The sequence below is a fragment of the Gossypium hirsutum genome, chromosome A12 (assembly GCF_007990345.1).
Source record: "Gossypium hirsutum isolate 1008001.06 chromosome A12, Gossypium_hirsutum_v2.1, whole genome shotgun sequence".
In the NCBI taxonomy this organism is placed as follows: Eukaryota; Viridiplantae; Streptophyta; class Magnoliopsida; order Malvales; family Malvaceae; genus Gossypium; species Gossypium hirsutum.
In genome coordinates, this window is record NC_053435.1 from 101,298,147 (window position 1) to 101,370,235 (window position 72,089).

The following is a 72,089-nucleotide window of genomic DNA, read 5'->3' on the forward strand; positions in this document are numbered from 1 at the left end:
ATAAAGCAATGATCCACTATCTTTCTTATAGTACAATAAATGATTTAAGTCTTAACATCAGCCTAACTCTCACCAATTTAACGGTCTCACCGTTGTATAAAAACTAAATTATTCTCCCACTACGCTTCTTCATCAAAAGCTTAGTCTTACAATATAAGAGACTCTCTTGATTACTTACAAAAATAATGCATATATAAAATGTCCATAACTTGAACAAATTTGTGCTCTTTCTATCTCTCGATCTCTTTAACTTAGACAAAATTTAAGTTTATATACTACTTAAGTTTTGCTTATATAAGAGTCATAGTCTTGTCATTTTTTTTATAAAGTAGAACTAAAAATCAACATATGATATGTAATAGCCCGATTTAGGCTTAGTCGGAACAGTGGTTTCGGGACCACAAATCCGACGAAAAAAAAATGTAATGGCTTGAATTTTCAGAGGTGTCGGAACGGTGATTCGAGATCACTAAATTCGACAAATGGGTAGAAAATATTATTAATTTAGTAAGTATAAGTTAAATATGAAGTTAGGAAAATTTTTGAAATAGTGAATAGTGCACTAGAAATAAATATTAAAATAATTAGAATCGAAATGAGGTATCAAGACCTCGGGGATTTTAAACTGAGCCATAAATATTTTTATAAATATTTATGGAGTGTTAAAAAGTTAGTATTAAAGTTTCGTTAAGAAATTTTAAAGTTCCGATAATTAATTGAACTAAAAGGACTAAATTGTAACAAATGCAAAATTTTGGGAAATGATTAAATAGCTTAAATGATAAAAGGAAGAGGGCTTAAAAGGCAAATAGACCCAAGGTCTATTTGGGCTGGACGGCAGAGGCATGAAATCAGCAAGAAAGTAAGGAGAATTAAGGGCAAAATTGGAAAATTGCAAAATTTGCTTAATAAAGTTAGGACCCAAGTGGAATTATCTAGATTTCTCTTCATTTTTTCTGAATTCTCATCAGCTAAAACACCATGGAAGGGCTTCTTCAAGCTGGTTCTTCATATTTTTATTACAAGTAAGTTCAATTCTTGACTATTTCTTGAAATTTTTGTATTTTTATGACTTTTACAACTAGGCCCACTTGTTAAATCCATTAGTTTTTGATTTTATGAAAGAAGTTGAAAGTTGATATGAATATGTGCTGGAAGTATATGATGATTTAGCATGAAATTAGAGCTTTAAATTGTTCATATGCTGATTTTATTGAAAGAATTGAATAGAAAGTGAATGTTTGGGACCTAATAGTAAAAGAGTTTGAAGATAGAGTTATATGTGGAAATTCTGAATTTCAATAGTTGTGTAACAACTTATAATGTCTAGTAAAGTACTAATTGAGAAAATTAGATTAATTGAGGGGTTAATTGAGAAAGGACCGAATTGTATAAACTGTGAAATTTGGGGCAAAATGGAAATCAACATTTTGCACTAAAGCAGTTTTGGACAGCAGCAGTAGTGTAACTTTGAAAAATCACCAAAAATTGTAGAGATTGAATTAGAGGATGAATAAAATATGAAACTAAAGCTTATTGAGTCTAGTTTCTTATAAAAGAAATGATGTGAGCAATAGAATTGTAAATCATGAGATATAATAGATTTTGTGAGACAAGGTCAGAATGAATTCGGGTTCCCCTGTTCTGACTTTGGAAAATCATTACAAATTGTACAAAAATGATTATGAGTTATAGTTTATATGGTTAGAATCCTTAATGAGTCTATTTTTAGAAGAAACAAGCTAAAACATCATCCAAATTCTGTACAATGAGATAATTAATTTTTAGTGAAGAGTGGTCGGAACTGTCAGACAGCGAAACAGGGGAAACTTTAAAGAATAAACTGTACTATTTGGCTGAACCAAAAATTATGAAAATTTTATGGTATGAAGATATGTGAGTCTAGTTTCAGGGAAAATTAACGGATCTTAATTTGGAGCTCTGTAGCTCCGGATAAAAATAATTTAGTGACTCTGACTCGGATAAACAGCTTTGAATATACATGTTAGTGAATATTGAAATTATGGTTAATGTTGTTTAAGTGTGTTATACACATTAAGGATGTGAAATGGAGAGGAGGAGGAGGAAAATTGGGAAATATATGAATGATTCGTGTATAAATGGTCATATGTTTGATTATAACTCATAAACGATGAAATATGAATGATGCTTATTTTTGTGCATTATTGGTCATGGTTTAAGCTCATGTGTGAAAATAAAGTTTCATAGTATGTGTGTATGGTATATTCAGTATATGATTTGGCATGAAATAATACCATGAATGGTTTATGAATTAACACATGTTGGTAAGCCTGATATATGAATAAATGATCAAATTGAGCGGAACGCCGGATTTGAGTACTTCTGATCAAGTGACAAAGTGATAAGTGGTAGCTTTAGCTACACTTATCTGATCAAGTGACAAGTGGAAAGTGATAAGTAATAGCTTCGGCTATAATTATCTGATCAAGTGACAAAGTGATAAGTGATAGCTTCGGCTACACTTATCTGATCAAGTGACAAGTGAAAAGTGATAAGTGATAGCTTCGGCTATACTTATCTGATCAAGAGACAAAGTGATAAGTGATAGCTTTAGCTACACTTATCTGATCAAGAGACAAAGTGATAAGTGGCTACACTTATCTGATCAAGAAACAAAGTGATAAGTGGCTACACTTATCTGATCAAGAAACAAAGTGATAGGTGGCTACACTTATCTGATCAGGGACAAGTGATAAGTGATCATACGTAAGACCATAGTTATACTATGGCAAAGTGAAAGTGAAGTACTCAATTTTCCGTGACCGTTCCCTAATTTGATTAAGGATGGTAAGTGACAAATGGGCCCAAAAGAATTAAAGTAAATGGATAAGTGGTAGTGTATTTATATCAGGACAATGTTGTTATTCAAACTAAAGTGATATTTTCATTGCTAAATTGAGAATTTCATAAATGTGTTATTGAATGGTATAATCAATAAACATTGAGTTAAATGGTAAATACGTATTAGTTTTGAATTGATGTCATTGAATTGTACGTGAATTAAATGGAAATTGCTAGTGATATGATTTAAATTATGAGCATGAGAAATTGCGAATTGAATGAAATGGAAATGAAGCATTAAATTGCATGAGTATGTATCGGGTCTCGCAGGCCCTAATTATTATGATTATAATATTTTGAGGATATATTGTGAAAAGTTATAGAAACATGTTAATTATTTTGAAAGTTTTAATTTTGATGAAATTTTATAACTCGGTTAAATACGTTTACAAGTGTATGTGTTTTGGTAATGCCTCGTACCCTATTCCGGTGTTGGATACGGGTAAGGGGTGTTACATTTAGTGGTATCAGAGCTACGTTTTAGTCGGTTCTCGGACCAAACGTAGCATATGTGAGCCTAGCTATACATGCCACGTTATTACTCTTGATGATGTGATATCTCCGGGCTCTAACGAAATTGCTTTGTTAAGACAGAGATGATTTTCAATCGAGCTATTTTCGATAATGCTAAAAATGATATTGAGATAAATGAAATATGCTCACGTTATGTTGGAATTTGGAAAGGTAAGTATAAAAATTTGTGATATGGATGTGTTCATGTATGAAAAGAGATGACTATAAGTTAAAAAAAAAAGTTTATATTGTGACAAGCTCATCCAAGTATGTTGGTGATTATATAATGCTATGTGCTCAACATATTTGATTAAGTGAATATGATAAGCAAATTTACTTAAATAGATGGAACGTGTGTATGTACATCTGCTTGAATAAGTGAAATTAGTATGTTCATATGATAGAATCTTATGTTTAATTGTTAAATTAAAGATAATAAGATATTTTGTTTTATGTCTAAACCATGAATATTATAATAGTATGAAAAATTTGAATTGGAAGTCAAATTGAGTAGAACGCAGGAATGAGTACTTTCGTTCAGTGATATGTGATGAATTGACGGAAAAGACCATGGTTTGACCATGGCAACATGTGAACATGTGATTATGTGATTCCGTGTAAGACCATAGCTGGGCTATGGCATCGGTAAGTGATATGTGTGATATGTGATTCCGTGTAAGACCATAGCTGGGCTATGGCATCGGTAAGTGATATGTGATTTCGTGTAAGACCATAGTTGGGCTATGGCATCGGTATGTGATTTGTGATTACGTGTAAGACCATAGTTGGACTATGGCATCGAGAAAACGAAGTACACAATTCCGTAAGACGTTCTCTAATTTGGCAAATGTTGGTAAGTAAAATAGAAGCCAAGTATTGGAATTTAAATAGATATTAACGCTGAGCTTGAGTAAGTAAATTCGTTGTGTGAAATTGTGAGTGACAGAAAACATTTGTAATAAATAGATGTGTTAATTTGCTTGGAATGAATTACGTGGTTATGATGGTATTACATTGATGATGAATACAAAATCATATATATATGTATCTATGAGAGCAAGTTGAAAGATTTATGACTTCACCATCACCCCCTTATCAGTATTGTTCTATGACGAAAATTATCTTGATGAGACAGATATATTTTTCAATTGAGGTAATTCTAATAGTATAGAAATAAATACTAAAATGTTTGAGTGAAAATGTATTGATTATGAGTTGAAACTCATAAAGGTATGGATCAAAGAATAAAACATTTTTTTTATTGATGAATGTTATAATTATACAAGCATATGAGTTATGATATTTGGATTATGATGCTATATAGAAATTTTGATTGTGAATTAGTGATTTGAGTTAGAATTTTGTGTTGAGAACAAAAGTGATTAAAAGCAAATGTTTATTAAATGCTTTGAGAATGTGAACTTAGTAATGAATTGGCTATTTGTGATGGTATGTGTTATGCGCATTTATGTGTAAGATAAATTTGAGGCTTTACTACACTCACCCCCATACTAGTAAAATGTTACAATGAAATTTGTGAGATTTTGGTTGAATAAGCTTACGAGTGTAGTGTTACAGAAGTTCGTGTACGGGAAAATAATAATGTGGTCGGAAAAGTGAATGAATTAGAAAATGAGGACAATATAAAAAGAGAGAAATATTTGATAGTTCTGAAAACTACTCAGGTTATCAAAATGGATATCATTCTATATGGATTGTAATTTTTCGATACTTTGTGTAGCTTCAGATGCTAAAATATCGCTATCCTGATTTTCTTATGAATCTATGTGATTATCTGTAAAAGATATGAAAATCCAAAATCATGTGTGAATTTGAAATATACTGTGGAAGTAAATCATTAACCTACCATCTGGTAAGATTTTCGGGGACGAAAATCCCTAAAGGGGGGGAGAGTTGTAATAGCCCGATTTAGGCTTAGTCGGAACAGTGGTTTCGGGACCACAAATCCGACGAAAAAAAAATGTAATGGCTTGAATTTTCAGAGGTGTCGGAACGGTGATTCGAGATCACTAAATTCGACAAATGGGTAGAAAATATTATTAATTTAGTAAGTATAAGTTAAATATGAAGTTAGGAAAATTTTTGAAATAGTGAATAGTGCACTAGAAATAAATATTAAAATAATTAGAATCGAAATGAGGTATCAAGACCTCGGGGATTTTAAACTGAGCCATAAATATTTTTATAAATATTTATGGAGTGTTAAAAAGTTAGTATTAAAGTTTCGTTAAGAAATTTTAAAGTTCCGATAATTAATTGAACTAAAAGGACTAAATTGTAACAAATGCAAAATTTTGGGAAATGATTAAATAGCTTAAATGATAAAAGGAAGAGGGCTTAAAAGGAAAATAGACCCAAGGTCTATTTGGGCTGGACGGCAGAGGCATGAAATCAGCAAGAAAGTAAGGAGAATTAAGGGCAAAATTGGAAAATTGCAAAATTTGCTTAATAAAGTTAGGACCCAAGTGGAATTATCTAGATTTCTCTTCATTTTTTCTGAATTCTCATCAGCTAAAACACCATGGAAGGGCTTCTTCAAGCTGGTTCTTCATATTTTTATTACAAGTAAGTTCAATTCTTGACTATTTCTTGAAATTTTTGTATTTTTATGACTTTTACAACTAGGCCCACTTGTTAAATCCATTAGTTTTTGATTTTATGAAAGAAGTTGAAAGTTGATATGAATATGTGCTGGAAGTATATGATGATTTAGCATGAAATTAGAGCTTTAAATTGTTCATATGCTGATTTTATTGAAAGAATTGAATAGAAAGTGAATGTTTGGGACCTAATAGTAAAAGAGTTTGAAGATAGAGTTATATGTGGAAATTCTGAATTTCAATAGTTGTGTAACAACTTATAATGTCTAGTAAAGTACTAATTGAGAAAATTATATTAATTGAGGGGTTAATTGAGAAAGGACCGAATTGTATAAACTGTGAAATTTGGGGCAAAATGGAAATCAACATTTTGCACTAAAGCAGTTTTGGACAGCAGCAGTAGTGTAACTTTGAAAAATCACCAAAAATTGTAGAGATTGAATTAGAGGATGAATAAAATATGAAACTAAAGCTTATTGAGTCTAGTTTCTTATAAAAGAAATGATGTGAGCAATGGAATTGTAAATCATGAGATATAATAGATTTTGTGAGACAAGGTCAGAATGAATTCGGGTTCCCCTGTTCTGACTTTGGAAAATCATTAAAAATTGTACAAAAATGATTATGAGTTATAGTTTATATGGTTAGAATCCTTAATGAGTCTATTTTTAGAAGAAACAAGCTAAAACATCATCCAAATTCTGTACAATGAGATAATTAATTTTTAGTGAAGAGTGGTCGGAACTGTCAGACAGCGAAACAGGGGAAACTTTAAAGAATAAACTGTACTATTTGGCTGAACCAAAAATTATGAAAATTTTATGGTATGAAGATATGTGAGTCTAGTTTCAGGGAAAATTAACGGATCTTAATTTGGAGCTCTGTAGCTCCGGATAAAAATAATTTAGTGACTCTGACTCGGATAAACAGCTTTGAATATACATGTTAGTGAATATTGAAATTATGGTTAATGTTGTTTAAGTGTGTTATACACATTAAGGATGTGAAATGGAGAGGAGGAGGAGGAAAATTGGGAAATATATGAATGATTCGTGTATAAATGGTCATATGTTTGATTATAACTCATAAACGATGAAATATGAATGATGCTTATTTTTGTGCATTATTGGTCATGGTTTAAGCTCATGTGTGAAAATAAAGTTTCATAGTATGTGTGTATGGTATATTCAGTATATGATTTGGCATGAAATAATACCATGAATGGTTTATGAATTAACACATGTTGGTAAGCCTGATATATGAATAAATGATCAAATTGAGCGGAACGCCGGATTTGAGTACTTCTGATCAAGTGACAAAGTGATAAGTGGTAGCTTTAGCTACACTTATCTGATCAAGTGACAAGTGGAAAGTGATAAGTAATAGCTTCGGCTATAATTATCTGATCAAGTGACAAAGTGATAAGTGATAGCTTCGGCTACACTTATCTGATCAAGTGACAAGTGAAAAGTGATAAGTGATAGCTTCGGCTATACTTATCTGATCAAGAGACAAAGTGATAAGTGATAGCTTTAGCTACACTTATCTGATCAAGAGACAAAGTGATAAGTGGCTACACTTATCTGATCAAGAAACAAAGTGATAGGTGGCTACACTTATCTGATCAGGGACAAGTGATAAGTGATCATACGTAAGACCATAGTTATACTATGGCAAAGTGAAAGTGAAGTACTCAATTTTCCGTGACCGTTCCCTAATTTGATTAGGATGGTAAGTGACAAATGGGCCCAAAAGAATTAAAGTAAATGGATAAGTGGTAGTGTATTTATATCAGGACGATGTTGTTATTCAAACTAAAGTGATATTTTCATTGCTAAATTGAGAATTTCATAAATGTGTTATTGAATGGTATAATCAATAAACATTGAGTTAAATGGTAAATACGTATTAGTTTTGAATTGATGTCATTGAATTGTACGTGAATTAAATGGAAATTGCTAGTGATATGATTTAAATTATGAGCATGAGAAATTGCGAATTGAATGAAATGGAAATGAAGCATTAAATTGCATGAGTATGTATCGGGTCTCGCAGGCCCTAATTATTATGATTATAATATTTTGAGGATATATTGTGAAAAGTTATAGAAACATGTTAATTATTTTGAAAGTTTTAATTTTGATGAAATTTTATAACTCGGTTAAATACGTTTACAAGTGTATGTGTTTTGGTAATGCCTCGTACCCTATTCCGGTGTTGGATACGGGTAAGGGGTGTTACATGATAATCTTGACATAATTCCATAAGAATCTAAGTGTAATCTAAGGCCTTTAAATATGGAAAGTGACTTTACTTAACCTGTAAGTAACAATTCTTCAAGTCTTCAATTTTAACTCAATCGATCTTCATGTTTTGGGCTCTAACTCTTCTAAAAATCTCTACACCAAATATCTCAATACTTTTTTTTTAAAATAACAGTGCATCAAGTTGTGGCCATAGAGGCAACTGCAGAATTTTTCCTTGCTTTCAAATATGGCAACAGTTAACACTGTTAAAACTCTTTTATTAAATTTGTTGGTGTAAAAATTTGAAATTGAAAAAGAATACTCACTTAATATCCATATAACAAATAACATTGTAATGGACCTCAATTTAATAGAGAATTTTTATAGTGTTGAGGTGTCAAATTATTTCAAGATTTAAGTATAGAGATTAAATTTGAAATTTGAGCGCACTATGGATCAAAACTGAAAATTAACTAACCTTTTATAATCTAAAAAAATAGAGGGATTAGAATTGAAATTTATCCATTATATTATTATGTCAAAAAAATGGAAAATGGACAAGTGTCAAGTAAATGAGGCCCTAAGCCCTCCTTTTATATATAGTAGTGTAGATTAGAGCTAATCATGGGTTAGGCTGGGTTGATGCCAACCAAAAAATGTGCTTAAAATTTTATCCAAACCGGACCCGATCAGCCTGTATTCAAATTTTTATATTATTTTTTATATAAAAATTTTAAAAATATAATATATCAAATATACTAAAAACATTAAAATAAATGTTTCCCAACAAATTGAAAGTACATTAAAAAATGTCTTTATACTTAATAATACTAATATAGTTGCAACTTAACAAGCAAGTGCCTTTAAAATAGTAGCAAAATTAATAAAACAAGAGTTATACAATATCCAAACTGATAAGTGTCTAAAGTAACATATTTTAGCCTCATTCTTAGTACATTTTGGGTGATTAAGTGGTATTAATTGTGAATTATATACTCGTAATCCTTTAAATTCATATTTTGAAGCTTTATCGAGCACTTGGGAACCATAGGAGCAAAAAATCAAAACACTGGAGCAGTTTGGAAACTACACATAGTCAATAGTTTTTCATAGGGCTAGACTACAATGCGGTGTGAGCCACATAGGCGTGTGGACAAGGCGTGTTGTAACAACCCATTTTCAGTGAACTCGAAACAGTGGTTTCGGGACCACAAATCCGAGTCGGAAAGAAAATTTTTTTTTATATTTTTGTATGGTTAGTATTTTGATAGGAAGGTCATAAGAAAATTCTGATAACAAATTTTTTTCAATTTTGTACTTAATTACGGATATGACCAAATTGCATAAAATGCAAGAGTTGAATTCTAGTAACTAGAGGAATCAAATAGCTATGGAATTCAAAACTTGAGGTCCTTATATGGTAATTAGACCATTAAAGAAAAGTTAGTAGATATTTTTGATAATTCATCCATTGAAAATTTTAAAAAAGGCAAGGACTAAATTAGAAAAGAGAAAAATTAATGGATGATAAATAATTAATAAGAAATAAAAATCATTTTATATCATCTTCTTCCCCAAATATTCCATGGAAACCCTAGGAAAGAGAAAACAAGCTTTCTTGGCATAATTGGCTTCGAATAACACAAATTCAAAGCTAGATCGAGGAAAAGAGAAAGTTTCGGATTAGTAGATTTTCTTGTACGAATTATTATCGAGGTAAGTTCATGTAACTTATTTATGTATATTAACATGTTTGAATTGAATGTTATATTTAATTTGAATGAAGTAAATGTTTATGTTACTATATGAATGTTATAAATATATGAATGATCACATGATAGAAAATGTCATTAAAATGTTAAGTTTCGTTTGAATAATGAAAATCGATAGATACATGTGATTTCCTGTATATGAATGTAAATCTGCATATGTTGCAGATTGGGATTTAGCTCGGACGAGTAATCCCGATATAGCCTCTCGAGCATATTGATATATATATAGTTCCTGCGAGCATCCTGATCGATAGTGATCTTGTATTTGTTACACATTACCGCAGCTCTTTGTGAGCGTCCTGACATACGTTGGTTGTGATCCCGCATATAATGAGGACACAAACACAGCTCTTCATGAGTGTCCTGTTAAGCTCTTTTGAATTCTCTGTTACCTTATCTGAAGCTCCTTGATATTATCTCTTTGGAGATATCTGAAAGGCTCTATAAGCTTTCTGAGTAAAAACTCTTATGAGTTTCCTGTTTAGCTCGGATAAGTGTCCTGTTACATGATTATATGGCTCGTTTGAGCATCCTGACATGTGGCTCGAGAGTGTGCTCCCTGAATAAGAATTGACAATTTATAGATACGTACACTTTGAGTGTACTATTTAAGTATTCATCGATATTTCAATAATTCAACGGATAAAAATCCTAACAAGAGAAAGCGATGAGATAAATAAAATTATATTTTGAATGATTCTGAGTAATCTGATGAATTGTTTTATGATGAGCTCATCTATGCTTATTTGATATACATGAGACTTATGTAACTAACTTGTTTGATTGAGTGTATGTGTTTAGGCAATTTGCCAAGTTGATGGAAAAACATATTATTGTATTCTTAATTTTAATAAATGAGATTGGTAAGTTTAATTCCTGTTATACGAACTTACTAAGCATATAATGCTTATTAATTTTATTTTCTCTGTTTTATAGTGCTCAGAAGCTCGCGAAGGTTTGAGATCGATTGGAGCATCATCACACTATCCACTAACTTGTTTTGGTATAAATAGTAACCTCATTTTGGTATAATGGCATGTATAGGTAACTTAGCCATTAATGACTTATAAATGTTACTTGTAATCTAGATATTGGAATGACTAGTAATGGTTATGTTTTGGTATATCTAATAAGGTTATCCTATGGCAATATCATGAGTATATATTATGGATTGATTGAGTTATGCTAAATGAATATACTTAATAAAGATAGAATTATAAATTTGTATGCATATAATGATATACCATGTTAGATGTTAAAATTAGTTTGGTTATAATGCTTGGATTGGCTGGTATATACTTGTAAGTGTTGGTGTAGGTTATTGACAAATTTGGGTGAGAAATAAAGCTAGGAAATGTCTTTATTTTGTTCATACAAGTAGACACATGGGCGTGTGTCTTGACCGTGTGTGACACACGGGCTGGCACATGGGCGTGTGGTTTGGCCATGTGTCCCCTGCATCTTAAAATTTAGAAACAGAATGCTCAGAATTGAGCACACAGGTAGAGACACAGACATGTGTCTCAGTTGTGTGAACCCTGCACCTAACTTTTAAAAATTAAATTGATCATACGGCTTAGTCAAACAGGCGTGTGGCTGGCCGTATGGCACAAGTCAGAGAGTTACATGGGGTCGAACACGGCCTGCAACACGGGTGTGTCTTAGGGTCACACCGGCGTGTCCTTTGACTACACGGGTGTGTGTACCCTGTATTAAAGAAAAATTTTAAAATTTCACGAAAAATTCTCTGAGTCCCCCATTTAGTCCTAACTCGATTCTAATACTCATATCGGGCCTCAAGTGTTCTTTTAAGTGACGTTATGAATAATCTCGAAAATTGAATAATAATTGTCATTAATTATCTATAAATGTTATGACAAATCCAGTAAGACTCTGTAACCCTGTTCCGGTGACGGACATAGGTTAAGGGTGTTACACGTGTAACTCGCTAGAATCGTGTACGACACCAACAAAGATTTTTTATTTTTAGTTTTTTAGCACTTTGAGAAGGCATATATAAATAAATAAATAAAGGAGAACAATAGTCATCTTATTTTTTCACGAAAATTATCCAAAGAACACCCTTGAAGTTGATTTTGAAACAGTTCTCTATCAAGATTGAAGATTCCAAGCTAATTTGAAAGCTAAATGTAATAGCTCAGTTTTTAGTGGTTTCGAGACCATAAATTTTATCGTGTTAATTCGTAAATATTATTTTTAGAGTATTAATAGAGTCATTATAGTCGTATTAAAATTTGGTTAACAAATATTAATGTTTAGTTTGTTAATTAAGAGAAAAGGACCAAATTGAAAAATGTGTAAAGCTTGTTAATTAATATATTTAGGTGATAATAAATGAGGAAGGGATTAAGTGATAATTAAGCCATAAATAATGAGTGGAATGACAATTAGAGTTAAAAATGAAAGAAAATTTAATGATAATGGCATAATTGTAAATTTGTTGAAATTAAAACAAAATTAAAAGAAGAAAAAGACATTTTCTTTTCATCTTTCTATTTTTCATTGTCGAAACACCATGGGAGCTTAACTTGGAGGTTCGACCACTTTATAGTCTTGCATGTGAGTTCAATTCTTATCCGTTTCTTGTAATTTTTATGTTTTTGAGATCGTTGCGACTAGGTCCAACTAGCCTGTACCTTCGATTTTGAAACTGTTAAAGATTGTGAATGTTTCCATTGATGAATATATATGATTTTAGTTTTTAAGCGATGAATTTGAGATATTGGTTGATATTTAAAAGTATTTTGTTAAGTAATTTAGATGAATTTTCTAATTAGGGACTAAATTGTTAAAATAGTAAAAATACAAGGTTTTGTTGTGAAATTATTGCAAAAATGGGCTGAAATGAATGCCATGAATATTTGAATAGCATGGGTTTTCATTAAAAATGGTCAATTTGCATGTTTTAGGCTTAAGGACTAAATTGAATAAAAGTAAAATGTTAAGGGCAATTTTGTAAAAATGTATAAAATAAATTTCATAAAATAAATTGTTTTATTGTTTGAATTAATAAATTGAATGAAATTATTAATTTAGATCAAGGTCGGGTGGAAAATTGAGGAGAATAAAAAATTACCAAAATGCCTATGTACTATGGAAAATTACCAAAATGTCTATGTACTTTGACATTTCTGCAATTTAGCCAGGTAAGTTCATACGGTTAAAATTTAACATTTTTATAAATTGATGATTGGTATTATATATGTTCTATTGTTGAAATTGAATTGTTGTTGGAAATATATTATTGAATTTAATGCTTAGTTTGGATTGAACGCAGGATTTGAGTACATTGGTGATTTGGTGTATGACAGGGGTTTGGAGTGGAGATGTTACTAGAGGGAGATATCGGCATTTTACCCAAGTAAACTGTGGTTCAGTATTTGTTGAGAACTCTAGTTTTTTACCTATTATTTGGCGTAATTCGGGTGGATTAGCTCTTACGAGCTTCTATTTAGCTCTTATGAGCTTCTATTCAGCTATTTTGAGCTTTTGTTAAGCTCTTATGAGCTTTTTTTAGCGTGATCCGGAGGATCATATCTTATGAGCTTTTGTTGACAATATAATTTTGCCCGTAAGTCGTTCTTCATATGGAAAATCTCAGTAAGTTAATTTGTTTAATGAATTTGAAATTTTTTGTTATTTATTGAATATTGACATGAACATAAATGAATTCATCAGTTGAGATTGTGGATAATGCTTAGGTTTGTGCTAAGCTTTTGGTTGCATTATGTCATGTTTAATATTAATGATATACATTGACATGGTAATTGGTTTAATGGAATTACATTGACATGGTAATTGGTTAAATGGAATTATGCTTATGTTCATGAAAAGGTGGTAAAATTCAAAAGGTGTAAATTATTATAAAATGGTTTATCATGTCATTGAACCCAAATGAGTTATATACATAAATGCACTAGATGATGATGATTAGGCTTATGTCAAGCTTGAGATTATGATTGATGTATATGTTTATGTCTAGTATTATACAAATGAAACAATAAGTTCGGAATTGAAATGTGATATGATGAAAAGGGATTGATGAGTTGAATAATGTGCTTATATATGAGAAATTATGTATGTTATGGTTGAACTTACCTATGTTATGAATAAATATATTAATTAGTTAATTGATGTTGTTATTTAAGTTTATGTTTAGTAAATAGAATGGAAAGTAAGTAAAGGAAGTTATTCGTAGTTTTATGAAAAGGTTAATGATGGTGTAAAATGTTTTATAAAATTTTATTATGTTAGGAATGAATATATATGATATTGATAGACTTACTCATTTATAAGTTAGTGGTTATGTAGTTTATAAATTTTGAGGCATTGTATAGCTTTATATTTGTCATAAAAAGTTTATAATTGAATTGAAATATTATGTTTAAAGTTTGTACGAGCTCTCTAAGCATTCATTGCTTACGTAGTTGTTTATCCCTTACTTTATAGGTTATCGAAAGCTCGATTTAGTTGCAAGCTCGTCAAAGATTTATCACACTATCCAACGATTATGTCGGTAGATTTTGATATCTTGGTTAAGGTTATACTGGCATGTATAGGTGGATTATGTCTAATGTTTAATTGATGAGTTTGGTATATATATGTCATTTTGGTTGATAATTATGGCATGGAATGTTGCCTTGAATTTAAGGTACTTAAGGTACTATTGATATCTTGTTCGCTATGATTAATATGGTCAATTTGACGCATGTTTAGACATAACCAAAGTTGGTATATGTTGCATCGATCTCAATATAGCCAAGACATGGTATGTTTTGGAAAAGTTTTAAATAGACATGCATGATTGAAATATGGTATGCCTAATATGGTAAGGTTGGTATGTGTCAATTGTGTTATGTATTGGTATGGAAACAAGTCAGTTGGTAAATAGTATAAATGTGGTCAAATGTGGCGAGATTATTTTTTATATAACATGGAAATAGTATTGAGATTAATTAGGTATGTATAGTTAAGGTTTGAACAAATATGCTCATGTATATATATATAAGTTTGATGCTAGGTGATTGAGTGCCTTTTGGCATATTGGTTGTATGAACATTTGGTATGGAGATTAGTCACTCTTTGCATAATTTGAGTATGTTTAAAGGTCTTGTATACATGTACAAATTTCTTATAGGTTTACGTTTGAAAGGGTGAAAGAAATGGTTTGGAAGTGGTCATTTTCTTGTTACACGGCCTGAGACATGGGCATGTGTCTCAGCCTTGTAAGTCACACAGCCGTGTGAACCCTATAGTTTGAAGAAAATTCTATCTTTTTCTATAAAATTATAAATGTTTCTAATTTAGTCCCAAATTATTTCTAAAGTGATTCTAAGGCCCCGAGGGCTCGAATAAGAGACGTTATGCATGTGTTTGAATGAACTATACTATAATATATGAAATGTTTAAGAATGAAAGTTTTTAAGTTACGGTTTCCCAGTAATGCTCAGTAACCCTATTCCGAGGATGGATATAAATGGCGTGGCATCACAGTTTTATACAATCCATTCACCTTTATTTAATATCAAATTAGTGTGAGTTTGGATAGACGATGCATTTACCTATAGTTAGTGTAAAAACAACTACGACAGTTAGATTAAATACTGTAGCATGAAACAAAAAATAAACTAAACGCACCCCACCGCACCTTCCATCCAAACCCACACTTAATCGGGAGAAATCTTACCACTAATGTTGGTTGCTATCCCTGCCAACCTAATCACTCTTTTTGTTTCATTAAATAATCATCTTCAATGAAAGTAAATATATATATGTACGATGAAGTTATTATTATTAATTTTATATTTGTATGATTTTTATCCATGTTCCATATTGAATTAAATATTTATTTATTAATTATAGAATAAAAATTAAATATTGCAATATGTTTTAAGTTATTGTACTATTTATATATTTGGAATTTAATCTTCATACTTTTATTTTTAAAAATTTAATCTTTCTACTTTAAGAGTTTAAAAATGTAAGTTTCTTTTTTAATGTAGAAACAAGAGGTAAGTTTCTTTTTTAATGTAGAAACAAGAGGGTACTTGCTTCACAATCAGAAACTATGGCTGAAATAGTGTTGTGACCATTGTTTCAACCACGAAACCAAAAGTGCATAAATGTAAAGTTGAATACCAAAATTGTTTACATAGTTCAAACTCAGTCTACATCTATGGGACCTTACATAGAGCAATAATCTACTATCTTTCTCATTGTACAATAAACTATTTAAGTCTTAACATCGGCCTAACCCTCACCAATTTAGTGGCCCCACCGTTGTATAAAAATAATGCATACATAAAACGTTCATAACTTGAACAAATTTGTGCTCTTTCTATTTCTCGATCTCTTTAACCTAGACAAAATTTAAGTTTATATACTATTTAAGTTTTGCTTACATAAGAGTCATAGTCTAATCATTTTTTTTATAAAGTAGAACAAAAAAAATTAACATATGATAATCTTGACATAATTCCATAAGAGCCTAAGTGTAATCTAAGGCCTTTAAATATGGAAAGTGACTTTACTTGACTTGCAAGCAACCATTCTTCAAGTCTTCAATTTTAACTTAATCGATTTTCATGTTTTGGGCTCTAACTCTTCTAAAAATCTCTACACCAAATATCTCAATAATTTGTTCTAAAATAACAATGCATCAAGCTGTGGCCACAGAGGCAACCGTAGAATTTTTCCTTGCTTTCAAGTATGGCAACAGTTAACATTGTTGAAACTTTTTTATTAAATTTGTTGGTGTAACATTTTGAAATTAAAAAAGAATACTCATTTAATATCCATGTAACAAATAACATTGTAATGAACCTCAATTTAATAGAGAATTTTATAGTGTTGAGGTGCCAAATTATTTCAAAATTTAAGTATAGAGATTAAATTTGAAATTTGAGCACAATATGTATCAAAATTGAAAATTAACTAACCTTTTATAATCTAAAAATATAGAGGGATTAGAATTTAAATTTATCCATTATATTATTATGTCAAAAAAAATGGAAAATGGACAAATGTCAAGTAAAGAAGGCCCTAAGCCCTCGTTTTATACATAGTAGTGTAGATTAGGCCTAATCATAGGTTAGGCAGGGTTGATGCCAACCAAAAAATGGGCTTAAACCAAGCCCGATCCTGTTCGCCTGTATTCAAATTTTTTATATTATTTTTTATATAAAAAATTTAAAAATATAATATATTAAATATACTAAAAACATTAAAATAAATTTTTCCCAACAAATTGAAAGTACATTAAAAAAGTCTCTATACTTAATAATACTAATACAGTTGCAACTTAGCAAGCAAATGCCTTTAAAATAGTAGTAAAATTAAGAAAACAAGAGTTATACAATATTCAAACTGATAAGTGTCAAAAGTACCATATTTTAGCCTCATTCTTAGTACACTTTTGGGTGATTAAGTGGTATTAATTATGAATTATATACTCCTAGTCCTTCAAATTCATATTTTAAAGTTTTGTGGAGCACTTGGGAACCATAGGAGTAAAAAACGAGTGACAATCAGAACACTAAAGCAGTTTGGAAGCTACATACAGTCAACAGTGTTCCACAGGGCGAGACCACAAGGCCGTGTGAGCCACACGGGCGTGTGGACAGGGCGTGTAACTCGCTAGACTCATGTACGACACCAACAACGATTTTTAGTTTTTAGGTTTTTGGCACTTTGAGAAGGCATATATAAGGAAATAAAAAGGGAGAACAATAGTCGTCTTATTTTTGCACAAAAATTACCCAAAAGAACACCTTTGAAATTGATATTGAAGCAGTTCTCCATCAAGATTGAAGATTCCAAGCTAAATTAGAAGCTACACACGGTCAACAGTGTTCCACACGGGCGTGTAACTCACTAGACTCATGTATGACACCAGCGGGGATTTTTGATTTTTAGGTTTTCAGCACTTTGAGAGGGCATATATAAGAAAATAAAAAGGGAGAATGGTAGTCCTCCTATTTTTTCATGAAAATTACCCAAAAGAACAGCCTTGAAGTTGATTCTGAGGCAGATCTTCATCAAGATTAAAGATTCCAAGCTGATTTTCGAGGAATTTATCATGAATTTCTTTTATTTTATTGGTCATACTATATTTTTGGTATATCTTCTTACGAGTATGGACTAATTTTCTAAATACTTATGGGAGATGAACCATAGGATGGATTCTATTATTTGATTTCCAATTTTAAGCAATAAAATCTTAGTTTCTTTGTTTTTGACTATGAATTCTGAATTGTTATTGGGTTATTATTTCTAAGGTTTTAACCCATATTTGATGTGCATGAGTTTGAGGTTGAATAGACCCGTCTTATGATTAGATATTGCATAGTCGAGTGGAGTTACATGCAATCCTAGAAATAAGACGGCATAAATCTATCGGATTAGAGTCAAATCTAATATGTAAATCTATAGAACGAATTAATGCGACAATAACAGTTTTAATTAGAAAGAAATTCAAATAATCAATGTAACGCCCCTAACCCGTATCCGTTGCCAGAACAGGGTTTCAGAGTATTACTACCATTTACATATCACTAAAAAAAATTTAAATACTTACCAATTCAATGCATCATATAAATAAATATATTACCATTCAATCAACAGTTTGACACTTGTATAAGCATCAAACAGCAATATTGTTAGTATACTTGCACATATCTCATATAAATTCAACATTGATATATCTATTTTCTCGACATATCGCACTTGAGTTTAATAATAGTCTCAACTTACATAATTTCCTTGTCTCAACATATCAAAGATAACCATATATGTACATGTCATGAAACATATCATGCTCTTACCGTTTCTTTATAAGCATATATCATTCATTTCATTATATCAATATTTCATGCTCCATCATTTCCATATATTTTATGTATATTTATTCCGGTAATAGCTTATATCAAACTTAACATAAATTATATTCCATGTACTTATACTTATTTCGTTTATCTATCTTCATAATTACTTCATATAACCATTCGTCATCTAATACATATTACCTGAATATCAATTGTTCAACAGATGTTAGAGCGTCTCCCATCCACGGCCTTATTTATCTTTGACACGATGCCATAGTGTCTTTCAACTATGGTCTTACTCATTTTCTGTCATGTTGCCATGGTATCTTTCAACCATGGTCTTGTTCATTTCATATCACGTTGCCATGGTATCTTTCAACCATGGTTTTACACATTTCATATCAGGTTGCCATGGTATCTTTCAACCATGGTCTTACACATTTCATATCAGGCTGCCATGGTATCTTTCAACCATGGTCTTACACATTTCATATCAGGCTGCCATGGTATCTTTCAACCATGGTCTTACACATTTCATATCAGAGAGCACACTCCCGCGAACCTCATCCTTACAGTGGGATTACCAGTCCAGGCTAAATCCCCTGTAATATAAACTCATAGAGTATTGTCGGGATTACCAGTCCAGGCTAAATCCCCTGCAACAACAATTACTCTAATGAGCTTGGATCTGAATTACCAGTCCAGGCTAAATTCAGACCCTAATTCAGATTACCCGTTCGGGCTAAATCCATTTTATACGTATTCTTCGGGAGGGCTATATCAGAATAGGATCACCCGTCCGGGCTAGATCCTTTTTACCGTCAATTCCTTTTCAGAGATCCATCGAATTTTCCTTTCATTCAACTGGGATTTATTTTCAATTTATATCGAGTATTATCAATATTTCATCAAATATCATGAATTGAACATTCAAATCATATTTTCATCACATAACCACATATTTCAAGTATTTAAAATACAATTCAAGTTACACAAACTTACCTCATTGCTTGTTTGTGTTTATAATTTCATTAATCCGATATCTTTTCTTTTCCACGATCAAGTCTCATATTTGAGTCGTCCGGATCTTTATAAATAAATTTGATCATCATTTTCATTCATTTCATCTTCTAATGCATTTAATTAATGCTCTAGGCAAAATTACCATTTTGCCCCTAAACTTTTAATTAATGACGATTTCATCCTTAGGGTCAGGAAAATAAAATTCTTGCAATTTAATCCTTATTTCCAGCTATTATTCTCATATATATTGATAACAGTCCATGAATTCTATAAAATATCAGAATTTTCCATAATTTCAACACTTTTCAATTTAATCCCTAAAACATGTTTTCCCTCGATCTTGAACTAAATTAATAATTTCATTCAATTTTGTAATTTAAATAATAAAATAATCCATTTCATGCAATTTGGTCATTTTTGACATTTTTACAAAATTACCCATAAGTTTTACTTTTATTCAATTTAGTCCTTAAGCCTAAAATATGCAAATTAGCCATGCTTAATGAATATTCATATATGTTTTCCTCCTCCTCCTCTCCATTCCACATCATTGATGTATGTAGCACACTTGTAAGTAACATTATCCATAATCTTTATTATTTACTTTTATGAATATTCAAGCTGTCCATCTGTGTCATAGTCACTAAATTATTTATATCTGGAGCTATAGGACTCAAAATTAAGATCTGCTAATTTTCCCTGAAACTAGACTCATATATCTTATTACCATAAAATTTTCAGAATTTTTGATTTATTCAATAAGTACAGTTTATTCTTTAAAGTTACCCCTATTCTGCTGTCTGACAGTTGTGACCCTTCTTCACTAAACATTAATTATCTCCTTGTACAGAATTCGAATGATGTTCATATTTATTTATATTGAAAATAGACTCATTCAGGATTCTAAACATATAAATTTAAGCCCCTAATTATTTTTATCCAATTTTTTTATGATTTTACAAATTCAGAACAGGGGAACCCGAAATCATTCTGACCTTGTCTCACAAAATTCCTCATATCTCATGATTTAGAATTCCATTGCTTACATAATTTCTTCTATAAGAAACTAGACTTAATAAGATTTAATTTCATATTTTATTCATCCTATAATTAGATTTCTACAATTTTTGATGATTTTTCAAAATTAGACTACTACTGCTGTCCAAAACTGTTTTAGTACAAGATATTAATTACCATGTTATAACATCCTTATTTTCTTTTTCTACACCATTTCTCATCACTTTCTCTTATTTTTTCTTCACTTACATATCAAGAACATAGGACCTTATGTAAGAAAACTCTACTATAACATTATTTTCATGCTTTATCAATAATAACAAACTTAAAAACATATTGAAATCTTGATGTACTTACCTTTTCTTATTGACTTCAATCTTTAACTTGATTTTTCTCTCTCCTCCAGCTTCGATTTCTTGAATCCAACTTGATATTCTTGCTCTCCATCATCTCCTTGCTATCTTTCTCTCTTGATGGCTATGGAAATTCTTTCAATTTTTAGGTGAAAATAATGAATTTTTGGTGGAAGGACTAAATTGTAAAGAAAGCAAACTTCTTTTCTTCTTCTTATCTTACGTTAGTTTGCATGGGAAAGGAAATGTGTTGATAATTCTTCATCTTTCCTTCCTTTTATACTAAATAAATAATAATATAATAATAATAAACATCTCATAAAATATTAATAAAATAATATTTATCTAATTAATTAATTTAAAATATCATCAACATAATCATTACATTCTAGAATTCTCTCTCTTACTAATTGACCATTTTGCCCTTCATGATCTTTTAGAATTCCATCCTTGAGTCATCACTTAATTTGGTAAAATTGCGATTTAGTCCCTCATAATTTTTTTACCTATTCAATTTGGTCCTAATTCATCAATTTTTCTTGGTTTCTAGATCATTCCACCCTTAAAATATTTGCACCATTAGTCCTTCAACTTTTTTATATTTACACTTCAACCCCTTAAATTTTGAATATTTACTCTTGTGCAACAAGACTTTTCTCATCTTTGCAATTTAGTCCTTTCTTGATTTAATATATCATAATATACTTCTCAATGTTGACATCACTCAAAAATTCCCTTTTTGTCACTTTATTTCCTTATTTTACTATATCACGGATAATATTTTACTGTAAAAATTTTCGGGGTATTACAATCAACTAGAGTTAGTTGTTTTTATGCTCATAAGTTAGGGATTTCTACGGATCAAGGAAATTAAGAAAATAAATTGCATAAATTGGGTTGAGAATTTTAGATGAATTCTAGGTGGATTCTTACTTGAGTATTGTTTAGTTTTGATTGATATTTATTATTTTCATGATTATTTCTCTGACGCATTCGTAGTTAATTTAGTAAGTTAATTTTAGTTTTAATTAATCTTTTGAATTTTTAGGTTAAATAATAAAAAGACGATAATTACTAGTAATTGTAATATTCGAGGGAACGATATTTGTGCTCACCATAGTTATACTATTAATTGATAAGTGCACTTACCTTAGTTGATTTATTAGTTAGTTTAGTAGACATCATAAACAATAACAACAAAATAGTAGTAATATAATAGTAAAAAGGTAATAAAATAACAATAAAATAGTAACAGAAAAGAAAGAAAAAAAAAACAGTTCAGGCTGAGCCCAAGCAAAAAAAATCTTACCCAAGGCCCGATCTGTTTAGAAAACAATATTATTTTTTGTCTAAGCTCATTTTTCGGGCCTACATTTTTGTCCAAACCCTCTCACTTTTTGAGTGAGCCTTCAGGCCTAGGCAGGTGGCCCGATCTATGATCAGGTCTAGTGTAGATCTCTTAAAAGAAAAAAAAACATAATGTAAAATTTAGTCTCAAAGTTTATACTTTTTTTTTATCAATTTGGACCTTATTTTTTTAAGCTACATTTTTTAATGATGTTAGCATGGTAGTTCACGTGCCATACCTACTATGATGACACGTGTCAATTGTGTTATTCACCTTCATTTTTTTGATATTTTAAAGATAGAATATAATTTTAAAATTAGAATACATTATTTAAATAATATCAACAATTTTTTTAAGCTACATTTTTTAATGATGTTAGCATGGTAGTTCACGTGCCATACCTACTATGATGGCACGTGTCAATTGTGTTATTCACCTTCATTTTTTGATATTTTAAAGATAAAATATAATTTTAAAATTATAATACATTATTTAAATAATATCAACAATTTTTTTGAACAATCTCTTTATAGGTTTTGATTCTACTCTTGTTTTACACAATGTCTAAAACTATCTATAATCCCTCCTAAACCCATAAATAAAAGAATAATATGTTTCAGCGCATTTGAAACTCAAGTCCTCTTATAAAGACAATAATGCCCATGCCAATCGAGCTAAGAATCAATATATATAAATAATTTATAAATTTAAATATTTAAAATACTTCAATTACACACTCTATCATGCACGAGTCTTATAAAATTGATAAAATTTTAACAATTAAAAATAATGTCATATTAATGGATCAAATTTTAATTTTATAAAACTATTAAATATTTAAAAAATTTAAATATTATTATTTCAAAGATATATTATTTATAAATTTGAAATAACTAAAATAATTAATTTGATTATTAACTAAAATTATGTAGATGAAGAGATCAATAACAAAAATTGTTATATAGATTGTGCAATTTATGATGCACTTATGCTGGCTTGGGATGTGAAATGGGATAATATCATTGTTGAAATAGATTGTGCTCAAGCTCTTACGACAATCTCGGATAAGTTTAATGGCAAATTGAATAGGAATTTAGTGATAAGAATATAGGAGTTTTGTAGAAAAGATTGGCAGGTGACTTTACAGAATATTCCAAGAGAAGCTAATGTTACAACTCATACTCTAGCTGGTGTAATGCAAAAGTTCTTGTATGGTTCAAGGAGATCCCGACAGAAATCATTGAGCAATTTCGAATTTATAGGTTATTATTTTGAAATCAAAGTGATGATTAAGTGTGGTTAATCTTTCTATTTAATTACCAGAATCAACAATTAACCTATTTGCTAATTCTATTTGACTTAAATATTAGTTAAACACTACCCAAGTCTCAAATTACAGTATTGCTAAAACAAACCTGTGATGTATTTGAAAGTAGTTAATATTAAAAATGTTACTTTGAAATATTGTATATATCTTTCTCTATAAATCACCAAATTTATCAATTATATTAAATGCCTTTGTTACAAATGTAGATCAATTATGGCAAATCATATCATACAGATCCTATAGTTATTTTATGAAAAATTGTATAATTTTATATAACCATATATGAATTAACGCATATTGTCATCATCATATGATTATTTTTTTTAAAATTAATGGTTGTTATATAAATTATTTATTTTATCACAAGCTTTATATTCACTTATTTAAATGAAGAAATTTACTTTTGTTTTTTAAAATTAAAATAATAATTTTAAAAATAAACAAAAAATTTCGTTTATTCAATTAAAATAATAACTGCATAATATGTAAAATGACCTTTTAAGGTAAAATAGAGATTTATAGCTTTTGCGAATGGCTAAATTCCCTTTTAAACCCATTCATGTTTGCTAAATTGTCAACATTCTTTAATCACAATTCAAGTCTTCATTGTTTTGAACTTTTTTAAAATTAAGAAATCCTTTTATTAAAATTACAAAATTAGACCTTTCAATAAGAAATCGAATAAAATATTTAAGTGATTATAAAATTTATTTTGTTGAAAATAATTATAAAAAAATTATTATTGTTATATTCCAAAGTCCAATTTTATAAATAAATATGATAATAGAAAATATATTTTAATTTTTATTACAAATTTTTTAAAAACGATTAAATAATACATACAATAAACTTATGCATCACACATGAAGAAAACTAGTTTTACATATCTTAAAAGACAAAGAGAGAGATAGCGGTCCAACTGAAAAGCCATGGATTGCGTCATGAAAACATGTTTGTCTGAGTTATTAAATTGAATTCGAGTATTTTAATACATGAATGGTTTGTAAATATAAATGTAGGTTGTTTTTAATTATTTAAAAATGAGAACAAATAATTATATTAAAAAAAGAAAAGTGGAAGAATATTGATGTTTAAATAAAAACAAAATGATAGAGCAGGTTGGGAAATAGAAAGGAGAGATGATTTGGGTTGGGAGAAATGGGAGTCAACAATTCAAACCACATGGATTTGAATTCAAGCAGTTTGATCTGTCAAAGACATATAATATTATTAAATCCGTTGAATTCAGTGCAACCCCAAAACTAGATTTTATTTGCATTTTCATCCCCTAATCACCCTTGACATTTTTTCACACGTATTAATTGTAAAGCTGAAATTCTTCCTCAATTCATACGTTAGGATAAAGTTTTAGAGATTAGGTTTAAACGTGTAGTTTCTTCATCGGTTTTACAGTAAGAAAGCAAATGTTCGGTTATAACCATTTCTAAACTCAAATTACCTTTAAATAATATCTTAAAACTGTGAAAATATCAAAATTAAATTAAGCAAGCAAAATGTTATTTTACAAATTAGACCAAATAACCTATTTCCCCATTAACATATAATTTTTTTTTTTAGAAAAATACATCTCTAAACTCTCATATCTTTATATTTTTCTTCCAAATGTTAACTAAAATATTTCATGGGAATTATAATGTGATTTGTTATGTTTAAAAACTTAACATATTAGTTATAATTTCATTAAAAAAACAATAATCTAATTCTTTTTAAAAGATTATTAGTCAAATTCAACTCTTTTTAAAAGAGGAAGACTGAATTTAACTCAAAAATAATAATGGGTAAATTAGTTTCTAACCGTTTAAGGAAAACAGAGCAAACTTGCTATAAAAAATGAAGAGTTAATTGTATGAGATATTCTCTATTACTTTAATTATGCCTTCGAACTATTAATGTTATATTAATAAGGTCATTTCATTATTAAAATCGTTAATTTAATCGATAAAATGATATGTCAAATCTTATGTAGCTAAAATTAAAATAAAAATTTTAAAGAAATAGAGCATTATCACACAACTTTTAAAAATAAAAAAAATAAAAGTAAAAGAAGAAGAAGAAAGCATTTGTAGAAGCTTCGAAAACCTTAAAACATTTAAAAATTTCATTTTAAATTATGCTACATAAAATTGGATGTGGCATTGATAATTAAATTAATAATTTTAATAACGAAAAAATTTGATTGATATAATTAAAATAGTTTAGATATGTAATTAAAATGATTTGAATTTAAAGTACTAAAAATGATAAAAAAAAAAAAGAAACAAAAAGAAGGCGAGGTGAAGAAATAAATGGAATATAGTGATACAAGTAGTTTATTGACTTTTAAAAACAACGTGGTTGAAATCCAAAATCCGACCAATTGATTTTAAAACAAATTTATTTAATTAAATCACACCAACTAAGATTATTGATTTGTTGTTAAGTAGTCAAAAAAGTAAAGAAGTTTCAACATTGTTCTGCAGTTATGTTAATGTTGCCATGTGCACTCCTTTTGTTATTTATGTTATAAACTAACTAATCAAGCTTCAACGTGAAACTAGAATCACTCATTTTAAATACAACAATTTGATACACACACACAAACAAAACCTAAAACATCAATACTTTTTCTAACTAAAACATTTTTTTGGTGCAACCCTTTTTTCTTTCTACTTTTATCTAATGATTTTAACGTAAAATTTTGACTTCGCATATCTACCACTCATTTCAATTATTTTATTAAAATTAAAATTAAGTCATATAATTTAGTAATTTTTAAATTTTGTATTTGGTAGATTGGTCATTTTTTTATTCCGTAAGTAACTTTAAAATTTTGTTATATGTCTCTTCTTCTTCTTTTTTTTAATATTTATTTTTTAACATTTTACTATATTTTTATAGAATACTTATTAACTCGTAACCCTATTTGTGGAGTCTAAAAATTCAGCTAGTAGTGTACCAAATATTTTCCCATACTTTAAGGGTTAGTATTTGGTAAACTGGTAGTATACCGGAAAATTTTTTTAGGGGAGGCCGGAATTAAATTGTAATTTTTAAATGATTACATAAAAAAATCATTTTTAGAGGGCCAAAGTGTAATTTTACCTTTACTATTTTAGAATTTTAAAAATTTTAAAAGGCATAAATGAAAAAGTTTTCATTTTAGGAGGCCAGGCCTTGCTAACCCCTTGGATTTGCCCTTGTCCACAAATAATCTTAAAAAATAGCCACGTCTTTTTTTTTTAAAAAAATATTTATCTTTTTAATGTTTTACTATATCCTATAGGATATATGTCAACCCCTTAATATTATTTGTAGAGTCTAAAACCTACACTAATTGTACCGAATATTTTCTCATACTTTAAAGGTGCATTTAGATGGACAATAAGATGGGCTCCGATGAAAGTGGTGGCAATGAAATTAGATTTTATAATGGTGAGACTAAAATCAATGGTTAAATATGTATTTGAATTCAAATGCAATTGTGGCAAGAAAAAAATAAAATAAAATTTGTAAATAATACATATTTGGATTATTTGAAATTATTAACAATATATTATATTTATTTTAAATTATATTTTTAATAAAATAATAGTATATTACAACACTTTTATCTATACCTTCATTGTTTTATTTTTTAAAAACAATAATTTACATTAATATATAAGTACGTTAATAACTATTTTAGAATGATATTTAACGTATAAAAAGTAATAATTTTATTTTATATATTTATGTAACATTTTAATCAATAAAATAATTTTTTATAATAATTTATTATGTTAAATAATATTTTTGTTGAATAAATTATTAAGATGTAAAGTGCACAAAACATAGAAGATATACTTTGTGCAGTATTTACATTTCACTAATCCTGCACGTAAAAAAACCAAAAAGAAAGGGACAAAGTTGTAAAATGGGTGTGGTCCAGTGAACATACTGTAACTGTTACCACTGATAAATTGAGAAAGCGATTGCTCAAACACACCACACTCGTGTCATCTAAAGGTTAAAATTTAGCATAAAAAATTGGAGGGGAGTCGTGTAACCCAAAGGGAAAGCGAATCCCCTGCCCCCTCTGCATGCCTGTATCTAGAGGTGAGCCTGGCCGGGTCGGACTCAACTAAAATTTTAGGTCTTTTTGTTAGATTTGGACTCAGCTCGACCTGAAAAATGGTCTTAAAATTTTCTCAAGTTTGACTCAGATAAAAATACTAAAATTTGGGCCCGACTTGGCCCACCTATATTAATTTTTATATAATTTTAAAATATATATAATGCATCAAAAATAATAAAAATATCAAAATAAATATTTTCCAACAAATTAAAAATAAATTTTAAAAAATATATATACTTAAATAACACTAAGATAGATGCAACTTAACAATCAAATGTCTCTAAAATAATAATAAAATTAACAAATGTCTTTAAAATAATAACAAAATTAATAATAAAATAAATTTTATACAATAACAACAAAATAGTAGTAACGTAATAGTAAAATGGTAACAAAATAGGGAGAAAACAATAATAAAAAAATTTAAAAAAGCAGATTTTTTTTCTTTTAGTGTATTCGGGCCGGGCTCGGGCGAAAAATGCCTTACCCAAGGCCCGGCCTATTTTTTAAATGGGCCTTATTTTTTGCCCAAGCCTATTTTTCGGGCCGATATTTTTGCCCAAACCCTCCCAAATTTCGGGCGGGTCTTCGGGCCGAGCCACCATGATCAGGTCTACCTCTATCCCTCAAGTACTTGCCATTTTTTAATTTATGTAACTCGTATCCTTCTTTACAATAATTTATTTTTACTATTTAACGGTTCGAGCAACTACAAAATAGGATTCAAACATAGTAAATAAAAAATCGAAAAGATCCAACCTTTACAAATACATATGTTATGATTGAAGATCTACATATTATAATTATGCGTGGTTTAAAAATACAAATTTAATTCAAGATAGTTAATTATTTAGTTTAAGGAAATTTATCTCACCCATAACCTATGAAATTTTTTAGACCATAAAAGCAGGTTGATGGTGTAATATATATCTTATAAAGAATGAAGAATAAATAAATTGATATATAAACAAATGATATACTTATCAAATAATTACCCCTAGTTTGATGTTTGAAGATTTTATTCAAGAACTACCTTATCAAAACTCAACTTAATTTGCGCAGTCTTCTACTATTTTTATTTTTATATTTTTTAAATTAAAAGGATAATGAAATGATTTAATTTCTTATTTATTATCACAGTTTTTTTTTATTATCAATTTTAGTTGTAGGATTAATGTGAAATTGAAAAATAGTAAAAAAAAGAAGAAGAAGAAGAAAACCACGCGGCATAATGTGATGTAGGGGGCACAGAGAGGGGCAGAAGATTTGCATTCATCATTGCCAATGATTTGGGAGCAGAGTGTCTAATGTAATGGATTAAGTGCTGATTGGTTGATTAATTATTGGGGTGTGGAATGTTTATAAAATCTAAGGGGCCCTCCTCCACTAAAATATATGGCTACAATGAAAATATATGTAAAGGTGAGGGGCCAAATATAAATTTGTTAGACAATCCGCTTTGGAAGCTTATAGTGTGTATCCTGGAAGCTCTGCTTCTTCTTCCCTTATAAATACGAATCCACCACGCTCCCCAATTTCCACTCAAATCCATCAGTTTTCCCTTTTTTTAGTCTCCAACTTCCATTTCTCTTATCCGGATTGATATCATAAATACCAAAATGGCATGTTCTGATGAAACATCAGCCCAGTTAGAACTTATCAGGCAACATCTCTTTACTGATTTTGCTTCCATGGAAACTCCACCACCCTTCTATCAACTCTCAAATTCCGAGTCATCTCATGTTTATAGCCCGACCCGGTTAAAACAATCGAGTCTCAGCCAACGTCGTCCTTCTATTAACGTTATGATCCCACCCACAAGTTTTAACATAAGCCCAAACCCGGTTCCAGATTCGGCTGCGGTGGCGGTTGAATCATACGAGAAAAGTCATTATAGAGGTGTTAGAAGACGACCATGGGGGAAGTTTGCGGCTGAAATTAGAGACCCTAACAAGAAAGGGGCAAGGGTTTGGCTTGGAACATTTGACACCGCCATAGAAGCGGCAAAAGCATATGATAGAGCTGCCTTTAAGCTACGCGGTAGCAAAGCTATACTGAATTTTCCTCATGAAGCAGGAAAATCAAATTTCTCAGAGTCAGGAAAAAGGAGGAGAAGTGTAGAGGAAGGAGAAGGAGAAAAGAGAGTGAGCCTGCTGGAGTGCAAAGCAGGGAGAAGAGAGGAGGAGGTAACGGTGGCGGAATGTGGAACGCCGTCGAATCAGACGGGGATCGGGGATAATGAAGATATAAATGAAATATTCGGTGGCCCACTCTTATCACCCTTATCATCGTTTCCATGGTTTGGGTATTCCAGGCTTGAGGTTATGTAAAAGCTTAGCAAGGAATGTGGCTGTGTTTACTTTTTTTAAGTGTTTGGTAATTAGTAGGGATGGGATGCCTAAAGCCTAAGCATTTTCAGATCAAATTGCATTTGTTCTTTCTTCTGTTTACTTTAATAAATAAAATTGTCTTCTCCTCTTCTTTGCCCATGGCTTTAACATTAAAGATTAGAATCCATTTCCTAATATTTTTGTACTACTACCTTAGTCAATGCAGTGTGTTTCACAATTTTAGACTGTGGATGACACTAGTGTAGTGTAGTGTAGTGTGTTTGAACAAATGAGTGCCGTAATTTTTCAAATGCTGCTAGAAGGTACAGTTTGTTGACTGGACCACCCATTTTAAGATTTTGTCCTCTTTTTTTTTTTTTGTCCTTGATAAAAAAAACATTATTTTAGTTTATTGATTAAATAAATATAAAACTAACATTATTACAATTTATAGGTTAAAAATTGAAGTAAAAGTGAGAAGAAGTTGAGAGTGTGACATGAAGTAAATAGTAGTTTTTATAAATAATAATATTTATTGGAATTTTTTAATAAGTACGTACAAGATGAATGAAAAAGGTAGAAAGGAAATTGGGTGAAAATTAAATTAAATGTATTCATGATTAATATTTATAGGAACCGACAAAGGCATGTAAATCTTGTATACCAAAAACAAGATGTTTAAATTCATGATTTTTTTAAGAAATAAATTATTAAATGTGTGGTATTGTAAAGTTTCAAGTTATTTTCTGGTATAAGGTATATTCTTTACATAGCACTGATTATAGACATCAAATAAAATTTAATTTTGTGAATTTAGGCTTGACTTGGATGAATGTGTTAATCATCATTATCTGGCTATGTAATTTATAGATTTTTTTGGTAATTTAATGTGTTTTTTAGGGATTCAAAATGTAAGACCATATAATCCCAATTTGATTGTGTAGATAATGGTTAAAATAAAATAAATACTAAAGAGGTATAACTTTGTGAAGATAGGAGAATGTAATCTGGTTTCTACAAATCTCAAGTAGTAATATCAACAAAAAAATAAAATGACCAATAAATTTTGTTGTAGGTAAAAAGAAGACAGATTGGTCTTAAAATGTAGTAAAATACAATAAGAGGGAAAATGTAGTGTTCCTTGAATTTTGTGTGGGTTTGTTTTTAGGGTTTTAAATACCAAAGGGAAATATGATTGATTTCAAAAGATACAATTACCATTTCCATTAGCTTGCATAAATTATAAAATTACTTTGTAATAAATGCTTCAATTGTATAGATATCATCAATATCATTATAAGCCACCAAATTTACGTTGTAAATTATTGCCAAACTATATATTGAAAACGTTTTGCAGTTTGCTTGCCTTCTTTTTAGATAATACTAGTGTAAGTTACTATTTGAAAATGTTGTAATATCTTAATAAAATATAATTTACCATAAATATAGTATTTTTTTAATAATTTAAATATGCATATATTTATAAATTTTATTTTAATATTTTAATCTGAAATACAATGATAATTAATCTCATCACCGAACTCCATCAAAAAGCGCATTCGTTCTTCATGCCTTTTCTGATGGGCTTTTGCTAAAAAAAAATGCTTTTTCTTTAAAAGCAATAGAGAACAAACAACAGTATTGAAATTTTTTTAACTTAAATTAAGCACTTTTACACAGATGAAAAAGAGAAATTTTTGGCTTTTCTCAGCCAAAAGTGCTTCTTGGTTGGTATTTTACTATTTTAACTTTGCTGCTTTTTCTAGACGTTAGAAGATTTTTTTCATTTTTTCTTGTCTCAACTTTACTTTTCTTCTCTGGTTTGTTCCTCTTCTCTACCACCGGTGAGTTTTATCTTTTCCTTCTCATTTTCTTCTCTTTGATTTTATGAAATAATTATGAAATATAGTATATATTTTAATTTGTTAGGTTTATGTTTACTATGTTATGTTAATATCTAATATGAGTTTTACAATGTGTTAAAACTATTAATTAAAAATAAAAAATAATTTTTAAAATAATACAATTGTGTCAATATCTAATTATAAATATTTAATTATTATATTTAAATATTTAAATATAATTTATATATTATAATTAAATTTAATAAATAATTAACATTAATTACTTTAAAAATATTTAAAATTAATATTATATATTAAAATATTAACAATAAGTTATAATAAATTATTTTTTATATTTTTGTTAAAATATTATAATATTAACTAATTTAAACATTATTTAATATATATTTGTTACTTTATAATATCATGTCCAAAATGAACATTTTACTCCTCAAAAACACTTTTTGACAGCAATACCAAACACTTAAATTTTTCAAAAACACTTCTTAAAAACACTTTTCTACAGCACTTCTAAAAAATATTACCAAACTGACCCTAAATCGACCAAAAATAGAAACTATCAAGAAATTACTAACCAGAAGCTTCAAAGTTCCAATTATTGACTAATTTGGTCCAAAGAAACAGTAATTTGTTAACATGGGAAAAAGAAATTAATTTCTTAATTTACACACACAATGTCCGCTTATATCATTGAATTTCCTCGTAATAATAAAAGGAATGAAAAAGGATAACAAGGGAAAACTCTTATTACTCTAATGGTTAAGCTATAAAGTGAGAAAATAGTTATAAATCTTAACCATTAAATCAACGGGTTTTTCATTTTTATCCGTATTCATCCTTCTTAGGAAGCAAACTAGAGATAATTAATGAATGAACTGCTGACTTAATTGCCCTTGTCATAGCCATCTTTACCAACCAATGTGAGTACTGATCCATCATTCAACTTTAACCAATGGGAATTCGAGCAATAACTTAGCAGTCGACAAATACGGTGAGGTAGCGAATTAATCTTCTTTGCTCGTATGATGTGTATCTCAAACACCATAAGGTTTCACGTAAGAAAATGGTCAATCATATGTTGGATGACATCTGCACCTTCTATATGCATAACTTCATCTTTAACCTGCAAAACTTCGCTTAGTAAGAACTTCCGACTGCATATATGATCGTATAAACTTTTATCAACTCCAGAAAGAGAGAGAACCTGTATAACACTATGAGCAGCAAATCTCTGTCTACTGCTCTGAAAACTAACATCTATTTTTTCCCATGAAACTCGGGATAGGCCTCTCACAAGTTCCTCTGCACAAAATTATCCAATTAACGGAATTATGAAAACCACTAAAAGAAAGTAAATTTAGCAAAAGTATAATTTCTATTTTCTTCACAATCAAAAGTTCAGACATATACCTTCTAGCTTGTCGGATGAGCCATCATCCTCTATTGAAATAGTTTCATGCTGATCAGCATCACAGGCCTTGCAGTGTTCTTCATACACGATATGTGGATATGTTTCATTTAGAGTCTCCTCCCACTAATAACAATACAGGTTTTTGCTCATCAGCTTCAACCCCAAAAAGAAGCAAACGTGAAGTCAAATGAAAAGCTTCACAAAGATGATGATACCTTTGGCAGTTCACCGTCTCGTCTTATTGATGAGGTTCTCCAGCCCACAATATCTTTACAATATTTCATTAATGGAAACAAATAAAATCAAATTAACCAAAATCTGGAGAAGTTATCAAAGTCACACAGAAAATGTAAATTGGATACGGTCATAGGCCACATTGGAATACAGAACACGGCGTTTGAATGTACGTAATGCAGACCTGCATAGATGAATTCACTACTATTTCAGTCATGCTACGGATTCAGAACAAAAAAGTATGACATTTCGAGTAACTTTACGTAGAAAGAAATCTAGACATCAGGGAAAGTTGCATACATGAAATAGAACTCATCATAATCATCCAGCATCCGCCTAAGCAGCGGTGGCTTTCCTTCATCATCATCAGTAAGAAAAAGGTGTCGACCTGTTCTCCTAAATATCCAATGAATAACACAACTAGCAGCTTTCTCAAAAGCAGTTACTCCAAAAAGAAATGGTACCTGGAAACAAATATTTTAGCAGACCAATAAGCAAAGACAATCCAACAACAGCTACTATCCTTGACATACTGACATGGATGACAGATAATGTGTTGCATAGCAAGCAACGAAAGTCAACAAATAAAAGCATCTCATCTTACAACAAATAAACTACTGCAGTAAAGAAAAACTCATCTACTAAACTAAAATTCATTCAGAAGCAACAAATAAGTTACACTCTGAAATCACCATACAGGCATATACAAAAGCCTGTAATGTTGGAATAAACTCCTGCGACATGGCAATCTTTGAGTGAGTGCAAGTACTTGCACATGATACACAGCAAAAGAGAAGAATAATTTATTTTGGTTATTACATGCATAAACATTTGTTAATACAAAAAACATACCTGCTTATTACCCCTTGAACCAAGATGAGGAGATGCAACTGTGATAAAGTTCATAGCCTCCAAGCCACCAATTGTACCCCTCTGTTCCTCCTTGCATCCATCACCTGATTTATCCTCTTTAACTTCTTCCTTAGGTGGTCTATAGAGCCTCCCAATTGCGTATCTTGCCACCAGTCCTCCAACAGAATGTGCAACAAAAGAGATCTTGCACAAATTTGGTTTTTCTTGAATTACCTCAAGGACCTAGCATTCAAACATTTTTTTCTCGATAACATATTGGAATATGAAACTGATAGTCCTATAATATAATAAATTTCACTGGTTTTGATGACCTAAATAGGACATTATCAAATATTGCTAACCTCCTTTGCCAGTCGTTCACCCATTACATCCACACCATCTAAAGTCAGCTTAGACATATTCCGTTCACTGCCTGCAGAACATATTAATCAACAAAGTGAAATCAAGCAGAAGTACTCTAGCTAGAAACTTAGATATCATCATGTTGATCTCAAAAACTTCAAAAGGAATTAAACACTTCCTAAAGAACATGTATAAAAGTGTGGTTTTGGAGCAATGAAGAAAATCAAATTAATGGTTTTTGATGCCACTATGAATGCATTAATGGATTCATCATCTCCGGCAATCTAAGGGGATATGAACAATTGGAAGGAAAGGGGAAAGCCTTTTTTTTTTTCTCTCTGTTAAAAAATGGTGCCTAAAAGAATGCTACTTACAATGGACAAATACTTTATCCGGTAGCCTTTTAACAAATTGCTCAGCTCCGAATTTCCAATCTGAAGAACTGCACAAGCAACCATAAAACCAGGGCCAAAACCATTTCAGTAGAATTTTTAATACTAATAATCCTATAAAAAGCACTAATAGAACTTAAACACAATTTATCATCACAGAATTGAAAACAAAGATATTGATGCTATAATCAAAAGTCAAACACTGCCAAATTTTCAATTCGAATCCAACATTTGTTGAGTTAAACTCAAAATCACTAAATTTTAATTTAATCACTTCAAATCAGACCGATCACAATCAAACCAAGCACAAAAACATGTGTATGATACAAAGTTAAGCATCCACTAAACTAATTCAAGCCTCCAAAATCCAACTCAGAAGAAGGAAGGTAAATTAAATTAAATATCTCAAAATTCTTAACAAAAAAAGTTTAAGAAGAAAAAGAAAGGCACCTGCCGAGGATCCCGTGGACCATGATAACAAGATGATCAGCTGATGAAGAATCGGAACCTTTACAACTCCAAACATCTCGACTCCCATTCGCGGACTCCGAGGAGCAAACTCCGTCGGCGGCGATGCCGTTTTGCATCTTTAATTACTTTAAATTATATATATTCTCAGCCCCGTTCAACGTCGGCTAATAATAAGTAAAAAAACTAACAACAAAAATCAAGCATTTGAAGAATCTCGAGAAAAGAAATTGAGAAAGAGAGAGAAAGCGCTAGAACAAAACAGATGAGAGATGCGAGAGTTACTACGAAATTAAAAATCAAAGAAAATTTATGAGTGTAAAAGAAAGAAGGAAAAACCTTAACGCGAAGGAAAGCGTAGTAGCGATGGACTCTACCAATAGGAAAATTTTCAAACGCTAGTAATCAAATTTATGATTCTACAAATAATGATAAGCAAATCTTGTTATGTTACTTTTAGTTTTCCTATTTAACCTCAATTGTGTTGTTTAATATTAAAGCAATCTTCTCTCCAAATTAGGAGAACTTGGTGATGTAGAATACTTCTAAGGCAGTCAAGTGGCAAATTAATTTTTTGACATATGCCAATTTATGTTTTATTATTTTTAATTCTAACCCTATTAAAAAAAAATCCATTTCTACGTTTCTGGCAGCCATTGCTTCATTCCTTCTAAAAAAAAATTCATGGTTTCATCTCTTCCAATTTTTTTATACAAAAATCCTTTCTCATTAATATTTTTTATTAAAATTTTATCTTCTTTATTTATAATATTTTATTATTTAATTTTTTAAATAATAATACTTATATAATCAAATATAATATAATTTATTTATGTTGCATCTTCTGAAATTACATTCTATTTATTTTCGATTAAAGATTTTACTAAATCTAAATAAAGATTCATATTATGATGTGAAGCAAGAAAGTTTGACTGTTACATTGTTGTTTGGAATCAAGTTTAATCATTTGGGATGAAACTCCAATAGCACATATACATGCTTTTGAAACAATTGATTGTATTTCTAAACTTGACTTGGAGGAAAAACATTTCTATTAGGGGTGATTTTAGTCAAATTCTTCTAATTGTGCCATGAGGTAGTAGATCTAATCTTGTCTCATTTACAATATTTAAATCAGGTTACGAAATTTTACTTATGATATAATTTCAGATTTCAACAAATGATTATTGGACTTGGGTGGTGGTATAATAATTCTTCATCATATGAATATTCAAATATTAGAATACCATACATTTTTTAATTAGAAGAAATTTCAATTCATTTTATGACATCGTTGACAACACATATCCTAATTTAGAAAAAAAAATTTATGAGTCCAATATATCTTAAAAGATCATGCTATAATTTCAACTACAAATGAAATTGTCTACAAACTCAATAATTACATGCTTATTAGTATTCTAGGTGAATCTTAAACACATCTAGGTATAGATAGAATTGCACCATCGAATTCAAATGTTGAAGAAGAATCCATTTTATACCCTAGATTTTTAGACTCATTACCGAATGAATCATGAGACTCAGTCTATTGAAGAAGTTGAACCAAAGTTTTGGTGTTTGTAATGATACAAGATTGATGGTTATATGTTAATTGAATTTGAGAGAAGTAACATTGGTGAAGAGTTTTTTATCCCACGGGTGGAAATTTCTCTAAGGGATACGAAATGGCCTTTCACTTTTTGTCGCAGACAGTTCTCCATAAAAGTATGTTTTGGCATGATAAATTAAGAAGATTAAAGTAAAATTTTACTATTTTAGAATTTTTAAAGAGAAATTTTATCATCTTAAAAATTAAAATATAATTTTATCATTTTATTTACTTATAATTACAAAATTTGAAAGAGAATAAAATTAAAATTTACAATTTTGAGTTCAAGTCTGCTGTGACTGTCTGCGATCTTAACCCATCTCTGAATGCTACATTTTGTTTTGAATTTTTTTGAAAGCTGAAATTCCAAACACAAATCATATTTTTAATTTTATACCCTATATTAATGATTCTTTTGGAAAACTTTTGAGTTTTTTTTTTTTTGGCTAGAATTACAATCCACGTGATATTTGGAGCAATAGATGAGTGAATATCTATTTATTAGCCAAAAACAACAAAGAAAAAGACATTAAACAAATTTGTACAAAAACATTAAGATGAACAATCATTTGACCAAATTTTAATTGTCCTTTTTCTTCTTTTTTTTTCTCTTATTATCCACACAAATAAATCTATAGTCCCTACAATTTTTTTTGATAAAAAGTCCCTAAAATTAAACATTCATCTCTATTGTTTGCATGTCTTGGCTCCTACCTTTTTTTTTCTTTCTTTTTAATTTCTAGTGTTTTCTTTTTAAAAAAAATGGATAAGATAGAAACCTGTAAATGATTATCATATTCGTATTTTTCTACAACTTAGTATGTGTACCACAATTTTAAAATACAAATAGGAAACATAAATATATTTTTGAAATGACAATTACATTAGTAGTTTCTACCAGAATAAATCCATACAAATACTGAATCTAAATTGAATAATTATTTAAACTAGAAACAACCCACGTATTTAACTTGCCATGTTAATCTAATTATAATCATATAATAGAAACTCTTAATCTCCTACTCCATTGGGGCTTAGCTTATCCCCAATGGCTAGTGATGGTAATAAAGAAACCACCAAAAAAAGGAAGTGGTGCCCCACTTCACTGATCTGTGTGGACGACTGCGAGTTTAGAACCAAGAAAGGAAGCCCAGTACTTATAAATTAGTGCAAAGTCACCCTCTTCCACAATGTGCAAAGGCATGTATGGGTTTACTAAAAAGATAGGTCCTACGGGACCTCAACTATAATGTGTTGGCTTTGATATATTCCAATCAACTCCACCAACCTTGTGCTGGTATTGCATTGGAAGCAAAGTGAGACCACCAACAAATTTGGTGCCTTAGATGCCATTTCCCATTCAATCATATCCCCCCGGGCTTCTTAAACCATCTTTTTTCTTCCACTTAGAACCACTTCCACAACAACAAAAAAAACCACTCTTTTCTTTTTTGTCGAGTGTAAATATAAATAATTAATACGTGTAATAAAATTTTAACCTTTTCTTTTTCCATTTATTACATTGCTTTTGTTTCGTGACTGTGTTTGTCCAAACGAAAACAATCAATAATAATGATGATGATGATTAATCCTGGATGAGGGCAAATGTGATTAAACCTTTAGTCTTTACATTTCATTAATCCTGGGATTTCCGTGTAGGTAGGTATCCGCTAAAAGAAAGAAAGTGAAAACAAAGTTACATTAGGGCAAGCACGCATGTACCTAATTGGAGCATGCTTGCTTCAGCTCATGTAATCATCTAACCTCATCAAAACAAAAATGCCTTGTACAAGGCTTGCTCGCTAAACATCCTAAGCACGCTTCCAACCTCAGCAGCCTCTGTTTTTGGATTTCTAAATGTTCTAAGATACAAACATCACACTTCTCAAAAACTAAAATGAATGGAAAGGAGCCATCCAGGCCAGCCTGAGGAGTTTTAAAGGTAAGATATAATGATCAATATCGTACAGAAAATAACTAAATAAAATGGAAAATTTTGAGCTAGATTATTCTGCAGATTATAGAAAGCTGTTTGCTATTAGCAATACACGCGCACATATATATATACATTACCAAACTGACGCAAAACATAAACTGAAAAAGTTGAGCGAAACCTATCAAATACTTAACTAAAAAATATATGTATATAAATCCAAAAAATGAAAAAACACTACAAACTATATGTGTATATATAAGATTTATCTCTTCTATAGCATTATTCTTTATTTCCCCTACCCCTACCCCTTTTCCATTTTTTGTTATTCCAGGAAGAAATAGAAAACGAGGTGTTAAGAGGGAAAGGCAAATGACCTTCCTGTGTATCAAGACTCTGCTACACTTCATTATCTTCAGTGTAATGATCTGAACTTAACATGCCAAAAAACAGTTGACAAAAAGAAGCGATAATATCACAAGAATCATAAATAAAACAAACACACAACTGAGGTATTGCCATCTTAAGGGTTGGGTACAATTTCCTGCAGAAAACCTAGCAAACTGTACTTAATCTGGTATCCCTCTAGAAGGTTTTGTTCTTTTCCTAGAACTATGAACGAAATGGGAAAAGAATGGCATAATACAGAGAATTTTCATAGCTTGATAACTCTTCATTGAAGTTTCAAACACACAAGAGCATATTACAACAGTGAGTGACTGAGAGAGAGGAATCCATATAAAAAAACTAAAGATGCCTATTTATATTTCTGTTTCTCTAGATAACAGCAAGACAAATTACAAGAGAAATTTGTTTCACTCATCTGAGCTATAGTCACTTGATTCTGGCAGTAGAGGCACAGCTGCACAGCAGAATGATTCCTTGTCTTTGAGAAGAAGACAGCTCCCATCTGAATTCCATTTCAAATCAGTTATAGAAAACTGTGGTAGCGGATTACTTACACAGTACGCACCGGAAGGGGTCCACATATACAAATGAGAGCTGCCAGTGCAAAGAACAAGACGAGTGCTTATCGGATCCCAAGCTGCTGCACGAATAGGATCCTTTTGCACCAAGATGGCAGCTAACTCCAAATGGCGAATGTCCCAAATCCAAAGTGCAGTTGGCATGCTATCGTTGCGAGTACAAATATATTGGCTATCATTGCTCCATGAAAGAAGACCTAGAATAAAATTAAATTTTGTTGGTAACAGCATTGAAGGGAGGAAAATCAAAGTTAATTTGGTCAACTATTTCTGATTAGTTTATAGAGTAGCTTAATGCAGCCTTAACCTTGAGTGTACATAGCATGATTAATCCCTAGAAAAATATTTTGAAACCAAATCATTATATTCAATAAGATTACATCTTCTGAAATCCTAGTGTGGCACTGGCCACGCTAGTTGGTAATTGTCATTTTTAAGTGGTGGTATCCTACATTTATTAAGTATTGGGTCTCATCCTCTTCAAAAAAAAAAAAAAAAAAAAAAAAAGCTTGACCTCTCAACGTAATGCCAATTGGTTTTAGGCTAGATGCTTAACATGATATCAAAGTCCAGGGGTGTTAAGTTTTCTTGCCTAACCGCATGTGACGTTGTCTACGTGTGGACCCTTGCTAAGTACACAAGGGGAAGTGTTAAGTTGTCACAACCCCAATTGACTCGTGATGCATAATCTAGAAGTTTTCTTTTTGGGTGCCCAAAGGTCCTCAAGGTTTTACCACCCTCAAATGCGCCTCCACAAACTTGAACCCATATCCTCACACACAAAGAAGTGCACACTCTAGCACAAATACCAATTGGTCTAGTGGTATCCATTCTACACTTTTTATGTCACAGCCCGGCCTGCCAGGCCATTTTTCATAATCAGAAATTGTCCTCTTTAGGTATTCATAGGTCCCTCAAAATTTTGTCAACCTTAGATGCGCCACCACATTTTTGAACCCACAATCTCACTCACAAAGGAGTGCACTCTATAGAATGAATACCAATGATCTACTAGATGAATAGGACAATTCTAAAATATGACACACGTCCGGCAAATCGAGTAGTGACATAGGTGGTACTATCCCACATTCTAAAAAGTATTAGGTTTCCTATGGTCCTATATTAAGTTTGGCCTTGCCAGTCATTGGAAATTGGATTTAAATCGGATGCTTTAATAGTCACCAAGGGCATTCATCAAGCAAAAGGGCTGACACGTCTAGTGGTAGGGGTAACGTGGAAAGGAGAGAGATTATTTTCAAATTAAACAATATTTCTCGAATAAAATAAAATGTACTGCAAGATCATTGTGCTAATTAGAAATAGAGCATACTAAATTCTTTGCACTCATATTTTGTGTCACTTATTATATGGTATGAAAAACATAAAACGTTTAGTAAATCTACATCAATTCGGTAAGACTTACCAATTCCTTGTTTAGGGTTAGGTTTGTCTGCAGGAGGCTTTTGGAAAGGAAAAGTAATGGGTACTTCCATAACCTCGTATCTAACTTTGAAGTGTCCGCCTGGGGCATCTGTTAGTGGGGCATATGAACCATATTAAATAACTGATGAGCTGCAATTCACGTATTGAAAATGACTGGAAAGGCAGGCATGCAACAGCATTTAAGCTTAATAAACTGTATACAAAAGAACAGAGCACTCAGGTCCTAAACAGTCGAGCACAATTTCAATCAAGCAGTACATCAAATTAATGAAAAGTCAATAATAAGAGATATAGAATCTCACTATCCTTACCAGAGCCTCCCATAAAGTCATCGTCCAAACATAATCCAGACATATCAAGTTGCAATGGCTCATCTACCTCCTGCCAATATCAAATACAAAGTTAGTAGATGCTTCTCACAGAATGAATCATCATAACAATGAAAACAAATTACCTTGAAAACGGCAGCACAACAAGGAGCACGAACGGTTGATAGGTGCATAAACTCAGCAAAAGTTTTCCAAGTAAGGTGGTTTAGAACTCGTAGCATCTGATCATAACTACCCACAGCAAGAAACTGGCCACAGGGAGACCATGAAACACTTTTTACTCCCAGTCCACTTTCATATGCTTGATACTTAAAGAGACACCTTCCATCTGGAGAATATATTAGAACCTGTCTCAAATTAAATAAGGAACCATGAACACTTTAATATTTCCAACTATATCAGCTCCAAGAGAAAGTATTGGCACACAAAAAGAAATGCATGCTTATACATCAGTAAAACCATAAACATAACTATGTGCTAATAGATGGTTAAGTAGAAATGCAACCATCAGGGCCATGTAAATTCTTATTTGGAAAGATCTTACATAAGATACCATTTTCACCACAAATTTCTTGTTCTTTTCTTTTTTAAAATAAATAAAGAAGAGAAGAAATGGTTCTTCCCAATATACACATCATATATCATCAGGGCCATGTAAATTCTCATTTGGAAAGATCTTACATAAGATACCATTTTCACCACAAATTTCTTATGCTTTTCTTTTTTAAATAAATAAAGAAGAGAAGAAATGGTTCTTCCCAATATACACATCATATATCATCTAGGAACCAGAAAGGGGCAATTTGGCGACTGAAAGGAAAACAAAGTTCACATACTTTGTATTCAAGAGGTGAATCCCAGATCACTATTGCACTGTCATCCGGTGACCACTGAATATCAGTCATATCCAATGTGTCAACGGCGAAAACACCCATTATCTCCCAAGAGTGACAGGACAACAAATTTATATAGTCCTTACAATCACGCCTTGTGCAGATAGCAGCAAACTTTCCATCTTTAGTAAATGAAACTCCTTTGGAACCATGCTTTGGCCATTGTACATGAACGCAGGCTGTGTTCACTAAGGACCAAACTATTAATCGCAGCTGAAACTCCGAGGTGGTCAGTATGTGACGGCTATCTGGGCTCCATCTTGCATAAGCAATACCAGCAGGACCTTCATCTATTTTGCATGTCCATTCGGGTTGGGTGAGTGACCATGCCTGTATGATGGGTCTTTTATAGAGACCACAAAGAATGTACTCAGAATCAAGTGCCCATTCAATATAGCTTATCTTGTCCAAGCAAGAAAACAACTGCACAACCTGCAGCAATTTGAGTAAATTTACCGTTTGGAAATACAGGAAATGTAAGCTGTGAACCTCAAAAATGACCTTTGCATGACAATAAATGCTTAGGCAAATTCATAATTAATTTGCAAGTTTTTTTCATTGAGAGGAGTGTTTCAATGCTAAAAGATAAATTTTGCTCAAATAGTTTGTGATTTCACAACAGACACAATGCCCAAAGAAACAGAACAAAGATCAAATCTATTAGCTTGGTCTAAAGAGTGAAGCAATACAAAGCAAATAGGAAGCATTAGTAATCGAATCTGACTAAAATGTTGTCTAAATAAGCACAAGAAGATCTAATCAGAAACTAAAATGAGGTGAATCTACATAACTAAAATTTGAATCAAGCATACAATTCATTCAAAAAACCAAATCAAAACGCACCCAAAAGAAAAAGAGAAACGCATTTTATCATATCAGTCCTCTCCTTCCTCGCATTTCATCAGCAAACAAAGAAAGCAAATGAATTGGGAATTAGAAGAAAAAGAAGGAAAAATTGAAAATACTGTACCTTGAAGGAGAGTGTATCCCGAATCATAAGACGGTAATCGACAGCAACCGCAATGTAACGAGCATTCGGTGAAAAACAGCAAGGACCCGTTTGTTTATAAGCTTCAGTGAACTCCATTTTTACCAAAATAATCCTAGAATTTTTTCCAGATTTAGATTGAATGAAATTCAATGAAGACGAAATCCCTATTTCCTTGGTTTTTCCATCGCAAAAAAAAATAATAATAATAATAAGTGGAAAATTCAGTTGAGAGTGGGGAGAGTGGTTTAAAATTTGATGTAGATACGACTCCCTTTTCACTTTTTCTTTCAGCAAAACGAGCACGACAAAAATCGCTTTGACTGAATAAAATAGTATAATGGGCTTGTTACGTTTTTATCAGGTCAGACCCATTTCTTTCCGCATGAAGGAACATATTCACTAAATCCGCTTATCAATGGGCCATGATCTGGGATTGGGTCAACCACTTTTGTTTCCTTTCGGAGACTAGGATGGATGTACATATTGTGTAAGAGGGATAGATTATCATTTGGAAATCATGATTTAGGGAGTGCTGAGGATCTACTTGAATTGCATTTTACTTGGACAAACAACAAATTTGGGGAAAGGTTTGATGGAGGTTTTTATAAAATGATGTTTTATGTTCCAATGCGGCACTTCTTTAATCTCCCAGTAACAGTTTAGGATCATGGGCCTATGGTGCTTTATATATCATGTACAGATTTGTAATGACATCAAATAGGCGGTACAAATTTCAGGGGTTTGCTTTAATGAGGAAGTTGAATATCACAAAAGACAGGCTTTTGATTTGGAAAGGAGTTAGGTGAGTTCCAAAGTTCTTTGTCTTCAATTCAACAATGCATAAGGGTATTGATTATGCCAGAGGAGCATACGTCCAAAACAAACATCTAGTAAATGGGTTCTTAAGGGTTATCGTAATACAAAATCTTTTTCACACCACCATCATCAATACACTTTAGAGTTGCTAATGGAACAAGAAAGTGGGCATCGGCAGTGCAATATTTTACTAATATTTATGATGCTTTGTTGGTGGTTTGTTTTCTAACTCGATCACTTAACTAGTGTCAACCATTTGAATCTTTCATTCATATCTGTTGGACCATAATACGTGAAGAATAAATGGTTGATATTTGACATATTCTTTGAGAAGACAATAGATGTACGGATCATTTGACGAAATTCACTTAAAAGTTATAATTTGGGTTCAACTTAGCTTGTTTTTTCTCTCGCGAGTCTCCTACCTCTTCTACAAGTTGATTCTTGTGGAAAGGTGTAGTTATAGTTTAGTCTATGTTTTCTTCTTTTTATACCAAAAAAAAAGTTACCACTAGAAGTCATCATGAGTCAGGTTGAGTCGAATTTAAGCATAATATTAACATATTTTATGTTTGTTCAAGTTCAATTCAGCCCGAACCATATTTTACTCAAATTTGCCTATATTTGTAAATAGTTAATTCAAGTCCATTTTAGGCTTGCTCATATTATTTTTGATTTTTTAAAAATATATTTATATTATTTTAAATTTAATATTTAATAATTTTAGATAATTTTTATTTATAAAAATTGTATATATAAGCAATTTAACATTTTTTTTGTATGCTTACATTATAATATTATTTATTATTATAGATTTAATTTTTGTGTTAAAAATTATTTAGTATATAAAAATAACATAATATAATACAAATTTTTAAAAAATATATGTTGAGCTAGACTTAAAACCTTACATGCTTGAATTCGAATATGTTCATATTTTAAATAGATTACTTTTTTTTAAACTCATTTTTCAAGTCTAATATTAAATTTTAAAATGAGTCCCCAAAATTGAGCAGTGTAGTTATAACAGTTGATGTAAAGTTTGTGATAATATTAAGGGCTACTATAATATCCTTAACCTATATCTGTCGTCGGAATAGGGTTATAAAGCATTACCGAAGTTTTCATTTCAAAACAAACAAAATTTATAAAAATTTTAATTTCTATCAATAATCATAACAAAATCAATCTATAACATGTATATCGTCCCTTATATGAGCCCTCGAGGCCCTAAAAACACATTAAAAACAAGCCGGGACTAAATCGAAAACTTATAGAATTTTTCAAAAAACAATGAAAATTTTTAAAATTCCAAGGGTCATAAGGCCGTGTGGCCATTCGAAGTAGGGACACACGATTGTGTCTCAGCTAGTGTAACTCACTTACTTGGGTCACACGACCAAGCCACACGCCCGTGTGTCAAGCCGTGTACCCTTCGAAATAACCTCACACGCCCATGTGCTAGGCCATGTAACAGCCTGATTTACAATCATTTGAAAGTTACAAAGGACACATGGCCATGTCACCAGGCTGTGTGTCACACACGGCTGAGACGCACGCTCGTGTCTCTGCCCGTGTGGATGAAAAATGGGCCAATTCCAAGCTATTTTTCTCATCCATTCATGCATGTACCTACAATCACTTTTGCACATATAAACAAGCATTCAAAATGCACTAAAACCATGCACAATCAAATTATTCAAATAAGGTCAATAACCCTACAACCAATATGCCCAAAGGCACCTTAATGACAACATATAAAAATATATAACCATGTGCATCATTTAACCAAAATTATCACTTTGTTCACATATCAAATTCACATCCACAAAATACCAAATTTACCATTTAGCAATTAGCATCATAACTCATATATGTCAACTACATTTTCATACCAAAATGACTATATTCACTTCCACCATCTAAACATCCATAAATTATAAATTCAACCATTATAAGACCATATTCACATAACAACATATTCAACCATTTCAAACATTCAAAATACCAAATTCACAAGCCAACACACATTGGCCAAAACAAATGGCTACTTCGCCAACCAAAATACCTATACATGCCATTATAACTGTAATGACTTGAATTTTACAGTTATCGAAAAAGTGTATTTTCGGGTCTTTGTTTCTAAAAAATGGATTCGTAAATATTTATTAAAAATATTTACAAAGTTAAGTGAGTGGTTAATTAAAGTTTAATAAAGTGAATTAGCTTAAATTAAGGATAATCAGATAAAAGAATTAAATTGAATGAAGTGTGAAAGTTTAATTATAGATTAAAAGAAAGTGAAAAGGACCAAAATGGCAATTAAGCCATTTTGCATAAGATGAGGCGGCAAACTAAAGAAAAAACTGAGAGAATTTTAGATTTTTTTATATTTTATAATTGTAAGGGTTATTAAAAATTATAATATTATATTTGGAAAATAAATTAGAATATGATAAGTGTAAGGTGATAATAATAATAGTATAAGATTTTTTATATGATAACTAAAATAAAGTAAATAATTAAAGGACAAGTGTATGGTAATAATTTGATACAAGGGTATAAATAAAAATATATACACTTGTAATACTTGTATTTAAGTATTAATAGATATTTATTACTTACAAAAGATATTTATTAATTAAATAATTATATTATAAGATTTTATGTGATAAATATATTAAATTATGACAAATGTGTGGTTATAAATGGATACAAATGTACTAATAAGATACACATAAATAAATAAATAATACTTATTATTTAAGTATAAATACATATGTGTATATATATATATAAGGAAATAAAGAAAGAATAGAATAGAAATAAAGAAACAAAGCAAAACGAAACAGAGAGTAGGGGAAGGAAAGAAAGAAAAAGAGAAAAGAAAGAAGAAAAGAGAAAATTAAAGGTTTGAAGCTTGGAAGTATAATAAGTAAGTCAATTTAGCAATTTTTACTTAATTTTGATGTTTTAGAAGTCTTGGAACAAGGTTTTGATGAAGTTAAGTTGATATTTTGAAAGATAGTTAATTATTAGACATTGTTCAATTTGAACAAAAAGATGAATTAAGGGCTAAATTGATAGAAATTCAAGTTAGAATTGATTAATGGATTGAATTGTAAAGTAATTTATAAGTTTTGAATGGTAGGGACTAAATTGAAAGAATTTCAAGATTATGGTTCTATGTGAAATTAAAGGGCTGAAATTAGTTTAAAGTGAAAATTGAATAAAAATATTGAGTTAAATGTGAAGAATAAAAGTTAGTTTCGGTTTAAAGACTAAATTGGAATTTAGGCAAAAGATGAATAAAAATTGAAATATTCCAAGTGAAAATTAAATGGTAGTGTATTGATAATATTTAATTAATTTCCGTAGCTAGCGTTGCGTCAGAAAATCTCGGCTAAGCGAGGAAAAGACAAAGTCGACGAGGGATAGCTCGGAAATTAAGATTTGTATTTCTATAAACCGAATTTAATAATTATTTGTTGAATTTATTATTTAATATGAATGGTAATAATTATTATTATGGTATTGAATAGAATAAAAATTCATGAATTATATGTGATTATTGATATTGGATTGAATATGTAATAAGTATGTGATTATTAAGAAATGAATTGAAATATTTACTGATTTTAAACATCGGAAAAATGATTGTTATTTAAAAGAAGACTGAAAACCCTATTAACAGTATCGGGCTAGTCGGATATAGTTGGCATGCCATATGATTGGAAGTGTTCAGGGATATTCCGACTTTGTGTCGATGAGACACTATTTGTGTCGACTACTGTTACTGTTCCGGATTCGTTCCGAAGAGGTACTCCGTACCTGACTATTACTGTTACTGTTCCAGATTTGTTCCGATGAGGTACTTTGTGTACCGCTACTATTACTATTACTGTTACTGTTACCATTACTGACACAGTATAATCCAGCTCCGGCCGATGAAACACTGTGTACTATCCCCGGTGTGTGGGTTGGATCCGTGTATCCGTCCAGGTCTGAGTCATGTTAATAGGGGTAATGAAAAGTATTGAAGACTAACTGCTATTGAATAATTAACTGTTACTGAATAAACGACTGATACTGAATAAATGATCGTTACTGATTAACCGATTATTACTATTGATTGACTGGTACTGAATAATAAAGATCAATTGGTTGTTACCAAAGAATATTGATTGTTATTGAAATGAAATAGTACAGAATATTGAATGAAAGGTGAATAATATTATTATTCAAATGAATTGTAAATAAAAGTACTGAAAAACTAATTGTTACTAAATATTGGACTACTACTGAATGTCTGAATGATACTGAATACTGGTTGTTACTGAATAAATATGAAAAATCAATGGATAATGAATAAACATTGAAACTGTGTACATTTCATCGAAAGTGATTAACAAGATCGTAGTATTATAAATCAAAAACAAATGATTGAACTATTAATAGTAATAGATTGAATTCTCAAGGTTCATTGATATATGATTTATTATTGGCTTAAGTATCGGTTTACAGAAATACCACTGAATCCATACTCAGCGTACGGTTTGTTTCTGTGCGCAAATTAAATAAAGTTAGACCGTTGAATCAGCATCCCAGGCCGATCCCAAACTCAATAAGGTAAAGCATGTTAATTGTTGTTAATGGCATGTACCTAGGATGTCTTAAGTGTGTTATTTTACATTGTGATTGTAATAGTGAAATAAGTAAATTGATATTTGATAATGATACATGATAAGTGTTTTAAGTCAAGTATTGGATTGTTTTAGTATTGGTATTTTGTATTGGTTGTGGTTTGAAATTTGCAGGGTTGGCTAGTAAAGTGTGAAAGGTTCATTATTGAGTCCACACGGCTTGGCATACGGGCGTGTGACCAAATCGTGTGAGACACACGACTTGCACACGGGCATGTTGTTAGGCCGTGTGTCTACACCTAAAATGCTACAAAATAGATTGTCACACGGGCTGAGCGCACGGGCGTGTGTCTTGGCCGTGTGAAATTAATTTGTTCGTAAGCAAATGTCAAAGAGCTCCACAAGTAGAAGACACGGGCGTGTCACATAAGCCACGCGGGCGTGTGGTACTGTTCATAAAAGGGAAAATTTAATAATTTTATGAAAAATTTATAAGCTTCCGATTGAGTTCCGGTCTAGTTCTAACATACATTTTAAGTCTCGAGGGCCCATTAAAGGAACATTAAGATATATTTTATGAACTGAATTTTATTTTCTTTCTTTATTAATCGTAATCGAATTGTAGTGACCAGTAATACTCCGTAATCTTGTTCCTACTACGGGATAGGGTTAAGGGGTGTTACAATAACCAAACTTAGAAACACCGAAATCTACTAATTTAATCGATGGATAGTGTGATAAGTCTTTGACGACTTTCCAACCCGAACGAGCTTCCGATTAACTATAAAACATAAAAAAATAAACACAAGATAGGTACGTCATGCTTAGTAAGTTCATAGTATACAAATTATGCTTATTTGTACATTGCATAATCTCAAAATACATATGTATCAATCCAACATAAGAATAAATGATTCATAAACTTAAATGAAGTGAATTATACTTCTAATTGTCATGGCTAACACATACTTCCTACCTTCCATAGTAATAAGGTAAATTGCATCAATAGTCCTTACCGAAGCTCACACAAGTAAAATTATGATGATTATCCCAACCCTTTTCATAGCTATATAGCCTTCGGTGGTCGTCACCATCCCTTTTCATTGTTGATGGTCATCATCATCTCTTTCCATAATTTGATAGTCAAAGCTATCCTTTTTCATAATCCGATAGCCATATCTATCCCTTTTCATTGTTCGATGGTCGTCACCATCCCTTTTCATTGTTGATGGTTGTCACCATCCCTTTTCATAATTTGATAGCCGAAGCTATCCCTTTCTATTAATCGATGATTGTTGATACGCCATTGGATTTTCCCATCGAGACACAATTGGATATTATATAAAATAATAGCATTTAAAACATAATTTGGAACACTATTTAAACGTACAAACTTACCTCGACAATAAACGTAGAAATGGAGTCAATTAATCTGAAGCTTTTTCTTTGCCTCGATCTAGAACCGTACATGGTCTATCTTGATCTAAATGAATAAATTCGATCAATTTAATAACTATTCTATTCAATTTAGTTCAAATTCACATTTTAGAAAAATTACACTTTTTCCCCTATAATTTTTATTTCATTACAATTTAGTCATTAGCTCATAAAAATGAAAACTCATGCAATTCACCTTCAACCCACCATAGCCGAATTTCATGTAGGTCCCTAGCAAGTCCTACATTTCATTTAATTCACAATTTCACCATGTATATTTTTTCTATTTTTCATTTAATCCCTAAATGACAATTTCATAAAAAATCACTTAATAAAAGTTGTTTATCTAACAACAACTAACCATTTTCTTTCATCAAACATAAAAAACAACATGAATTCATTCATGGAAAAACCTTAACCTTTTAACAGTTTTGCAAATTAGTCCCTGAGCTAGCTAGATCACAACGACTCCAAAAATATAGAAATCATTAAAAACGTGACCAAAAATCACTTACATGCACAATGAAGCAATGGCCGAATGTAAGAACCCTAAAAATGGCTTCTCTTTTTCTAATTTTTGGTCAAACATCACAAGGTTGAAGATGATACAACCATTACACACATTTTAATTTAGACATAATTATTTAATTACTTATTTAATCTTTTAATTAACCTTTGAAAACACATGTATAATGTCTATAAATGTCCACTCAAATTTCAAATGGTCTAATTGCCTCATAAACCCTCCAATCATTTAATATCATAGTCAAAAGATCCCTTTAGCATATAGAACTCAAGTTTTGCACCTTTTTTAATTTAATCCTTTTTTATCAAATTAAGCATGCAAACGATAAAATTTCTTAACGAAATTTTTAAACAACACTACTAACATGTTGTAGACATTAAAATAATAATAAATTAAATATTTTCACGTCATATTTGTAGTCCCAAAACTATTGTTCTAATTTCACTAAAATGGGCTGTTACAACTACTTTAGCAATGCTTTTGAAAAGTGCTTTTAAAAAGTTTAGTTTAAGATTTAAGTATTTAGCATTACTGTTAAAAAGTGTTTTTGAGAAATAAAATGTTCATTTTAGACATAATATTATCAAGTAACAAATATGAATTTAAATAATATTTAAATTAATTAATATTATTATATTTTAGTAAGAATATAAAAATAATTTATTATAACTTGGCGTTAATATATTAATATATGAAATATAATTTTTAAATATTTTTAAGTAATAAATATTAATTATTTATAAAATTTAATTAGAATATATAAACTATATTTTAAATATTTAAATATAACCATCAAATATTTGTAATTAGATATTAACATATTTTTATATTTTAAAAAATATTTTCTTTATTTTTAATTAATGATTTTAATACATTTGTAATTAATCACCAACAACAAAAATTAAAAGGGTAAATTACACCAACAGTCATTTAACTTTGAGGTAGCTAACAAAACAGTCACCTAGGTTTCATTTCAGTCACTCAACTTTTGAAAAATAACAAAACAGTCACTAACGTTATAAAAAATTGACAAAACAGTCACTGATTAATAGTTTCCGTTAGTGTTTTAACAGAACTGCTGATGTGGCAAGTTAATTAGCTGATGTAGCCAGTTAACTTGCCAAGTAGGATGTCCACATCAGAAATTGAAAAAAAAACCTAAAAAAAGCCTTAACAGAGAAGAAGAATAAGAAACAGTAGCAGAAAAAGACTGTAAAAAAAAGTCTTATTTGCCTAATTTGTCTGGGTCTAATTCTTTGCCATTGAAATACCATGTCTTTGCTCTTCTTCTTCTTCTTGGCTCTCTTCCTCTGTAACTCTGTAACCTTCCGCCATTATTGGTGAGGTCTTATGATTTTTCCAGATTGGGATGTAGTTTACTGTTCGAATCTCATGTGACCAGGAGGCAACTACAGAAGTACAATAGGGCGCATTTTCTTCAAGACCAATGACATCGTTCAAGCTGTTGAAGCTCCTGACTCTGTACGAAACAAAGTCTCCTTCTCTGTTTTTGGGTTTCTTGATAGAGAGGTCTCCTTGAAGGTAAGGCCACTCTCACCCTACGTTAACCCCACTAGTCATCACTTGATATAATGTCGGTATGTTTATCTTTAACTGGCAGTACTATGTTGCCACATTGTAATTTTATGACTAACAACCAAAATTGACTTATGGGTTGGTTCATGCATTAGCACCTAGAATCTAATTTATTTATCTTTTCTGTGAAACTCAATTAAAGTGATGTGAGATTGTGGATGTCATCTCTACTGATACATGTTCCTTCATGCATTGTGCAGGAAAGCTTGGATTCAAGTATTTTTGAGCCACCTGAATCCTTTATACTGAACTCTTTTATGCATAATTTGTTGTCCAGTGTATCTATTTCAGTACAATCATTGGTTTATTTTATGGAAGGAAGGCTCATGCTTCTTTCCTCTGAATTTTCATGTTCGAATCTCAAATATAAAGTACAATTATCAAGTGGCGAACGTTACCCTGTATCAGACAAATCAACTCCAGTTCACATCACTGACGGAGATGGTGGAAATCAAGAAGGTCTAGCTGGAAGGTTAGTTTGATGGCATATTGCAACAAATACAGGAATGATATTTAGCTACTTGTTACAGTTAATCTGTTACAAACTAAATACCTCGCTAAATTAAGCAAATGGTTTTTTGATTCTGCAGATTTTTAGATCCCCAACCAGAGTATTCTACATTCTGAGAAGCTAGTTATGGTCATTTGACACTGTAAAATCCAAAATAGGACCCATGCATTCTACCATTGGAACCGCAATAATGATGGGAAAAAAGTGGCAACTAAGTCATTTGTATTTCACAATCAGTACTGGTGAGTACAATCCACCTTAATCTGCATAAGACTGTATATTAAATGAGGAAGCATCAAAGTCTGCAGTGAAACAACTAATGATAATTTCCAATAATTTTGCTGAAATTACCCTAGTGAACAAAGCATTTTTAGAGTGTTTGAATTATATTATTAGCAAAATTTTTAGAACAAAATATGCAGTGAGTGGTATATGTTGTAGGAAAATTGATTCACTTAAAGATATGGTTGTGTTTCGTTGAAGGTCAAGCAATCTGAGATGAAGAAAACCGAAGAGGCATCATTTGAGTAGCGTGCTTAAGTGTATTGATTCTTATTGAGAAGATGAACTTTCGACTAAAGCATTTCATCTTTGGTACAGATTTGGTTGATTAAATTTCAATAAGAAGATGAAAATGCCAAAATTAATCAAATCGAGTAAGCAAATATGCAAATTCCTTAGCATAAAGATTCCCTTCGGTGTATCTTTTTCTTCGAAATCCTACTCTTTTTTGGCTAAACCACAAGACCTCGCCAACAATGGCTGAAGGTTACAGAGTTACAGAGGAAGAGAGCCAAGAAGAATAAGAAGAAGAGCAAAGACATGGTATTTCAATGGCAAAGAATCAAACCCAGACAAATTAGACAAATAAGACTTTTTTTTATAGTCTTCTTCTTCTACTGCTGCTTCTTCTTATTCTTCTTCTTCTTCTTCTTCTTCTTCTTCTTCTCTGTTCAGGGTTTTTTAGGTTTTTTTTTTCAATTTCTAATGTGGACATCCTACGTGGCAATTTAACTGGCCACATCAGCTAGTTAACTTACCACATCAGCAGTTCTGTTAAAGCACTAACAGAAAACTGTTAATCAGTGACTATTTTGTCACTTTTTTATAACGTTAGTGACTGTTTTGTTATTTTTCAAAAGTTGAGTGACTGAAATGAAACTTTGGTGACTGTTTTGTTAGCTACCTCAAAATTAAGTTACTCTTGGTGTAATTTACCCAAATTAAAACTACCATTAATAAAAAATAATTTTAGAAAAAAAATAAAAATCTCCACCAAAAACAATTTGTGTGCCACAACCTATTTTAAGCAAAATACTAAACAAGCACTAACTTAAGTTGAGGCTTTGAATCTAAACAATACTATCTTGAAGTGAATGGTTAATCACACAGTGCCGTGGAAGTAAATGAGCATCCAATGAAGCCCAATCCGGAATCCCACCATAGGTTAGGTGGTTAACTAACGAGTAATAGACAAGTGTTTAATTCGGCTAAAATAGAAAACTAAGCCATCTTTTTTTAAGTAATATTTTTCGCCGAAATGTCAACGCTCAAGCGTGCTCGAGAATCATCTTTAGCTGTCTTACACTGTAATCTTCCTACAAACAATAAAACCCAAACACCAGAAGCTATAGATTTCTCAACCCAAGATGCTTTCCACCAAGAAAATCAAGGCAACTCCTTCAAGTCCTACCCAGCTTGTATCATCGTCATCAGCTGATATGATAGCCAGCAACGATGACATCTTAGCTCTAATCCTTCATCGCCTGCCCCTAAAATCCCTCCTCAAATTCAAGACTGTGTCTAAACACTGGCTTTATCTCATCACCTATCCCACCTTTCGTCCCCACCACAATTCCAAAGCCATTTCTGGCTTTTTGTGTGCCGTCTTTCAGATATTACCAATCCAAAATATGACGTCCTCAACCTAACTCCCCATTCCTCTTGTGCTCCCTTTAAGTCCCTCACTTTTATTGACGACCCATCCAGGATCAAATCTTGCAATCTTGTAATGGCTTGTTGCTCTGTTGTAACTTTCGTCCTAATCGTCTCGACACAACTTATTACATTTACAATCCCACTACAAAGCATTACACAGTACTCCCACCACCACGCCACAGTTCTTCTAAGTACTACACTTTTGGTGTCAGTTTAACCTTCAATCATTCAAAGTCACCTCATTATAAAGTTATTTGCATTAAGAATTACGACCCCGAATTGCTAGATCATTACCAGGTAGAGATTTACTCGTAGAAAATCGATCCCTGGAGGCCTTTAGGTCGTCCATTCGTAGCACCAAGTAATGTGCAATTCGAAAACGGTGTTTTCTGGAACGGTGCTATTCACTGGGTCAGTGACTGGGGAGGTTGGCTATGTTTCGACGTTGAAGAAGAGCAAATGAGGGATATCCTAATGCCCTCTGGCGATGGTGACTTAAGGTTGTACCGGTATTTCAGAGAATCCGGAGACCATTTGCATCTCGTTGAAGTTTATGGTTCGGACAATTTACAGTTTGATGTGTATGAGATGGAGAAAGACCATTCTGGGTGGTTTGTGAAGTACCAAGTTGATCTAAATCCAGTTGCAGCAGCATTTCCTGAGATGGTTAGGGGCTATGCCGATCCAATAGACTTACATTCTTACGCGTTTTCAATACTATGTGTTGTTCATGAAGAAACCGATGAGGACTCATTCATGGTGCTGCATTTACCTAACAAAGCCAGAAGGTATAATTTCAAGGACAACAGTTTCAGAAAGTTGCATGATTTTGCTCCACTTCGTTCTAGAGTTGGGGTTGGGGGAGATAGTTCATTGGAGTTTGAATATTTTGATGCTTATCAATTCATTGAGAGCTTTGCTTGTGTGTGAGAGTGAGGTAAAAGTAAATGTATGATTTGTATTACGAGATAGATTGTATTTTTTTTATTTAAAAAATAGGTAAATTAGTTTATGTTAAAAATTTCAACTAGATAGAGTATACCTCATTTCATTGTGATGTACAAAAATTAATTTTTAGTAATATAAATAGATAGAATTTTTAATAAAAATACTAATTTATACTTTAATCTAACATATAAAAATTAATTTATTCATTTTTTTAATAGCAATATAAAAATTAATTTATTCATTTTTTTAGTAGCAATAACAAAATATGGCGTAACTTTAGCGTGAAAGTGACTATGTCTATGTTGGAAAATTCTAAGTGTTGCTTGATGCTACGGGAAAGGATTGTATGAAACAGTGACGCCACGTCATCTGTAGCCCTTTCTAATAGTTTTATGTCACATCAGTATTCTTATCCTGAATTTCAAGATTTTATCCTGAATTTTAGTATTTTAATTCGGATTTGATTTTTTTAGGGTGAAATCCTGAAATTCAGGATAAGAGTACTGATGTGACATAAAACTATTGAAAATAGATACAGATGACGTGGCGTCACTGTTTCGTACAATCCTTTCTACGATGCTACATGTTTTTTCTCAATGTAAGGTGTGGGTCCACATATAGGAAAAATGTACCCAGCGATTTGGGTTTGATTAGTAAAATTATGATATCTCACGCTATGTTGAACCTTCTGAGTTGCTGCTGTACATGAAAGTTCTCCACAACTTCATATCTAATTGAATCAGGCGCCTTGCAGACGTTGAGGTCAATGATTTTCCTTTAAAATATAACAGATAATTCCGAGTCCAACATTTTTACATATACAATGTCTGGTCTGTTTTTCACGTAAGAATCTCATGGTCAAAGAATCAAAGATGCTGATGTATGAATGCTGAGTTTTCCTTTCCAAAAAAAACCATACCAAGCTGCTATGTAATCTTCCAAGAATTGCTTGGCAATTGCAGAACAGCTTCCAATGACTTTTCTTGTACTAACCTTTTAGATAATTCAACCAGAATCCACCTCATATAAAGGGGAAGTATGGAATAGCCTTATGAGAATTTCAGGGTCTAGCACAACATACTGTGTACAAAAACAATCTCCATGGGAAAACTAGAGTTTTCAAACTCATACACCGAATCAAACGAGTTGATAGGCTACAACGATGATATTCTCATTAACGTTCTCATTCGTCTCCCAGGAAAGTCTCTCATGAGATTCAGAAACGTATCGAAACACTGGCTTTCTCTGATTTCTAGCCCCTACTTCTCTCGTTGTCTTAATCAAATCCCGATGTTTCCCTCTGCCATCTTCTTGCAGATGCAGTTATCTTTAAACAAGCCCAAGTACCACTTCCTTTCACTAGATAGAAACCCGGTTCGGGAGCCATCAGTTCAATCTTTCACTTTTGTTGATGACCCTGCAGGCATTAGGATTCTGCAATCCTGCAATGGCTTGTTATTGTGCTGTAGCAACAACCGGTTAGGAGAATACAACCGAAACTATTACATCTACAATCCTACCACACACCAATACACTACCCTTCCCAAGCCAGATAACAGAACTCAAAGTCCAAACACTATTTTCGGTGTTATTTTAGCTTTTGACCCCTTGAAATCGGTACATTACAGAGTCATTTTTGTTCGAAGTTCAGAGACATCTCCTCATCTTTATCAGCTGGAGATGTACTCATCTGAAACTCATCAATGGAGTTTCTCCAGTGAAATTTCCAAGGTTAATAATTTCAGTCAAGGGGTCTATTGTTGTGGTGGTATTCATTGGAGGAACAACTCTGGGTCTTTCCTACGCTTTGATGTTCATCAAGAGAGATTTCAAGAGATCCCAATGCCTAAAATTCCAGATGATTGGGACCAACAGACCAAGTGCAGATACTTCGGGGAATGCGGAGGTCGCCTGCATCTTATCTTAACAAGTTGCAAGCATAGTACCAGCCAGTTTAATGTTTACGAGATGAAAAATAACTTCTCTGGATGGTTTGTGAAGTATCAAGTCGACCTTAATGCGCTGATTTCAGCAAATCCGAAGATGACCCAAAGCAACTGTCACGCATTAGAGCATTGGGATTATTATGCATTTAGAGTACTAGCCATTGTTGTTGGTGAAGGAAGCGGACAAGGGTCGTCATCGCCTTTCATGGTGTTGCATGTACCCGGAAAGGTCATTACCTACAGTTTCAAAGACAAAACGTCCACATTGCTCCATGATTTTGCTCCTGATTGCACAGACATTGAAGGTTGTACAACCTTCGAATATGACTATGCTTATCCCTATATTACAACTTTAGCCAATGTTTGAAAGTTTCAGGATTTAGCAAGCTTTTTAGTTACCAGGTAACCCCAAGGGTGTGAGCCTGGATGTTGTTTTGTGAAAATAGTGTCAAGTTTAATGTCAGTTTTAACTACCAAATAATATAAATGTTCATTACCATTGTTTGCGGCACCAACTATGGAATAACCACAGGCCTGTAAGGCTACAATTGTCTGATTGTTTGGCAAGACAAGGGGAAAAAAAAAGGAAAAAGAAGGGGTCCACGAAATTTCATATCGACCCAGATAACAATTTAGTGCAGAAATCAAGGGTTGACCAAAGGTGACAACATCCCCCCCCCCCCAAAAAAAAAGAAAAAAAAAGTGATTGGAGCTCTTCTGGGAATAAGTCGAATGAATGAATCTCCATCACAGCTCAACTATATCTACATAAATAATATAGAGAGAGAGAGAATTCTCACCTACCAACTACCTATTGTCAATTGTCATTAACTACTGTTCCAGCTAAAACGATTGCAACACTACAACACACACACACAATTATGCAACAAAGATTTTGATTGAATGTAAATTGACCTATGTAGCTACTTGAATATACAATTAAGTTTGTATATTATCAAATATTATGAAATGTTTCATAATAAATTCTCGATTTTCCATGATATCTACCTTTAATTCTCATCAATCCACCAATTAAGTTATTGGCTCAATAGCAAATTTGTGTGTTTCAAATTAATTGACATGAAGTTTAAATTTGGATCAGTAAACCCCTTTTCCATTATAATTTAATTGCTTCCTAGTATAAAAAAAATCTCTTGAATTTTAAAAATAATATAGATGGTGATACGAGTTACAAAAGCCCAAATTCTTGAGGGCAAGGCCCAATAAGAAGATTCCAAGCCCAATCAAGAAATCCACCCATACTTATTTGAAAATCAGGCCAAATTGTCAAAGTGGCCCAAGTTGTAAAGTTTTATTTTTATTTATTTATTTATTTATTTTACTTAGTTTAAATTTTTATATTCAGTCCAAGAGTCCCAAATAAAAAAGCCTTGGCCGAATTTCCATATTAAAATAATTAGGAGTTTTTTTTTTAGTTTTAGTTTTAGTGTTCTAATTAAATTAGGAAAACATTTGAAAGGCCTATTTATATGGCTTGGCCAGCCATCCTACATTATATTACAATTACATTGAAAATTTCAGATTTGATTTGAGTGAAAATTCTCTTTGAGTTCTTCAAGGATTTTCTCTTGAGTTTTCTTTAGAAGTTGTTTTAACAATCTTTTTGATTGTGGGAGCCATCTTCAACCTTCTTCTTACCATTGATATTCTTTGGAGGGGAGATTAGAGCCGTTTGAAGGGAGTTGTGAGATCTTTCGAGATTTCAAGGCTTCTTAGGACTTATCTTTTAATTTCTTACTGTCAATTCTTTCTTTATTTCTACTTGTGCTGAATCATTATCTAATCTATTTTCTGTTCTTATTGTGTTTTCAGCCTTTTTCTATCTTAAGGAATCAGCCCAAAAATCCCCAATTTCTAGGGTTTTTCCATACTCTTTTGGGTGAAATTAGATTGTCGAAATTTGGGGAAAACTATCTTAGTGTTCAATTGGGCAGAATCACAATCTCCTTGAGGGTTTCAAGAACCCTAACACTTATTTCTATTCTCAATTTGATTCTTTGCTGATTTGGGGATTTTATTTCAGATCTGAAAATTCAAAAATCTAATCTTTTAATTTTCTGTTTCGTTTCAGATCTAATTGTTTAGGGTTTTCGTAGGAGTTTCTCGTGACTTGGCAACTCGATCTTGGTCCGCGCGCAATCCTATATCATTTGGTATCAGATTTTGGGCGTTTTGGGTGTTCTTGGTTGATTTCTAAACTGATCTCTATTTTTTAAAGCATAAACAGCAGTTTTACCCAGAAAATTGTTCAAAAAAATTCATTTGAGTGGGTAAACGTTGTCCGATTGATCTGAAATTTTACATACATGTTTTTGGCACTGTGATTGAATATAAAAAAATTATTCCCGCAAAAAATCAGTCAAAAAGTCAAAAAATCAAAAAAGACGAAATTCAATAAAATTTTAAAAAAAAGATTCAGCGGGTTGAATTTGGTGCCCAAAATTTCCAGATCAAAAATTCAATATATAAGGACACTCCAGATTTAATTTCGTGATTTTTGGAGATCGGGAACACCTCGAACGAAATTGTCAAGTTACTCCGCAGTTTTTCGGGTTTTCTGTTTTCAGCAATTTTTATTGATTCTTAGCTGTAGGTTTTCATTTGTTTACCTTTATTCTTCCTTTACGTTATCTAACACCTTCTTGGTTCTTGTGTTAGTAGGATTTAAACGTGTGCACAACTTCTTCCTCGGTGCAACACGAATCAATTGGTGTCTCGTCAGTTTTTGGCATCCTAGTGCAAATTAGGATTCTTTGGTAGTTTGGTTCACACTCTCTAATTGGTTGATATAAACTCTGATAAAGAACTCACAAGATTGAATTCGACCTCATTGAGAATTTGATTTTTTCTTTTTGAGTGATTAACGGTGAGGTTTGATAACTTTTATTTTTGAGTGTTGAGTGTTTTGCAGGTTTTAAAAAAATGTCTACAGGTGATAATAATAGTGACATATTTAAAAAATTCCAACAACAGTTGGATGAACAGGCTGCTGCTCTTCGAGCCTTGACTGCTACCATCAATGAGGTACGATTGAATCAAGAACCTCAATATCGATATCCAATCAAGGAAGATCGGGATAACCAGCCCCATAGGCGCGACCCTCGACGTGTCCCTAGAATGGATGATGATTTTCATGATCGTGAGCAACCTTCTTTGGCAAAACCAAAGAGTGAGCAGCAACGAGAACATCTCTTTCATACTCGCTGCCATGTACAAGGGAAGCTTTGTAGAGTTATTATTGATGGTGAAAGTTGCACGAACGTAGCCAGCACGACGATGGTGGAAAAGCTTTGCTTAACCACTACCAAGCATCCACAACCTTATCAACTACAAGAGCTTAGCAACGAAGGCCGATTTAAGGTCACTCAACAAGTGCGCATCGCCTTTTCTATCGGTAAGTATCAAGACGAAGTTGTGTGCGACGTAATGCCTATTCAAGCCTGCCATTTGTTGCTAGGAGAACCATGGCAACTGGATCGAAAAGTCACTCACGATGGTCGTACCAATAGGTATTCTTTCAAGCATCAAGGAAAGAAACTCACCTTAGTGCCGCTCACTCCGGAACAAGTCCATGAGGACCAAATCAAACTGAAAAATTCTGTTAAAACAAGTGAGGAAAAAGAAAAAGAGAATGAAAAAGAGCAAAAAGAGATTGAGAGTGAAAAAGAAATTGAAGAAAGAAGAGAAAATGAATTAGAAAAGAAACAAAAGAAAAAGACATGGAAAGGGTAGTGAGGAATGTTTCCACTAACCAAGATATGAATTTTTCTTGTGTTGCTACTTTTCAGGTTCCCGAAAGATCGAAAGATAACTTTCAACTTCAATACCTCTCAAATGAAAGACGCTTTCATACGATCAACTTAAGCAAAGATGAAATCACACTACATGATCCCGAAGGTAAGCGAGGTAAGGAAATTTTAGAAACCGAGTCCAGTGCAGATTTGAAAATTATTGATAAAACTTTTGGTGACTTAGTTCTTAAAAGATCCCCTCATTTTGATCCGATTAATTGTTACTCTTCGATTGTGGTTGATAAAGTCATTACGAAAAGAAGCGTGATTTGTTATTCTCTTGATTTACCTTGTGTAAAATCCTTGAATTTGTCCAAATCTGTTTTAGAGAATAAGGTAACGAAATTTTCCAAATTTGTTTTCAATTTATATTCGTGCCTTAAACAGTTTATGTGGTTGTACATGAAGTTTGAGTTCCATTTGACAAACGTTAACTCAACAACGAAGATTCGACTACACTATGCCCCCGATGAGCGAAGGTTTGTTTTAAATGAAAAAGGTAAAATCGACCCTTATTCTTCTGCTTATCGAGGTAAGATGCTTGAAACCTTTGAAACACTTTTGTACTCCTCGGATAGTGATAAAGATCGTGTTGATGAACACTTAGATCGAAACGTGCTTGATTGTCCTATTTTATTTATTGATGATCTATCTGTTTTGATAGTTGATAAAAAGATTCTTGTTTTTGATAATACATGTGTGAGTGAATCTATAGACCGTCGATTAATGCATGGTATGATTATGCAACTCTGTGAACCATGTGAATCTTTTCAAATACCTACTTGTGACGATTATGTTTACCATTTGATTTATTACTCGCAATTTATTCATGGTTTGTGGGAACAATGTGAGACGACTGAATGCCTTAAAACATGTCCATCTTTGTTTCAAATATTTGACGAGGCAATGGTGAGTAAATTAGATTGTTTGCATGGTAATCTGAATCTATCCATTCACATGCGTTATACCTGTTCTATTATGCTTATAATTGGACTACAAGCTTATTTCCGTTGCTATTTACTATCTCATGGCTATTCTTCTCAGTGGACTCAATTGCCATTAGTCCCGTTCGATAGAGGAAAGTCGAGTTCATTTGATTTTTTAGATTCGAGGACGAATCTTTTTGAGGAAGGGGGGAATGATACGAGTCACAAAAGCCCAAATTCTTAAGGGCAAGGCCCAATAAGAAGATTCCAAGCCCAATCAAGAAATCCACCCATACTTAGTTGAAAATCAGGCCAAATTGTCAAAGTGGCCCAAGTTGTAAAGTTTTATTTTTATTTATTTATTTATTTATTTTACTTAGTTTAAATTTTTATATTCAGTCCAAGAGTCCCAAATAAAAGACCCTTTGGCCGAATTTCCATATTAAAATAATTAGGAGTTTTTTTTTTTAGTTTTAGTTTTAGTGTTCTAATTAAATTAGGAAAACATTTGAAAGGCCTATTTATATGGCTTGGCCAGTCACCCTACATTACATTACAATTACATTGAAAATTTCAGATTTGATTTGAGTGAAAATTCTCTTTGAGTTCTTCAAGGATTTTCTCTTGAGTTTTCTTTAGAAGTTGTTTTAACAATCTTTTTGATTGTGGGAGCCATCTTCAACCTTCTTCTTGCCATTGATATTCTTTGGAGGGGAGATTAGAGACGTTTGAAGGGAGTTGTGAGATCTTTCGAGATTTCAAGGCTTCTTAGGACTTATCTTTTAATTTCTTACTGTCAATTCTTTCTTTATTTCTACTTGTGCTGAATCATTATCTAATCTATTTTCTGTTCTTATTGTGTTTTCAGCCTTTTTCTATCTTAAGGAATCAGCCCAAAAATCCCCAATTTCTAGGGTTTTTCCATACTCTTTTTGGGTGAAATTAGATTGTCGAAATTTGGGGAAAACTATCTTGGTGTTCAATTGGGCAGAATCACAATCTCCTTGAGGGTTTCAAGAACCCTAACACTTATTTCTATTCTCAATTTGATTCTTTGCTGATTTGGGGATTTTATTTCAGATCTAAAAATTCAAAAATCTAATCTTTTAATTTTCTGTTTCGTTTTAGATCTAATTGTTTAGGGTTTTCGTAGGAGTTTCTCGTGACTTGGCAACTCGATCTTGGTCCGCGTGCAATCCTATATCAGATGGTGTTTAAAAAATGGACCAGATAACGAATTCCATCAATAAATATTGACCATAATTGGTCATTTATGTGTGCTTCGTCAGACCAAGAAATTTTCAAACACTGAACCAACCGGGTATTGCAATAGAATGGTTGGTCCAATGAGCTAGCACAATTAAAAGAGACGACTCGGAATATTATGGTTTTTCTCTTGACTTGATCATTGCCAAACTCAAAAGTCACGCCATTGGTATTTCCACCACCACTACTACAAGTCCATGATCATGTTCTTATGATCTTGCACAACCCAAGGCATTATTAGTTGTTCCTGCAATGTCTACACCAGCACAGTAACCTTTCTTCCTTTGTCTGATTTAGATACTTTTCTTTTAATATTTTGGTTCTAATTGTGTGTTAGCTTCAAATATAATCAGATATTATCAATCGTTGCCGCCTGTGAGCAAGTTCTATGGAGTGGCCTGTTTGATGACCACCTCCGCCTTCTATCTTGCCCTTTATGATCCCTGGAACATAGCTCTCTCTTACCAAGATGTATTTAAACGTTTCCAGGTAAACTTGTAAGCTTTTTTTTAATCAAATTTACAACTTGGAGAGCTCTTTTTTTTTTTTTTGTGGTTCATCATTGATATTCTTTTGTTGCAGGTTTGGAGGCTCATCACCAACTTCTTCTTCCTTGGGCCATTTTCACCCTTTTTCGCCGTCCGTCTTATAATGATGTCAGTACCTAAATCTTTCGGCTCTACTCTTCTATGTTATCTAGAATTAGTGGGCTCAAGTATATGTCTCATGCGAGTATGCTTAACCTTTTCCATATTTAAAGAATCATACCTCTTTATACATATATGGACAAATAATCCAGACACATGATGAAGATACAAACCTTGCAGTATTATATTTAGTTAGAGAAGAAAATAGTGTAAAACATTTAAAGTTTAATTTGACAGAGCAAGATAAATTTTTCAGCTTACGATATAAATTTCAATGAATATAAATTTATAATGGGTGTATCCTTACTTTCCATTGTTTATTTTTCAGCTTACGATATAAATTTCAATGAATATAATCGAAACAAACTCACTCGTGATGGAACTTAAACCGCTTGGTATGAAGTAAATGTACGTTTATGGATTAACCAAATTTTAGTGGGATGTTGAACTGTGTGGTATAGTCCTTAATGAGCATTTGCAGACACAAACTAGTAGCGTACTGGGGGGAGGGAATCCAAATTAATTCTCCAGTGCAGCGTGACCCTTCTGCCGGAGTTGCTTTCCGAGGAAGAAGCTACCGACTCGATGGTAATCGAGCCAGAACAACTACGGCGCCGTCAGAGCAGAACCAGACCGATAATTCAGCAAGGCAGCCTAATTCAGGCGAGGGCGTTGCATTTCGGGGGAAAAGTTACCGGCTTAGTGGTCATTAACTGAGGACTCCATCTTTACATTCTACCAAGTTTTTATGGTATTAGTTTGTTCACTATGTTATATTTTGAAATTTAAACTATCCATTAACTATGATCCAATAACTAATGTTGAATTTCTTGTACGATTTTACAGATGAAATGTTACTTTAATTCAATTTTCACTAATCATAAACAACATTATTGAATTAGCATAATATATTACATACACAATCGATTATATTAATCCAATATGAATATACATGTATGTATATATTTTTTTAAATATGTATAATTAAATCAAAATCAAAATTTCATATACATCTATGAATCACAATTTAAATTTAATATGTATAATTGTATCAAATTAAAATTTATGTATTAAATCACACATTAAACTAAATTTTATGTATAAAATTTAATATTAATAACTTTAATCTATTGCACTCTAATATAATTTATATATTTTGTTTTTATAATAGCATTAAAATGCTGATTTAAATTTATTTTTAAGTATTTAACTGCCATACAAATTTTGTATTAAATTTAAATCATTTGACCAATTTTTTCTAAAGAGTAGTTTGCATTAATGTAAATATTTAATCAATTTAAAATGTTCTAGTAAACTAATAATATTAAATCTCAGGATCAAAATTATAAATAAACTAAAAATAGAGAAGATTGAACAAGAATAAAACAATGTTTTTTAATTAATTTTATAGTGTAAAAGATGTTTTATCATTAAATTAATAATTTAAATTATATTATACAAAATTATTTTGTAATTTAAAAAAAAGAAAAAGAAAAAAGAAAAAGATTGACCAGACTGAGCTGACCAAATGGGTCCAGCAAACATGGTGCGGTCTGTCCTTCATAGATTCATCCTCCAACCGGACTTTCCCTCCACTGTCTGCACCGCATGCTCTTGATTTCGTCGCCAAAAGTGTTTCCTTTCTTTCTTCCTCTTCACACCGCAATCGTTATGTTACAAAAACATTTTCTTTTCCTTCTCTTTTCTCTCTATTTCATTTCCATTCAATTCCCAAATTTTATTTTCCTCTGTGTTAAAGATTGCATGATGGGTCGAGGTTATAAGGTGGATCTCGAAAGGATTTTGACTGAGGCTGAGTTTAGGGTTTTTGCAATGAGCCTGTATCTGAGCGGAGATGGGGAAACACGTTTGAGTTTTTGACATTGATGAAACTTTGTTCTCCACTACGTTGAGCATGGTTATGGGTAAGGTTTTTTAATTTTTCATAATTTTGTTTGGTTGCTAAGAAAACGCGGGAAAGTAGAAGAAATATGGAATTTGGGTATCTTTTATGGGAGCTAGGATTAGAATTTTGAGACGTATACATTGCCTTAGGAATCTTACTAATAAATTTATAAAAAAAAAGAAGAAGAAGAAGAAGAAGAAGAAGAAGAAGAAGAAGAAGAAGAAGAAGAGAATCAAGCACCATTCACATTTCACACGAAACAACTGGTTGATTTCAGCAAAGAAATTTGCTTGAAATTTATGTATCCCTTTGTCTGTAATCTTGAGCTGTTTTGCATATTGGAAGCTGTTTGGGAATATGAGAAATATAAGCAGACATGCACTGGATTTGATAGTTTGATGCAAAAGATTAGGCAGAAACAAATTTTTGTGCTTTGTTATAATTCTATCATTTTTCTCACCATTCTTGCAGGAGAACAACATTCATATTAATATGGTTTTGGGAGGTTTACAAACTTGTTCTTTTTAATTGTTGCTCTCTTGTGGGACTGAAATTGCTTAATTTCTAATGCGGGCGGGTTTCATTGTGAATTTGCAGCTTGGAGATTTTCGATCCTGTTGAGTTCAATAAGTGGTTATAGAGGAGATGGCACCAGCAATAGAGCCTAGCCCACCCTAGCCTGAAACTTTTTGAAGAAGGTTTTAAATTTGGGCTCTAAAGTTTTCTTGCTGACCGGGAGAAGTGAAAAGCAAAGATCTATGACTATTGAAAATTTGACTAAAGCAGGGTTTCGGAGCTGGAACAAGCTTATTTTAAGGTGAGCATCATTACTCATTACTCCTCCGTTTGACGTTTGTGGATTTGGTTATTTGTTACTTATATATCCTATTAAATGACATATATTGGACTGCAAGGATATTTTTCTCGGATTTTTCATAGACGCCTTGTTATTGGAAGTTGGTGTTAATAGTTTGCAAAGTTAGAAATCCCGCATTGCAAACATATTATAATGTATAATTTAGGTAATTAAGTTGGGTGGCTAGCCCATTGTGTGCTTACCAATTGGGTTTTCGGAAAAGACTTCTAATGATGAAACATAGATTCACTGCTTTAAAAATATAAGGTTTTAAGGACAGTGTATCACACTTTCAAGTTTATATTTTATTTCCCTCAATTTTTCTTTCCTGCACCACAATTTTACAACAGTAGGTACTATCTATATGATGGAGTAGGTAAATGTTACTAGTTTCTGTGCCATGATAGGCTTTGGTCCCAGAGTTTCTTAATTTTCTTTTCAATCTAAACTCGTCTTCGCTGTATATTTCTTTTATGCCAAATAAACAGTAATAACTCCTGTATGGAGTGAAATCAAGGAAGAATAAAGGAGAAAAATGAAATTGTTCTATCGTATGGGAGAATACATTCGGTTTATCTGTCACTATCTTCTTTGCCAACTTATGAATGCGTAAATTTTCTAGTTTCTCCAAGTGTATATAAGGGAAGCTTGTAGATCAACTTTGGTCGAGCTTATAGCATGCCTCGAAACAATGGGATTTTTCTCTAACATGAATGATGGTTTCCTAAATCGTGCCTTTGTTAGGAAAGGAAACCATGTTGTAGAGCGGGGAATAGTATTGTTCATTGAGGAAGACAGTTTTCCATAGAACGCATACATGTGCACCACAATAACTTTCAAAATGGAACATAAAATGCGATTGATCTTCCATACCTCTGCTTTGGTGCTTGAAAACATTGTTCTTTCCGGGTTCACCTGCTTGGGAGGGACATCATCACTCTTTTTTACAAGGATATGAACGGTTCTTTGACTTGTTTGAAACATGGTCTGAACTCTGCTGGCAACTCTTCCATTTAATTGCATTAACTATGTAATAATGCTGTTATTAACTGAATCATTTAGCTTTAAATCGCATCCTTTGAAAGTTCCAGAGGTGCAAAATCATTCCCTGGATTCTTTTGTTACCTCCAGACCTCAATTCATTTTGTTCTTTGGTTTTCTGTCATCTATATCTGCTCATAGAAATATTTAATGTTGTCTTCACGCTTTAAATTACGGATGCTTCAATTGCCAACTAATTCCCATATTTTCATTCCGTACAGAGACTTCGAAGTCCACGGCAAGCCAGAAACAGTGTTTAAATAGAAGAAGAGGACAAAAATGGTAGAAGAGGGATATAGTATTGTTGATGTGTGGGATCAACGAGAAGACATGGAGGAGGATGTAGTGGTGTTGATGGAGGTCGGTTCACCTTGTCTGGGCGGAGAGCCAGAGAATATTGAAAGTAAAGGTGGTGGAGGTGAACGCTGAGAGCAGAGTAGCAGAATGGAGGTCAGAATGTTGAAGAGTCAGTTCCTTCCTCCTCATTCTGGTGGTTATTTACAGGAGAGGTCCCATGGTAGATGGCATTAATGTGTCAGACCCGCTATCAGGTCATCATTGTGAGATGCATGGAAAGGATGTCCGTGGGACATATTGTCATTCCTTTTGAATTATGGTATGGAGTAATTGAGCCCACACGGGGTTCGGTGGCCTCAAGAGTCATGTTCTTAATAGGAGATTGGGTGCCTAGAGGAACGAGTGGTGGCATCCTTCTAGGGAATGGGTCGATAGCTTCTTTGAGCAGCTTCATCCCATTTGGTGGGATAGTTGAAACGGAAGGCAAAGCTTCTAATAACTGCCCAATCTATAGCGGGCGGAGGTCAGTCCTCAGGTAGTCTATTGTGTGTCTTAAATCGGTGGAGGTATAACAAGTATTTAAATGATAAGTAATAAACAACCAAATAAAAATCAAAGTTATGCCAGATTATTGGTATCTTTTCTGTTAACACAAGGACTATAGCAATGACCGAGTTTCGTTTCAAAAACTCATTAACTGCAAGATGTTGGAACTGACAATTAATTAAGAAGTGATGGATTGATAGTTTGTTGATTGAAAACCATTAACTTCCCTCTAGTTTTTCCATGGAATCTATTGTCATCTTCGTTCTGATAGTGACCTGAATCCAAAGTCACTGTTTCCTTACCTTTCTCCCACAAGTATCTGCAGATGATTACGTATAGTGTTCCATTATTTTATGAGGACCACATCGCCAAAGCCACCCTTCGGCTTTACCATTCAGTCGCTTCATTGGTCCCTGCCTTACAACTAGCCCCCATCAAACTGTGAGGAATCTTTCTCTCTCCCCCCTTCATAATTCAAAACAAACAATTGTTTTAGGATAAAAATATTGAACTTTAAATTCGTAGCAGGAATTTCCACTTCCACTGTTGCCTGAACACAAGGGCAGCATATGTGTTTAGTCTAGCAACTGAAAGTAACGTTCCCAATAATCCAAATCATTAGGTTATACAATCTAAAGATATTTTTATACTATAATGAAGTGTATCTATCTATACTTAAATGGTTGAGAGGGTGAACCTGTCTTTTTCAATTAAATCAATAAAAAATTTTACCATAATGATGCATATTAAATTTTTGTTTTTACCACTTAAACCAAAAACAATTTTTAATATTTATGTCAACTTTAATTAATATATTTTTTCACACATTTTCAAAAAATTTGTCCCCAACTCTTGACTGATATTCTAATATTAAAGAAAATGTGTCGCTGAACTATTAAATCTAAAAATATTTTATAGTGCGAAATTTGGGGAAAAAGAATGAAGCAATACATATTTCATTTACTCTTTCCTTTGGTCTTCAAATCTAAATTAGATTTGCATGTGCAATGCTTCATTTTCAGATGCCAAAAGTTACAAATTCCCATTCTTTCTTCTTCTTCTTTTAAAAAAAAAATTTAAAGTGAGAGAGTTCATGTGATATTGTGCTGTTGATCAGACAAATATGAAACCGAAAAATGAGTTGTAATTCACTGGATGGTTCTCTTAATTTTCATTTAGGCATATTGTTGAAACATAGAAGTATAATGTCCCATTATCACATGTCATGTGCTTCTTTTTGTTATTTTTAATCATATTGTTTTCACTATTTTTAATCATATCCACTTGGCCAAAAAGTTCAGTCGAATGTTTGTTTTTTTATATATATATATATTTTTAAATTGAGCTTATCATCGTTTTCTACAATTAATTCACATCCGCTCGTCTGGGTTGTCTTAGTACTATATTCATCATTCTTTCTCAACAAAAACAGATCAATATTTAAGAAAAACGGAAACAACATGGGGCTTCAAATATTATAGCTTAATTAATGTAGCTGAGAGCAAAAAAAATCTGAAAATAAAACAGTTACATGGGGCTCCAAATATATTCATTTCATTTAGAGTTAGGTAAAAAAATTATAATTAATATTTATTGTAATTAAATTTAAATAAAATAATATCATTTTGTTAAGGTTAATTGAGTGGGAGAGAAGATGAGTAGGAGGGACCAAATCTAGTCAACAATACTTAAAAAAGGGTTTTGTTGTTACATTTTTAAGATATTTATAATATTTCAATAGATATAATTGAAAAATTATAAATGATTCAAAAATTATATCAATTGGTTACTAACCAAGAGTTGTCATTATTTATAGTGATAAGTTATATCAATTATTAATTAAGAGTTATGATTATTCAACTAAATATTCATTGAATAATTATGTTATTCATTGGATAATTATGTATCTATGAAGAAATATAAGGAGTGAAATTTCATTTGTATAGTACATAAAAGAAAAAAACATAGAAACAAAATTTTTTTCTATTCTCCTCCATATTTTATATTCTTAGATTTTCTATATAGAATTGGTGTAGAATTTTTTTATAGAAATTGATATTCTTGCTATGCTTTGCTCGGTATTTAGAGAATTGTTTTCGCCAGTGCAAAATATAAACAATCATTAGGTTTTATTGTATCATCAAAGTTTATTTTCAACTAAATTGTTTGTATAAGTGAAGATAAATAGAACACTAAAAAAAAAGTATTGATACACACGTTGATACCTTCATTAAATTTTCATAAATTATTTTATCTACCGCACACCAATACT

The 72,089-nt window shown here is 31.6% G+C and overlaps 5 protein-coding genes and 1 long non-coding RNA gene across 10 annotated transcripts; 4 read left to right on the top strand and 2 right to left on the bottom strand.

Annotated features, from left to right (window-relative positions):
- Positions 1-29,374: 29,374 nt before the first annotated feature.
- Positions 29,375-30,547, top strand: LOC107933462 (ethylene-responsive transcription factor ERF105). Its single transcript, XM_016865675.2, has one exon. The coding sequence runs from the start codon at positions 29,680-29,682 to the stop codon at positions 30,388-30,390; it is 711 nt and encodes a 236-aa protein (XP_016721164.2). The 5' UTR covers positions 29,375-29,679; the 3' UTR covers positions 30,391-30,547.
- Positions 30,548-32,826: 2,279 nt separating this feature from the next.
- On the bottom strand, positions 32,827-36,534 carry LOC107933450 (lipid droplet phospholipase 1). 2 transcript variants are annotated; one of them, XM_016865662.2, is made up of 11 exons: positions 36,315-36,534; positions 35,958-36,142; positions 35,490-35,557; positions 35,115-35,185; positions 34,753-34,995; positions 34,201-34,364; positions 34,029-34,084; positions 33,882-33,934; positions 33,666-33,789; positions 33,460-33,557; positions 32,827-33,378 (listed from the first exon to the last, which is right to left on the bottom strand). In XM_016865662.2, the coding sequence occupies exons 2-11, from the start codon at positions 36,092-36,094 to the stop codon at positions 33,307-33,309; spliced, it is 1,086 nt and encodes a 361-aa protein (XP_016721151.1). In that variant the 5' UTR covers positions 36,095-36,142; positions 36,315-36,534; the 3' UTR covers positions 32,827-33,306. The 2 variants fall into 2 exon arrangements, with proteins under 2 accessions (XP_016721151.1, XP_016721150.1); XM_016865661.2 differs by having other exon boundaries at positions 35,958-36,161; positions 36,315-36,498.
- Positions 36,535-40,152: 3,618 nt separating this feature from the next.
- On the bottom strand, positions 40,153-44,479 carry LOC107933453 (WD repeat-containing protein WRAP73). Its single transcript, XM_041083313.1, has 6 exons — positions 44,139-44,479; positions 43,112-43,600; positions 42,401-42,622; positions 42,258-42,327; positions 41,927-42,034; positions 40,153-40,700 (listed from the first exon to the last, which is right to left on the bottom strand). Exons 1-6 carry the CDS (start codon positions 44,253-44,255, stop codon positions 40,333-40,335), a joined length of 1,374 nt encoding a protein of 457 aa, XP_040939247.1. The 5' UTR covers positions 44,256-44,479; the 3' UTR covers positions 40,153-40,332.
- A 13,196-nt stretch (positions 44,480-57,675) lies between these two features.
- On the top strand, positions 57,676-58,887 carry LOC107933470 (F-box protein At5g07610). The gene has a single exon (XM_016865685.2). It carries the CDS (start codon positions 57,676-57,678, stop codon positions 58,885-58,887), a length of 1,212 nt encoding a protein of 403 aa, XP_016721174.2.
- A 5,636-nt stretch (positions 58,888-64,523) lies between these two features.
- LOC107933477 (derlin-1.2) lies at positions 64,524-66,074 on the top strand. 4 transcript variants are annotated; one of them, XM_041083314.1, is made up of 4 exons: positions 64,525-64,793; positions 64,878-65,013; positions 65,107-65,180; positions 65,428-66,042. In XM_041083314.1, exons 1-4 carry the CDS (start codon positions 64,777-64,779, stop codon positions 65,447-65,449), a joined length of 249 nt encoding a protein of 82 aa, XP_040939248.1. In that variant the 5' UTR covers positions 64,525-64,776; the 3' UTR covers positions 65,450-66,042. The 4 variants fall into 4 exon arrangements, with proteins under 4 accessions (XP_016721180.1, XP_040939248.1, XP_016721181.1 ...); XM_016865692.2 differs by having other exon boundaries at positions 64,526-64,793; positions 65,500-66,042; XM_041083315.1 differs by having other exon boundaries at positions 64,527-64,793; positions 65,633-66,039.
- A 610-nt stretch (positions 66,075-66,684) lies between these two features.
- On the top strand, positions 66,685-70,032 carry LOC107933468 (uncharacterized). Its single transcript, XR_001693632.2, has 3 exons — positions 66,685-67,096; positions 67,675-67,894; positions 69,196-70,032. It is a non-coding gene; the product is annotated as an uncharacterized lncRNA (long non-coding RNA).
- Positions 70,033-72,089: the final 2,057 nt, after the last annotated feature.

What these genes read in the sequence shown, in the direction of transcription:
- LOC107933462 (XM_016865675.2), top strand. Translation starts at nt 29,680, where the DNA reads ATGGCATGTTCTGATGAAACATCAGCCCAGTTAGAACTTATCAGGCAA.
- LOC107933450 (XM_016865662.2), bottom strand. Translation starts at nt 36,094, where the DNA reads ATGCAAAACGGCATCGCCGCCGACGGAGTTTGCTCCTCGGAGTCCGCG. An exon ending in GTCCACGGGATCCTCGGCAG is followed by an intron (nt 35,558 to 35,957) that starts GTGCCTTTCTTT and finishes TTGCTTGTGCAG; the next exon opens with TTCTTCAGATTGGAAATTCG. An exon ending in CTCATCCGACAAGCTAGAAG is followed by an intron (nt 33,558 to 33,665) that starts GTATATGTCTGA and finishes AATTTTGTGCAG; the next exon opens with AGGAACTTGTGAGAGGCCTA.
- LOC107933453 (XM_041083313.1), bottom strand. Translation starts at nt 44,255, where the DNA reads ATGGAGTTCACTGAAGCTTATAAACAAACGGGTCCTTGCTGTTTTTCA. An exon ending in GGGATACACTCTCCTTCAAG is followed by an intron (nt 43,601 to 44,138) that starts GTACAGTATTTT and finishes AAATTGCTGCAG; the next exon opens with GTTGTGCAGTTGTTTTCTTG. An exon ending in TGACTTTATGGGAGGCTCTG is followed by an intron (nt 42,035 to 42,257) that starts GTAAGGATAGTG and finishes CCCCACTAACAG; the next exon opens with ATGCCCCAGGCGGACACTTC.
- LOC107933470 (XM_016865685.2), top strand. Translation starts at nt 57,676, where the DNA reads ATGGGAAAACTAGAGTTTTCAAACTCATACACCGAATCAAACGAGTTG.
- LOC107933477 (XM_016865691.2), top strand. An exon ending in ATGTATTTAAACGTTTCCAG is followed by an intron (nt 65,014 to 65,106) that starts GTAAACTTGTAA and finishes CTTTTGTTGCAG; the next exon opens with GTTTGGAGGCTCATCACCAA.